Source organism: Ambystoma mexicanum, chromosome 6q (genome assembly GCF_040938575.1).
Source record: "Ambystoma mexicanum isolate Mex_15411 chromosome 6q, UKY_AmexF1_1, whole genome shotgun sequence".
In the NCBI taxonomy this organism is placed as follows: domain Eukaryota; kingdom Metazoa; phylum Chordata; class Amphibia; order Caudata; family Ambystomatidae; genus Ambystoma; species Ambystoma mexicanum.
In genome coordinates, this window is record NC_090937.1 from 179,573,577 (window position 1) to 179,645,665 (window position 72,089).

Consider the following 72,089-nt stretch of genomic DNA (forward strand, 5'->3'; position numbering starts at 1 on the left):
CGTTTAAAATCTTTTCCCACTTTCATGGAAGTTGCCAATATGAAATCACAGTAGGCCGCTTCTTTTAGTTACAATAGCCATATTTGTTTTAAAGATTCCTTTATATATGTGCAATCTTTTAGGCGGCAGTAGACACCTGTCAAATATTATTCTTATCTCATCAGGTCTCCACTCCTCCTTTCCCAAACTTTACATATTTCCCTTGCCTCCGTTTTTAGCTTGGGCTATTGGGTGGCACAGCCACCTATAAGCTGAAACTATTGCATTAGCGTACAGATAGGAAGAATTGGCCTAGGAGGTGGGACACAAAGCTTGAAGGTGTTTGTTTATTTGCCTACCCATTGATTGCCCATGGCCATGCTAATCCCTATGGCCATTTCCACCCAGTTCCTGCCCTTCCCCACCCAAAACACCACCTCATGAGAACTCTGAGGGCACATTTTGATGGTAAGGCTTGTTTAAAGCGAGCTCAAAAAGTGTCTGCCAGTGTTTTCTCAAAGCGTCTTCTGTGAGTTAATGACGTAATTGGTACTGTAAAACACTATTAGTGTAATAAAAATGCCTAAACCAGGACTGCCTTCAGCCACTGGATTTATAAGCACTATGCCTGTCCTTCACTGAACTCCTCTTAAAAACAAGCATTGGGAAAGCCAACAGTTTTGGCTTCTGTATAATTATTAGCCATTTGCCAGGCAATGTTATTAGATGCCCAGTACTCACACCATTGTCCACCAGCTACTGTTGCCATTGCCCATGCTTGTTTTTTAAGCTAAGGGATTCGGTAAAGCTGCTTGCATACACGTAAAAAAAAAAAAACACATCTCACCCGATTTAAATCTGATCATATGTCAAGCTGGGAACAAGCGCTCAATCCAAGTGGGGACATTTATTTTAATTATTTATATCTTTTTGTTTCATTTCATTGTCTTTGTTTGTACTGGAATCAACTCGGCAGTTATTGTTTCATTAGTTTGATAACAAACATAGTTGATGGCAATTGATCACACCTTAATTGCCTGGGTGCTAGACAGTTCTCACAGTACAACCCTGATTGTTCTCCTAAAACCCATCCAGCGGGTTGATCTATCGTCCTGCATAGCCATGACAGACAAAACTAGTTCCCTCGACCCTATTCAGGGTGTTCAGGGTATTTGAGTACCAATTCATTCTCTGCCCCTGCTGGTCTCTCCATCGTTTTGGCCCCACATGCCCCCTCGCCCAGTAATGTCACCCAGACTTATATTGTGAGTGGAAAAGGCTGCAGCTCTTTATTAGGCAGGAGGTAACTTACAGGCGTTCCGCTTTTGGCTGTGCAGCATCAGGTTTCTGCTCTGAGCTGGCGCCCTTACGCATTTCAACCTTACTGGACGGTTTCCTCCTATTAGTGGCTTTCCCCAGTTGCTCAACATTTCTTCCCCATACACTGTTTCCCAGGTGCTTGGACCTCTACAACGTTCATTTCCCATGTCCCCTGACCTCTTACGCAATTTCCCATTGCCCAGGTGTCCAGCACTCTTATCTATCTAACTCCTATACCCCGGTGCCTTACTCCTAACCCCCGGTGCCTTACTCCTAACCCTGGTGCCTTGACCTCTTCCTTCTCTCCCGTGTCTCCCACCCTCTTCATGCTTCCTTGTTGCCCAGGGGTCTTGAACTCTCCCACCTCCTACTCCTATCCCCTGGTGCCTTGACTCCCTTCCCCAGTTTCTTGGCCTCTTATCCCATTCCCCCTTATCTAAGTGACTAGCCCCTAGTGCAGGGTCCAATTCTTTTCATGGTTACTGTCCTCTTCCCCAGTTACTCCTTCCCTGAGGTGCCCCATTCCCGTTACCCCTGGTGACTTGTCATCTTCCCACTTGCTAGCTTCCCCCTAGTGGTGTTGCCTTCCTCCCATCAATCCCCGGGACGATTGTCCTCTTCTATGCTCTCCCTTCGTCCCCGGGTCTCCGTACCTCTCCCCTAATCCTTGGGTTCCTTCGTTTCTTGCCCTCTTCCTTCCTCCCTTGGTTTCCTTAGCTCTCTCCCTCACTCTTAGCCCTTTACTTGCCTCCATTATTTCTGACCTCAATATCCGGCACTTCCTCCCCCAGATGACATACCCCTTTGCAGTGCCTTTGGACCCCTACCCATTCCCCAACTAACTTTTTTCCTTGCTCACATTTACCTTGTCATTTGCTGGCCCCTTCCGCCTCATGCCATTACTTTTCGGTGGCTGCCATCGGCAAGGAATTCCCTCACCCTCCTACACCCACTGCTCCTCGTTACCACCACCCTTCATTTAGTTCTGTCTTGTGCCTTTTGTGCTTAGAAGTTGCCACCGATCCGGTTTAGTTTGTTTTCTTGTACCTCTAGGCCAAATCCAACTCGCCTCCCCCGTTACCATTGCCAGATGCCCTGTATCCGCGTCCCCCTGGTTTAATTCACAACATGTTGTCTTTTATTTTTTAAAACATCTCAGCCAGGTTCTGTTACCCTTAATTGCTCCATTCTGCCATTCCCTGCTCCTTTCTTTTCTTCCCCTTCCCGGCTACTCCGTAGTGTCGGTCTCCTAATCCTCCCCCGCCCTTTCAAACTACTCTGCTGCCTTTCTCACCACACCTTTGTATTTACACCCCAACTCCTCCAACGCTTGCCTGGTGCCCATTCTCATGATTGCCATCCCCACCTCTGACAGGTGCACCAAGTCTGTTGCAAAGTAGCCAGGCGTTCTTATTGTTATTAATGTGTGCTTTATGTAGCCCATTCCCATCCCTTTCAAGAGTTTTTTTAACTCTGCATTCAACGTCCTGGATTCCTCCACTCCTTTCTGTCTTTGAACGCCCTTCCAGCTCTACTGCACTATAATCTCAGACCATATTAACTCGGTAGATCGTAACAAATTGCCAAACTTTACCATTGAGCCCCACATCTGTTGCTGCAGTCCTTTACTCCCTTCTCTTCCTTAGTCGTTCCCGCCCAGATGTATTACCAATATATCTGGAGCTCTGTACAGTTTTAACTCCCTCACTTCAATTTCCAACTGCCCCCAGAGCATCCCTCCCTTCCCAAACTAACGCAAATCCATATTAACAAGGCCCAAGTTGTGCCTCCAAATTCCTTTTGCTGCTCCTTGCGCCACTCTTGTGATGAGTGGCCCATCACCAACGCCATTCTTGCCCCTGAGGAGAAATTGAAACCATCCAAGTTTAAGTCATTCATCACGTCCATCCTCCCAGCCGTATTTATCCCTTACGCCAGGGATCCCCAAGCTTTTGTCCGCAATTAGCAAAATTTCAGATCAAATAAAATGGTGAGTAACATTCCTTTTTTTCCGACGGAACATACCAAATGATTGCAATACAAATTAGAAATGTAATAAACTGAAGACTGCTTATGGAGCATCTTCATTTGCAGTAGTTAGTTATGTAGACCACGTGCAGTTCTAGAAAAGTCAATTTGCAAGGCCTTTGAGCTTCATTTGACATTAAGTGGTTTACAGGAAATGTTGAGGAAATTGAGTGGTCAGTAGTGCATTTTTAGACAAATGGGACCAGTCAAGTTGGTCAAAAATATAGTACGACTAAATAAATATTACCTGGGGTTTCAGGTTCTCTATCAAAATATTTTAAAGAAATGTAGTGCAAATGTTTGGACCGTAAAATTGGTCACAAATGGAGCACTTAGTTGCATGTGTACTTTGGGATTCTGCCTTGGTATTTTCTGGGATCTTTAGTGGCAAATGGTGCACTCCTAAGCATACACGATTAGCAATATTGTTCCACAGTCATTGATTACTGATTTGTGTATTGTTTTTTCTTAAGGAATATTATCAAATTTCGCATTTCTGATTGAACAATGAGTGAACACTAACCTCTTCAGTTAATTTTCCAATGGCCAGGGTAGGCACCACGAAGATGTCAGCCAGAGCCGCTGCTTGGCGATGCCTAAGCTCGACAAGGTGGCATTGGAAAGAATAACAGTTTTAAGAGAATAACTTAATTTCATGTGATTTTGTTAAACAGTTCAGAGGCCACAAGGAAAGTGTTCGCTTGTTTGTGTCTTTGGTTGAAACTGTCTGGGACAGGGGTATTGACAAACAGCATCCCCACGTTCAGGAGGTCCAGGTTAAAGAAAGGGATGCCCCATGGTTCGATGTAGAATGTACAATCTCTAAAAGAACACTGAACCATTATTTAATGACTGGTGTGCACATGTGTCATGATTCCTGCCCCTCATGTCCCCAGCCCTCCAAGATGTCAGGCTGGAGCCAGCCCCGATCACCTACATGGCCCTCAAGGGCCTCTCCATCCCTCCAAAGACCCACTTGGAGTCAGAGTTGGCGCTTGTGGCACCACTCACTCACTCCCATAGGATAACTTTGGGGATTGGATTTGTAGTGCATTGATGGGGACAAGATGGATGCCCCCACATATTTCGGTTCCCAGAACTGCATGTGCAGTCTAGTCTTTTGGGTGTGGTTCAGCCCAGAGACACCTGGGATACTCAGAGACTATTTAAGCCACGCCCAGGCTGAGAGACATGCTTTACGTTTTCTGCACCTGCAGCGTGACACTCACCGTGTTCGGATCGGTCTCCAGTAGGCCTGCATCTTTCTTCTGCGCCCAGCTCCTGCAAGAACAAGAACACAGTTAGGAACAGCCTTACCCTGCGGCGCTTCAGCCCATCATTCATCGCTCCTTCTGTTCTGCAGGCATCTTCGGCGGTGTCATTCCCATCCCGGCACGCCACTTCCTAAGGAAAAGGGAAAAGAACAGAAAAAAGGCATTAGTTAGCATTCAGCAAATCTTCGCCTATTTTTAAAGACTGTACGAGCTTCAAACGCTTACCTGAATCCCAGCCGCTCTGGGGGAACTCTGCCTCCGGAACTTCTCATCCATCTGCAAGAGGGAAAAGACACTCCAGGTTAGCCTGGAAACATCTAGAGGCGCCGCATACCGCGCTTACTCACCGCATTTCTTCTTCATAACCGGCATCCACACTGAAAATGTTGCGGCACCTAAAAGACACAGAAAATAACTCAGTTCAATACAAATACGAAAGGGTTGCATCGCACATCGCGCTCTCACTCACCTTCAGCGCTACTCATCTCAGCAGCACGTCGCCATCCCCGGACGCCCGCCATCATCTAAGGAAGAAAAGGATCGAAGTTGGAGAACTGTTTTAAAGAATCATTATACTTACCTGTCGGACTCTTGCCAGTGAAGTAACTAGGCAGCAACGAGCCCGCATCAATCAACGCGCCAATGCGCTGAAAGCAGGACGGAGAGCACACTTTCCAAGAAAACAAGGTGAGCTGTGGATCAAAGGGAAGGGTTGGACCCCGGGGAAGAAGGGGTTCAAGCACACAGAGACAATAGGGAGTTAAACTCTACCAATCCTGTGTTTCAGGCCCAGTCTCCAGTCGAGTAGACTCCAGGGAAGGGTTTGAGGTCATAAGAGGTCAGAACAGGCTGAGTGACGTGCCCGTGGATACCAGGTGAGCGTTACAACATGACTTGTCAGATTTATAGTTTCAAAAGGCCATATAGAAATTGTCAAAAGACAACAACAAAAAATTATTTCTTGAGAAACAATGGGAGCTTTTCGAAGTTCACCAAATAGTTTTATATTTAGTGCAGTTGTCGAGACTGGCATGATGCCATCTTCTTGGACAAGTAGTCCTTAGACCACCAGCCCCCCACGGTTATAGGCCAATTTCCTCACTGGACATCGCCAGTAAGCTATTCTCCAAATGTTTGTTGTTCAGTCTGGACCAGGGGACTCATAGTAACCATATCTCGAAGCCCTCCCAAACAGGTTTCAGGGGAGTGCTTAGTACAGTGGGACACTGCTTCACTCTGCGCACCACCATGGAGAAATACGGCAAAGTTAAGGGAGGGAGATTATTTTGGGCTTTTCTTTCAGATTTAGAAAATTTTGGGTTTTATTCATAAGAAACAGTGTGGCATAATTTACATTTTATTGGAGTCCCTAATGTTTTATTGAATCTTATCCAACTGTGATATGCAGACATCTCAGGGTCTGTCCATTATACAAGATCAGGGAATTATACATTGTTTTCCCCCCACCAATAAAGGTGAAAAGCAGCAATGTCAGTTGGCCCCAAAGTATTCCTTTCAGACGTTGATCCAAATACTTCTCTTAAGAAAGTTAAGCCACCCTCTTTGAAGGGTACATTTTATAGCATGCTTCTCAATGCCGAAGACACAGCTATTTTGTACTTAATCCCGGCAGGTCTCCAATAGGGCCTGCTAAATACAAATTACATTTTTGGGAACTATAGTTGGAAATTAAATTTGATAAAAACAAAAATGATGGCATTGGTGAAAAGGGTAAAACCTTGCAGCTAGTTTTAAATGAATGTAGAGATGAGGGGGCAGTCTCCTATTTATTTCAACCTACTCATCTCAAAGATCGTGCTTGGGTCATTCATTTTAACAAGATAGACGAAAGGGCCTCATTAAGGATAAACTGGCTTATTAGATTTTAATTTTAAGATTGGGGCATTCTGATTGGACAAGTGTCTGGAGGTATACAAGGCAAAGGTCTGTTACATTTGTATGGCAGTGGAATCTATGGTGATTCAAACTGTTATGTCATGGAGGGGTCGCAAAATAAATTAATGTGCCAAATGGCACGTCTCCCTGCAGATTCACCTGGTCGCGCATATATCTAAATTTGGCACATTAAATCAACTCAAAATAGCTCTTAAACCAAGAGCTTGTTCGATGGGCAGAAGCAGATGTCCAAAATATGCATAGGCTAAACTCTTTAGCTTTGTGCACACACTTAAGATGTCAAGGAGAAATCTGTGAAATAAGACCGCCAAAATACAGGAGGATGATCCTAACGGTATGTGTAAATGTGCCCACCATTCATTAAATTAAGAAGGTGTGCAGGAGAAAGCACGAAGTGTGCCTGCGAAATAGCAGTTGATGAAGATTTGGTTAATTTTCTGTTAATTTGTTGTTGTTTCGCTGTTTTGCGTGGACATACATTGGAACTGTTTTATATAATTAATTATAATCAGGATTTTATATATAGCTTGTTTGAATATGTTAAAGCTGCTTTTTTATTTTGAGCTTGTTCTATGTGACTTTTCTGAAATATGATACATGGTTTTTAAATGTTAATGGAGAAATACGATTAAATAAATATTGATCGAGTAATACTGGCCGTTACATGGTAGGCTTTAAAGATCATTTTACTGGGGCTTTGGAGGTTACCTCGTAAGAATAATTTTGGCATGTAATGGCAATTAGTACCCATCAAGGGTCAATGAACGTGTTAAAAGCAAGCTTATTGGACATCGGCCTGGCCTTACCTGCCTGACAAGGCTCTGGCGTCCCAGAGTTCTTTCACGCGAGTGGCCACCATGGAAAGGGAGAAGGGACTATGTGTAGTCCCTTCGGCCCTTCCATGGTGGCCATTTTGTTTGTTTTCCTTTTTTTCCGTCAGCTGGGCTCTGATCCCTCTTGCAATGTTGGCCTCCCTCAATCGGGTTCACTATGGCCTTTTCCAAGGTTCATTCAGTTTGGCATCCCTCTGTCGGGTTCACGTTCGCCAGTAAGTGATTGAACTGTGAAAGACTTTCGAGTGTATGAGGGGTTTTGCTCAACCCTCATAGGTCCACTTTGGCACTTCTCTGCGGCCTCTCATAGGGCCCCTTGGCTTCTGTAGCAACAAAAAAAACACAACCCAAAAAAGGCTTCAGTTAGTCCTTCAAATGAGCTCCCCATGATGCCTGACAACTCTGCTTCTGAACCTTTTACTGGGGTTTCTTTAAAGTTCATTTACACAAGTTCGTTGTTTAAAAAGGTCGCCGCCTGAAACCTTGGGCCCAGCACAGTTCGGTTTTGCTATCTATCTTCTTTGAATCACCAGCTGTGCTGAACTGTTGGAGTTTCTTATCTTGGGAGTCAAGGACGGCACCACGGCGGCAAGTGCTTTGGCTCTCAGCGTGGGGGGAGCCCCATGTGCCTCTCCTAAAATCCGGAGCCTCCAGCCTGCAGTGGTCCACCGGCAGTGTCAGTTTAGCTTGAGCAATCCTAGGTGTCTTACCCGCCTCAGCAATTTCAATAAAATAGAATCGAGTCTCCCAAAGAAGTAGGTATAGCAGTTAAAAGTGATTTCATACAGTGCAGTAGTTGCAGTAGGATCACCATTTTAGCAGCAACGATTCTACTCACGAGTGACAGGTTAGACCAAGTAGTGACGAGATTGTCTAGCTGCAGCATGAGATCCCATAGAATCTCTTTCAGAACAAGCCCCTATCAATTTTAACCATCACTCCCAAATATTTGGATGACCTTCAGGGGGAGTCATCTAGACCCATCCATCTGGTGCCAGGAGGGCGTACAGAAGTGACTTGCTCCAATTACTGGTCAGTCCAGACAACAGGCCAAAACACACTATCAAACTAAGCAGTCGTGGGACAGCGCTACCTGGGTTGCTTATGTATAACAAAATATCGTCGGCATACAACGAAAGGGTGTGTTGCACACCTGCCACCAATATCCCGATCTGCAAATTCCTTCCTGATACTACACGACAGTGGCTCCATCATTTTAGCAAACAGCAGGCGGTACATGGGGGCACCCCCTGCCGAGTATCTCTGTGGATGTTAATTGGGGGTGAAATAATATCATTGGTCCATACTCTTGAGACTGGGCCATTGTACAGTAGAGAAAACCATTTGCATACCCCTGACCCAAACACGAACATCCGCAGCGTTGCCAGCATAAACCCCCACAGCAAGGAGTTGAATGCATCCAAACTCGCTAAAGCATTGTCACCTGGTCAGCGTTCACTCTGTCAAGCACCAGAAACAAAACATCCTACACAGACGGAAGGTTGTGTTCCTCCCAGGCATGAAACCTGCCTGGTCTTCGGCAACCAATTGTGGCACTACCCGCAGTAATCTCCCAGCCAGAATTTTACTAATCATTTTAACATCAGTCTTTATAAGTATGAGGAACAAGTGGTGATTCCCTGTGCAATTTGCTCTCCCTGACGTACCTCAAAAGGGACTTCACCATGATTCGGTAAGAGAAACTTCACATCTCCTCGGAAGTCAGGATCAATAACACCCGCTAAGACGTCTATCCCAAACTTCCATGCTAAGCCAGATTTTGGGGCTAATCGTATGTAACATCCTAGACGGGGAATCAAGACTAAATCTGTAGGAATCATTCCTCTTTTCCCTGTGAGGATAATGGCTTCCCTGTTGCTACAGATATCAAAACCCTATTGATTCCACATAGCAATGGAAGGGTTGGAGGCTCTCTGACTAAGCTTCTGAAATTGTAGGGTTCCCCAATTTTTCAGTCACATCCCACTGCTGACACCACAAGTGATCACAGTTCAAGGGTGTTTATTGAACAATGAATTCTGTATGCAGGGTGGAAAAATGCCTATTCTAAACCTAAATCTAAGATGGGAGCAAGCATCGACCATCAAATGAAAAATAAGGCAGTCCTAGTGCTGTTGTGTCAAAATTAGAAGGGCCTATACTAAGAAACCTATTGACAACCTCAGAACTAATACGAAAAAGGGTGTGGGATATTTCTCAAGAAAAGAATGAAGTGTTCTCAAAATAATATGTTCAGATGCGGTAGCCTGGGTCTCCCTTTACCACGTTTTGACTACATGGTAAGGTGGGAGCTTGGAGCACAAGGTGACACTTCCAATGGTGGCTGGCAGGACAGTCGATGGCTAAGTCTCTTCTCACTTGAAAGTCTCTTGCCTTCGAGGGCATTGCGTCTTCAGCTAACAAAAACAAAAATTCCTTTACCAAATGATAGGTAGTTTCCAATATTCAGTGGATGATGGGTTTACCCCTGGATCCCCCTCTTCTGGGCGCAGACCTGTCTTGACTTCATATTCACTTTACTCTCAAGTGTGACAGGATTCCCTTCACTTGCTTTCTCTCAATGTGGGACTCACGTCCCTTGCTTTCTCTCAATGTGAGATTCACTTCCCTTGCTTGCAGATCAAAGTCTTTCGATTGTGCTGGGATTTTATGTGACCCTCAGGATGACCACTTTGACCTATTCTGCTGGCTCTACTATGGCTATACTATAGAAACGGATCTCATCCTCAAGCCATACACTTGTAGGCAACATCTTGCAGTGCACATGCCTGCATTCTCCATAACAGAAGGTCAGGATCCCCCACTCCTGTTCAACACACCATATAAGGGGAATGATCGTAGAAAGATCTGTCTAAAAAGACTGCCTGCCTGATCCAGTGCAACACCGACTTGCTAACCAAAATCATTTTTTATGCAGGCAAAAGTGTTACAGACCTGCGATCAGCAGGAGAAACCTAGCTTATCACCATGTAGACTGTGCCATGTGTCAGTCAGCCGAAAGCGATCTAGGGTCTGTAATAATGATCTGGAAACTACCCGTAAAGGGCAACCAGATTTCCTGGAACTGTCCAATTTAGTGTCCATTACACAATTGAAATCCCCCCCCCAAATAATTCTAGTACCAACTTGATCGATCAGCAGCTGGGACATTGAACGAAATAAACACAGGGTTGACTGTTTGGAGCATAAGTACTTAACAGAAATACGTTCTCCCCCTGCAATCTACCTGCAACCCCAAAGAAACCTACCGGTGTCATCAGAGAACTGCAGAATTAACTCAAATTGCACTGAAGGCGCCACCCAGATGAGAACTCCCCTGGCGGAGGAGGAAATAAAACTTCTGTCCTCTTAGCTTGGAGCCCAGCTTAACATGTGCCACCCCCGACAGGCGTGTTTCCTGCCGCATAGCAATTTCTATTTTGTGCCACTTCAGAAAGTAGATGACCCTGTGCCTTTTCACCACATCATTAATGCCCCAGATTTTCCAGGTTAGGATTTTCCCGCCCCTACTAGAGTTGGTCACCATGGTAACTAAGCATTGTGCAAAGTGTGTGCACACAGGGTTAATCTCCAACACCCCAAAACATTCCCACAGCTCGGCTGAAATCCTCACCTCAGAAAAAACACAACAATCCCCTTAACTACCCTCACCCCCCCACCCCTGTGCTCCAGCCCCCCAACAACCCCCGAAGCAACTAGTGACTTTGGCCTGCCACAAGGAAGGACTGACCCTGATGTTACCCTCCTCTCCCCCAAACAACAAAATTCAATTCAAGAGAAACATAACAAATAGGTAGTTCTCTGGATCCAGCTTATTCGGCGCCAGGCTCGGCAAACGAGGCAAGTCTGGAACCAAGAGTTGGCCCCAAACCGAGGACACGGCTTACGACCGCGTCGGGTGCACAGACAGTGTGCATCTCCTTGCCACCTCTGCCCACCTCCTCTATGGTTGACCGACCTCATGTGACACGAAAGCTAGCAATTTTACAATACACATAATCCAGATCACTGCACGCCAATAGTGAAAGGACTAAGCTGGCTAGATGTGGCATGGCCAATGCCGCGCAAAGGGTCAAACCAAGGCGCCTCCCCACAAGGGTCTCAGTTAGTGACTCTTCTGCAGCATCTCCATGCCTCCTTCTGGTCTGATTCTGAGCCTCTCCGGAGGTAATAGTGAATAGTTCATATGTTTCTTCCGCAGTAGTATCTTGACTAGGTGAACGACTGCCATAGTTTGTGTCTCTATGCTGTAGTCCAGGTAAAAACCAAACTTAGCACCGTTGTAATCGATATCACCATGCTCCCTGGCAACAGAGAGGAGCTTCTCCTTATCCAGATATATTAGGCATTTCAGGATGATGGTTCTTGGAGGGGGTGGCGGGACCCGTCCGTTGCACCAGGACACAGTGCGCTCGGTCCACAGCAATCCTGCCTATCTCTTCCATCCCTGGCATCAGGCTTGGCAGAAGCCCTTCCAGGAAGTGCTCCATTACACCCTTCCAAGGGCCCTCTGGCTGGCCCAAGAGGCGCACATTGTTGCAGTGCGAGCTGTCTTCCAGGTCGGTTTTCTTTCGCTGCAGCTCACCATACCGGCTCTTCAACTGTGCAACATTGCGTAAGCTCACTGCCAGCGCATCTTCAGCTACTGCAGCCTCGGTTGTTCTGCCCCTTAGGTAGTCCATGTCCTGCCTGATCTTGGAGATGTTCTGCAACAGGAAGCCCATTTGGTCTGAAAGGCTCAGATTACCCTGCAAGATTAGTTGCTTGAGCTCACTGTTGGAAGGGTTGTCCGGCCTCATCACACTGCCTCCTGTGCCACAGGCAGAGGCCTCCATATTCACTGGGAAAGCCGCACTGCATGCATCAACGCTCCTCTGAATAGGATAGTGCCAGCCTTCTTCTGGGTTTCTGGTTTTCCAGTCCACCTTCCAGGCATCTGCCAACTGTCATACAGGGCTGTCCACCCCAGCCCGCCACCAGAAGCCCCCTCCAGCTACCAGAACACACACCTCCCAGCATCACTGCATTGGCAGCGGGAAATCCCATGAATGCCCAACCACACCTGGCCCTCCTACGCCTTCCCCCTGCCAGGCTCACACTCACTTGGCCGTTGCACCACTCAACCTGCAGGCTCCCCTCAGTCCTGCATCTTCTCAGACTGCCTGGGTTAACCAGCCAACACGCTATGCTCTATCAGGCCTGTGGGAAGTTTTAAGCGGGTACCGCTTCCCCCAAGCTTCCAGCTCAGGCTTCGTCCCTGCCACGCTCTGGGCCACCATCTAGCCTTTCCCGCTACAGGTCTCCTTGGCTGTGCACGGCAGCGGCTCGTTTACAAGGTGCCTCCTCACCTACAGCCTCACAGACAACTTCCTGCATGGCAGTTCACAGCAGGATCCCCCGCCTGTAGCTGGGCTCAGCTCCTCCATCAGGGGTTGCCGCAGATGGTCCGCCGAGCACTGTGCCTCCAACCGCACATGCTAGTGGCCCAGATTTTTGCTTTGTCAGAGCACTGAGGGCCCTTGGATCTATTGCGGCAGACTGCCAGGCACTGGTTCAACACAGAAAGAGGTCATTTTACAGGATTTGACAGGATTGTGATCGCTAAGCAACGTGCCAAGACTGCTTCTGCGGGGGAATTTCGGGAGTAATTTGCCATCATCAACACAAGCGCACTGGGCAGGGCTGGAGAGCTCGTCCTCCCAGGCAGACTGCTACAATGCTGTGAGGGAACTCTGAGCAGCAAAATAAAGGTGCATAGAAATTATTATTGTTCTTGGAAGTAGTTCTTAAAGCTCCTTCCATGTCACATGACTGTTTTCCCCCTTTCAATTTGGTCCTTATACAATCCTTATTACATGTAACTCAAATGTATTTCAAAATTCTTTTCTTTGGTATCCTGTATTTGTTCTTGCCATATCTTGAGTATTCTCTACTACGTAGTATAGGTCTTCTCGCTTTCGCTATATTGTGCGTGTATACCTACCGATTCGCTTTCCATACCTGGTGTTGCTGCTTGAACTGCCGTTTCATTGCCTTCCATCCATGAGTGGACCCCTGTTCTAGAATGTTTGAGGAAAAGGGTAGGCAGATCTCTGTGGGTGAGGATTTTATTTAAACATAGGAAGGTAGGCTTCCTCTACCCTCTTTTGCAAAAGAAAATGGAATTCTGACTGCCCTCATGCTGCTGCAATAGGAATCCTCTTTAATGTATATGTAAGACCCACAAGCCAACTCCCTCCCAAGTGCCACTTACATTAAACAAATATTTTAGATATAATTGTCATGTCCAGATCAGTATGTGTCCTCTAAGGAAATCTGTCATCGGAGCTCTTCCAGAGACTCCAAATGAGCTAATGGCATCCAGTCTCTCCTTCTTGAGTGGCTGGGAGGGGGGTTAGCTTCCAAATGCCCTCTGCCAGTTGTGTGGTGCACCTATTACCTTACATCTGGAAACGGTGCAGCTTTTTCTGCCAACAAACCTGGAACCAAGGGGTGGTGTGTACTTTTCCCAATGGGCAGTTAACAAAAATCTCCTCGGCTGTTAGCATACCAGCCCCATGGCTTTCAACCTTTCACAGCTTTTTGCCAGGTCTGTGGGGGACTTAAATCTGTATTGTGCAGGCTTTCACAACACTCCCCTCCCCCAATCAATGAATTGGGGAATTGCCATGACTGCACAGTGCTTTTGCACAGGGGTTGTGTGGTGGGGGGACTTGTTTACCTAAAGCAAACATTTAATCCAACTTTCCATTCCACAAACAGCAGTTGCTCTGTGAAGGATGGAAAACTTGCATAAATTGGTCTAAACCTAATTCAGTAACCTAATGAGGGGCTGAATCTATGACGACTCACTGTAGTTTACTTGTCTCTCGTCCTATGCCCCACTCAACCAGACTATTTTTCTTGATTCGTTCTGTAACAGATTAATTCTTTTTATTTATTTGCATTTTTAGTTTACATTAAACTTTTAGCAAATCTGGAGAAACCGAGCCTCCAAATAAAAGTTTATTTTGTCTTATACCACTAGCCGTCTACTTAGGTGGACGTAGTTCGTAAGGGTTCTCCAAAACATTTCTGAAAAAACAAACCATTGCAATTGTCACTGAAGTTTGCTCTCTACTCAACAAGAATTTCCACCATGCTTCCGCCGTTAGTGTTCTAAATGTTTCCAAAAAATGTCCAAAGTATCTGGTCATTTCCTGGGTAAAGGCAGAGCAGCTGGTAAACAGATGATCGAGAGTTTCTTTCACGTCGACGGATTCCCAAAATCTGCATGATGAATTACTAACTTCCTCCTTGGCTCTTACCAATGTTATTTCCCTTGTCTTGCTCGGATTGAATCAGATTGACATAAATCTTGTTCTGATCCTAGCATCAAGACATTTAATTAGGTAGGGTTGTATCACTCCTTGCTTTCTGGTCTCAGCTGCCAGATGTTGGTGCAATTTTTGTTGGTGTCCCTCTTCTGTAGTAGGTAGCCAATCTTTTTGGCTACGTTTTTTCTTTACTTTTCCAGGATTAATCAGGGGGTTGTTCACTGATCTCTTTAACTCTTAGAGTAGCTTTTTGCACGTGTTCCCCCAGGTAGTAATTGATTTATTGGCTCCATGGAGAAGTTCATATTTGATCCTCTCATTCATGAGTGGTAGGGGGTAGCGTTCATACATTTCCCAAACAGACTCCGTGTTTTCCATTGGGCTGCTATTTTCAGGCAACATAGCCCCAGTTGCTGTCCAGTCAAATGGTCGAAAATATTTGATCGAATGACAAATTGGTCGAATCAATTTGGCCGAAAAAAAAAAGGTCGAATTTTTTTTTAAAGTATTTTTTTTTTTCTCTAGTAAAGGTAAAAAAAAGGTGTTTTAACACCAAAAACAGGCGTTCGGGGGGGGGGGCCCCAACCCCCCCAAAAAAAAAAATAATAATAATAATTCGACCATTTTTTCGACCAAATTGATTCGACCATATTGTAATTCGATCAAATCCATTCGACCAAATGTCTGGTAACCGCCCCAGTTCCTTTCTGACTACAAGTATTGGAATAGAGCGAGGCAGGCCAAGGACTTTTTTTTCCAAAAGAGGCCTTCCAGAAGGGCCCAGAGCTTAAAAGGCAGATCGAAAAAAGTACCTCAGGGGCCGTAGGTGAGGACCGGCACTACCATGGCCATGTAGAACTCGATTTTAGGCACAAACGAGTATCTACAATATTTCTGTTTGGCATGTCAAGCATTGATCATTAGTGTCCCAATCTTCTTTTTTAAATATTCAGAGGTGTGGATCTCTACGATGATCTTCAAGATGAAAATTCCTAGCTATTTAAAGGATGGTACTTTCGCAATTTATGAGTGGTTTAGGTACAATATAAAAAAGGGCACTGAAGCGAGGAAAAGGACATTTAGAGTCTTTTGTTTAGAGTCTTTTGGTTTTTTTGTGTTCATTTCTAGGTTGTTTTCCTCTGCGTATTCCTGCAGTCCGTCCAACTATCATCGTAGGCCCAATTCAGTGTAATGAAGGAGGACTAAATCATCAGCGTATAATAATTGAGAAACTTTCATTTTTACAAGCTTTAGAGGAAAACTTCAGATAGGTTCTATAAACTCTTCCGGGTCTCAAATGTAAAAGTTGTAGCGGGCTGGCACCAAGGTGCAGCCCTGTTTAACTCCTCTGCCTGTAGGAATTTCCTCACTTAAGTACCCGGAAGTGTTAAGGCGGATTCTTATGGACGTGTTATATAGACCTTGAATTTGTTCAAATAATCCACTGGGCACTTTCTTCTCTGCTAACTCTTTCCAAAGGCGATTTTTGGTTTAAACTATCAAAAGCCTTTGAAAAGTCCACAAACGCCAGATTTAGCTTACTGTTGTTTTCCAAGATCTTAGCTTTAAGCATGGCATCAGAAGAGCTGGAGGGGAGGACCCAACCCCTTTACAAAACCTGCCTGGAACATATCCTTTAGTCCGTTCTTCTGCAACCATACCGTCAATCTTTTTAACAGCAGGGTAGCATACAGTTTCCCCAATACATCAAGCAGAGCTTTTGGTAACAGATGAATTCACTAATGAGATAAATGTTACACCCTCTGGAGAATAAGCAGCATATGTTAATTTGCATTTATTTCCTAGCATCCACACATTCCCTGGAATTATGGTGGTTTATTGGGTGTAAGCAGAAATTACTCATACAGTCCTAAAGATGTAGATTTCTTGCATGATCCTTGGAAGTCCAATTTCGCAAGATTGTAGGGAGTGGGAAACAACCAAACCACCAGAAAATGGCAAAATGTGCACTAACCAATATGAGACAGTAATCATGAAGAGACTCACCATAAGAAGCAAATAACCAGCACACACACACCATTTCACCATGGATGCCACAGCAGGACTTGGCAGTATGGCTGCCTCAGTGCAGCTTTCTACACTAGTAGTTGCTGCAGTTTGCTTGGATACAAAGGGACCAGGCAGCCCAGAGACTGTGTGATGGAGCCACATTGTGCAGCCCCTCCTTTTAGAAATCTGAGAGTCTCTGGAAACCAGGGATGCCCAACAGCATGTCAGAGAGCTGGCTAAATATGATATGTAGAGGAATCAAAAGAGCACCTACACAGCTACAATGTCGTTATGGTTTCTGGTATCTGCTGGGCGACCGCACCGTACAAGAAGGCAGTTGGCAGGCGCCACCCTTAGCGGTGACGCCCACCAAGCCTACAACAAGCCAGAGAGGGAAAGGAGCCACGCCTGGCTGCCCCCCCAACCAATAGGAGCTGGAGGAAGCAATGTCACGGGGAGTGACGGAAAGGGTACTACAGACAATGAGAAGCCAATATAAGGCACTGGGGGTAAAGGGGGCTCGCTACTGCTGGAAGACTCCTAGTACCTGTCCTGTGATTACAGAAGAGTATCCTGTGGTAAATTCATCAGGCTACAACCAAGGATCAAAGTTGTAGAAATGCCAAGGTGGTTTGTGTACTTTTTGAGGACAGGTCGACAAGCTCAGAATCAAGGTGTCATTATGGTTGAGCCAGGAAGTCCATGCCTCGAGGTAGTGGATGATAGCCAGGTAGAAGAGGTGGAAGTAGAAGAGGTCAGGGGAGCGCTAGCGACAGGCCAGATGATAGGCTCGCAATCGTGGGTGCAATTTGCTTCTTTGGCAGGAAGCGTGGGATGGGAAACAGAAATTGAAAAAATGGGGGGGGTCCCTCGGTGGAAGGGAAGGAGAACAGTACAAAGGTCAAAATTTCCCTATTCCCAACTCTAGCGCCGAATTGCAGGCTTCATCAGGAGGGGCAAAAGCAAACAGCTCAAGGAAAAGACAAAAATGACCAGCGTTCCCCGGCCACGAAAGACAAAGAAAGAGTTGGAGGAAAAATTGGCCGTGGTGAAGGCACTGATTGGTGGGGCAAAGGAGATCAGTCCTTCAGATGCCGGCTAGAGTGCCGATGGCCAAAACTGTTAACCCTAACTCTAACTGTGCCGTGTTTGAGGTCACCACCCTGGGTCGAGGGGGTGGGATATCTTCGGACAATGCTGGTGGTCGAGTTGGATCTAAGTAGGAAAATGGATATTATTAGGAGTTTGCTGCCGGAATAGAATGCTCTGTCACAGGCTTTGGCGCATGCCAGAAGCACACCAATCAAACAGGCAGCGGAAGGTACCAGCCCAGCGGCCACGGCCAGTAAGGTATGGGTGGGCAGCATTAGGGACCCATCCAAGGGAGGGATTGCAGGGGTGAAGAAAGACTCCTCCAAAGAAACAGCAGAGACCACAAGGGTGCGGGGTAATACCTAGTCTGGCGTGTGGACTGGCACATTCCAGAGGTGGTGAAGGATGACATTTGGAACAGGGGATTCATTGATATTTTCTCACTGCTGGAACACAAGTCCAAGGGTCATGACACTTAACAGGGGAATGGAGGTAGGGAAGCAGTGAAGGCAAGGAAGAGGGTATGGCCTGAGGTGAACTTGGAGAACTCTCTGGAGGCATTTAAATTTATGGCACAGATCATTGGGCAAAGGCAGCCAGATCAAGGCCCAACACTATAAAAATACAGCAAGTGTGTAGTTGAGGAGCAGAGAAGGTTGTGGGGGCGAGTGAGGGGGATAAGTGTGGCTCCCGAGAGACCAGCAGTTTCAGAAAAAGTTAGAGAACGATCCACTCGGGAAGTGGAATCATAAGCAGGTTGAGGAATGTTTGGACTCTAGCAGGGGATCTTCTGAGAGCATTTTCAGTAAGTGAACAATTAACTATTGCTTGTACACAGGAAGCCCACAGTTGGAAGCCACAGCACCGTTACTGATGGGGAGGCAGGAGCAGACGGAAGGGCTTGTGATGGAGGTAGGATGCCATTCGCTAATTGGAGCACGGGAGAAAACAGTGGCCCTTCACCAACTATGGTGAATTGTGGGACAAACACACCAGCGGCAGTGACAAGGGTCCTCCAACCAGGATTGCAGGGTGGTTAAAGGGGCAGGGGAGTACCGGAGAACCTGGTCACCGGGTGCCCATCATTTCCCTGCAAGTTCTTCAATGACAATATTTGCCAGTGGGATCAGAATTGCTGCTGTCAGCGCCCTTGTTCAGCGTGTGGAATCTTTGATCACCCGACAACTTTTTGCAGTAGTGAGGGAGCAGGGGGTAATTTATGGCTGGAGACAGAAGGGGCGGACTGAACAGATGATGCAAGAGATTGGGAGTACCTCAAGCTTTGAAGGGGCCTACAAGCATTACCTGAATATAACTGTTGTGCATGATTGTTTTGAGTGCTGAATAAAGTTTTGTTTTTTTCTTCAAGGTGTCAACACCTGTGGGACTTCTACCACGATTTCACACAATGCCCACCTAGCCTCCACGTCAAGAGCTCCTCATCATGATGGTAATGAAGAAGCGTGGTTCGATAGGAGGGGGGTATGATGTCAGTGGAGGGGTCGGAACTATTGAAGGCGGGCAGCAGCCTGGGCATAGGTGGAACGGGCGTGACCAAGGACTATGATGGTGTGCTCCCTTCCACATTCTCCTCCCACCCCAAAGGCTATTCCTGGATTAAAATACAGACGTTTCTCCTGTGGCTGGCTCAATACCCCCTAGTACACGAGACGGACATTTTGACAAGGGGTTTCACTATGGGTTTTGTGATACCATACAAGGGTCCTCTGTGGACATGATCAGCAGAGAACTTGCAATCAGCCGGGGCCTTCCCAGAAGTGCTAAGGGACAAGACCAATAAGGAGAGGGCATTGGATTGAGTGGCGTGTCCATACTGGGCCCCACTCACCCAAAAGGAGTTTCTGTAAATGATTGGTTAGACGAAGGGGTGTGCTCAGTGACATACACTTCCTTTGACCAAGCCATCAGCCTGGCTAGAAAGGCAAGAAAGGGGGCTCTGCTGACAAAAGTGGATATTGAGGTGGCCTTTAGATTGCTTCTTAGAATGGACCCTGAATGAATTGGAGGGCGGGGGAAGGGGCTGGGGTGGTCATTTGAGTGCATTTTCGAAATCAACACAATATTGGCATGCAGCAGGGCACCTTTAAGGAGGATTCAGTCATTAATTGGTCGGTCAAACTTTGCAGGCAGGGTGATTCCTGCAGTGAGTGCATTTGTGAGGAGGCTTGCCTTTGCAATGGCAGGGGCTACAAAGGGTCGGCATTTGTTGCGTTTGAGTGTGGGACTAAAAAAAATCTACATATATGGGTGAACTTCTTGAAGGATTTCAACGGGGCCAAACTATGGCAAGCTCCTTGGTTCCCTTGTGCTTCACTGACTCATCCAGGTGACATTGGTTTGTGGTCATCCTGAGGTTGGAGAGGTGCTTTGGGGGGACTGGCCTAATGCATGGAACAAGAAGGGCTGGTGTAGGAAATTCAATGTGCTGGAGTTGTTCCCAATACTGGTGGCCTTGCACTTGTGGGACAAAGAATTGTCCAACAAATGCCTGGTAGTATGGTCCGATAACTTGACAGTAGTGCAGGTGGTTAACACTCACTCAGCTCGCTTACAGGAAACCTTGAGCTTGCTTTGGCATCTAGTAAAGATTTCCTTGCAGATAAATACTGAGATAAAGGGCAGATATATCCCTGGAGGGCTTAATGTTTCGGAAGGCCCATCCAGGTGCACAAGATACGATTAACCCTTTCAACGTCAATCTGTGGAACTTAGTGCAATAGAATGGAAGGGAACGCTGATGCAGATGGGCAATTGTTTCCACGTGCAGAGCAATTGTGGTCCGAAATAATGCCCAGGTAATCATGGCAGGGGGCGTGGGAGGGGGGGACATACTCCCATAAGGGGATAAGTGTCTAGGAGGAAAGTGAACTTTAAAATGGAAAAATTGATGAAAAGTATGGGCATGGGTTGGATCAAGCACCCTTTGATAACATTAAAAACGCTGGGTTACTTTGATGGGATAGGGTACCCCTGTCAGACGTGGGGGTGGCCATAATGATCATGGAATTAAGGGACCCCTTGAAGGCAGTGGGGTGTAGGTAAAGGTGCATGGCATAGAAGCATGAAGTTGATTAGCAAGTATATAACTGCAACAGAGATGCATTCACGTGCGGGGTGGGGGTGAGGGCTCACAGTTCATCACGCCACTGTCTATGGACAGGGGGGCCATCCTGTTAAGACTGACTAGAACTGAGAAGCATTCATCCCGGGCGGGGGAGGGGGTGGCTGGGACCAGAGTCCCCTCCACAGTTTATCTCACCACTGTCTGCAGATGGGGGGCCTTCCAGTTATACCAATGCTCAATAAGAATGTGTGTGCCTAGGAATACATGCGGTTGCTGATAAGAGTTCCTAGGTTTCTTAAGTAGAGCCACGACCAGGTGATGAGGGGTGCACTGTGGCAGTAACCAGCAGAGAGTCATGGTGGAGTCACAGGTCGATTCCTATAGAAAGCACTGACAGGGACCAAAAGGGTATTGCGCAGCCAACAGTTTAGAAGACCGGCACCCAGGGGTACAAGACTCCGGGGAGAGCCCAGTAAAAAAGGGGAGGGGGTAGAGGGCTTGGAAGTCCTTCCAACTCCAACAATGCAGTTGGGGGTGGGAAAGATTAAGAGAATGCAATTTATGCTGAAATGTCGGGGTGAGTGAACCAAAGGTAATTATTGGGGAGTCTACAGGACCAAGTTACAACTAAGGAGACAAATAAAGATATCGAAAGGGTCGGTAAGATAAGACATGAGGGAATGGGGCAGAACAAAGGGAGGGAAGCTATTTACCAGGAGGGGGGTTTGACTACCAGGTGAGGGGGTTTGACTACCAGGCAAGGGGGAGGCCAAATGGTAAGCAATGTGGTCCGAAGGGAACAAATTAGCTGTGGGAATTTACACTGGAGTTGGTATTCTGCAGTGGGAAGGGGGGGGCGCCAGCCAGCTGTTCGGCCAAGTGGGGCAGTTGGGAGCTGGGGAGAGGACAACGGGAAAGAGAAGGGGACGCAGTGGCAGATGGGCAACTAAGGGGGACGCCAACGGCAGAGGGGGTGACAAGGAGGGATGCTGAAGTTAGGGAACAGACCGGGGCCGATCAATATAGGGAGAGTGGGGGAGGGGACTGAGGGGTTTCAGAAAGGCTGGAGGGGAGCACCCTGGTTGGACATGCAAGAAGGGTAACAGGGGGACATCAACCTGGGGGAACATATATATTCGAGTTTGCAAATCCAGTCTCGGGGAGTAAGAGATAGAACGAAGGGGAAATAAAAAAGAAAAGAGAATCTGAAATAAACGAAAAATGGCTAAGGGTAGAGAGGGAAGGTCCAGATAGGGAACGGGATGACCCAACTGAAACTTTAGGACCCGGCGGGCAGGCGAGGGATAAAGTAAGCCACGCCCAGCGCAGAATCCTGAGGTGCGGTGGAGAAACGGATCACCTGTAAGATAATGCCTGGCTCAATGAAGCTTGCTGCAGCTAATTTCATTTCCACCTTGACAACTGGTCCTGGCTTTTTTTGGGGTGGTGAAAGGGGACAGAAGCGGGCGTCAGTTGGGGGCGGGGTGGGGTAAAAGATTCAGGGGGAATGGGTTGGTCTGGTTCGGGGATGAAGGTTTACATTTGGGATGCATGTGTGTGCTGTTAGAGCTAAGTGGTGGATACTGCACAGCCTTTATTTGGGCACGAGTAGACATGTGGATGCCAATCTAGCACTCTAAATTGGCTTGGCAACACTCAACCCCCGCTGTCCCTCCTGGCACGTGTCTGCAAATGTCCCACATCACGAGTCAGAACAGTGCAAGAAGCCCTCTGGGCATAGGAGCACACAGTTCTCCCGATTCCAACGCACATGTATCTCTGGGAAACAGGGCAAAACCGCAAGGACTCTTCTAGTCCACAGGTGTGCCCCTTGGAGTCTTTCAAACAGATTTATGCATGGTAAAACAAGACGCTGACATAATTTAGCCCACCATGCAGTCCTCTAGGTCAGAGACTTGCATTATAAAACAGAGCCCCGTAGCTGAAAAACCACTTCACCTGAATTCAAAATGATGGGTAGGGGTTTTAAACACACTGCCAGGCATAAACTAATTAGAGCCTATGCTTAAGAGGCGGAAACACATATAACTAGTTAAGAAACCTCAGGGATAGGACACAAAACCGGTGAAGGAACACACAGAATCTGGATATAGCCAATCCCTGCAAGGGCTGTGAAGCCAGAGAAGCTGATAATTTGTTTAACTGGACAAAACCAGAACCCTATAAAATTACATCAACTGGGATACTAACCCGGTGACAGAGAGATGAGGGTATGTGCCAGAAACCTAGAGAGAAGGCCAACAGCTGGCGGAGGGGGTAAATATCAACCCCTGGCAGAGAGAAGATACAGAAGAGAGAGCCAGGCACCTGCTGAGGGCTCCACCACAGATTTCGGCGAGATATGAGAAACCAGACGAGACCTTGGTCCAGGAGGGGACTGCTAGGTAAATTGTTTAAAGCTTTTAAGTGTGTGTGTCTGTGTGTCTGTCTGTGTATCTGTGTGTCTGTCTGGGTGTGTCTGTGTCTATGTGTGTCTGGAGCCAAGAAGCAAGCTTATTACTATGTCCTGGAATCTGTATGTATGTTGGATTAAGTAATTCTTGAAGTACCAGTGGTCCTTTGCATTATTTTGAGGAACCCCATCCTAACACGATTAGTATAGTTATCCTTCAGTTTTTGTGGGAAAACCATTAGCCCATATAGACTTTCAACCAACCCATTCGGGTAAAGTTGAGAAAAGCTGTTGAACTATATATGTGTGGCTATGTGTGCCCTGTTTATCCAACTTCACAGCATGCACAGCAGATGAGGCCAACAACTAGGGTATCCAAGATGAGTGTCTGCCCAATAATGCACTGTGCTCCAACATCAACCCCTTAAAGAAATGAATGCTTATGTGTGACGTTTATAAATCACAAGCCTAGCTGGGGAGCAATGAAGCACTATAAAAAGGGGACACAACTAGGGGTTACAAGTAGGGTGTGGAGGAGCTGAGTTGAGAAGGGGGATTCCAGAGTGTGAGAATAAGGGTAAGTGTAAAGGTCAGCGATTGACGAGATGCTCTTGGAATACAGGGTCTTTAGGTGCTTCCTGAACTGTAGGATGGAAGGGGCCAGTCTTATTTGCATTGGTAACTTGTTGCAAAAACAGGGTGCATAGCAGGAAAAGGCAATTCTTCCTTTTTCCCCCCTCTTGCAGTTCTTTATTTCCTGTCTGGGTATTTTGTTGCTTCTCGTGGTGTGCTGGCATCCAGGGATTCGTTTCTCAGCTATGGAGTGATGTTTTGGTTGCGATTGCTCTGTAGGTGATGTAGGCAATCTTGAAAGGGAACATGTTTTTGAAGGGTTAGCCAGTGCAGCTCCTTGACTATGTGAGGTGATGTGGTTGAATGTTATTAGCCCCGTTATAAGGCGTGCTGCAACATGCTGTACGGATTGCAGAGGAGCCGAATTGGCACCTGCAAGAAAGATGTTGCCACCGTCCATGTGAGAGGTGACCAGGACCTGGACAACTATTCTGAAACTCTTGGAGAGATGAAGGGCTTGACTTTGGACTCCTTCATTTAAAATGCACATTTCGGAGTCAGCCCTCCAGATGAGGGGTGAATCAGCCACTTTTACGACCCAAAAATAGGCAATTACTCCCAAAAAAGGAAGAAAAGGAACCTGTCCCTCTTTCACCCACACAGCTGCATGGATATGTTTGGACCAATATTACATGAAGAGCCAAAGGTAGAAACTCTGCTATTACTGCCTGGTCTGACGGGGGTACAAATCTATTTTGAAATGTGTTTGAATACCTAAGTACTAAGAAATATTGATTACAAAATGATTTCTGTTTTATAGTTAAAACAGTATTTTATAAGAGAGTACACATATATCAAGGAATGGGACTTGCAATTGACTGTACTCACTGCTCCAGAAAAGATTTAGAAGTGGAAATATTATATTCCCTGTTTTTTTAAAGTTGGGAGTAAAATAATTTTTTAGGGATAATAAAAGTAAAGAAGAGATGGATTTGCACTGGGTGTGCGAGTTGAGGTGTGAATCCATAAAACTTCATGTCACTCAGCGAATTCTGGACTTTGCATCCTTGGTTGGGCTTTCTAGGAAAAGCAGTTCAGTCTTTGTAGGACTGAGCTTCAGGTAGGTACTATAGAACCAAGCCATTGGACAGACAGTGCTTCAGTTGAAGGATGTCATCAATGCAATTGATCTTTAGGTAAAGATGAGGTTCATCTCCATGCTGCTGTGTCTTGATGTTGGCGAGGAGTTAGACCAGAAGTTCCATGCAAAGGTTGAATATGGGGAACAGGATGAAGCCTTGTTTATCTCTGCAGGTTACTAGTCTGCACTTGGATTTGTTTGGCCCGATTTAGACAAGCTGGTCTCTGTTACAGATGTATGACAGTAACCACAGCAGGACTGTTAGGTTTAAGTTTTCACAGCCAATCCTACTTGTAAACTCCACCTGTCCCTCAGGAAAAATTCTACTGCCCCTGTGCACCAGTTATCCCTAGGCCATGCTGGTGTGCCGCCTATCTAGTAGGACCCGGGATAAGAGTCCATATAGCTGAAGTGTGCTAAAGAAAATCTAAAAATGCAGATTTTTTAAAGAAATGGCAGAGTTCGGATGAAGCTACTAAAAGGATAGTCATGAAAGGATATAGAATAAAAGAATACCTGAAATACTGAATGGTCCTTTAGGTAAGTTAAAGTTATAAACAAGAACATGAACTGTTAGATCAAGAGTGGCAAGAAGCTAGTAAATGTTTTCATAAAGCAATATCAATTTATTCCAAAAACACAGCACTCATTTTGTGATACTTGGTCAACATAGGTACCCCGAAGTGAGACATAACGTGTACTCAGCTTCTGTCCTGAAGAAGGTTGGATAGTAAAGGCCTATATTTCGCAGCCCAAACAACCAACTGAAACACATGTCGACCAAATATCATCTGTTGCCTAACAGATAGACACACCAATACAAGAAAGGGGTGTACAAATATGTTGTAAATAATGTGCTGATGTTATGCTCACCTGGTCATTGCGGAGGCATTGGGGCACGGTTGCAGCCCTCCGGGCGTGAGCTGGCTGGGGTCCGACTTCGCCCTCTGCGCTTATGTGGTGACTGGTGGTAATAGCTGATGCTGCTCAGAACTGCTCCTGCGTGGAAAATAGGGGGCGTGAGTATGCCAGCTTGTGCCCCTGATCCCCTTCCAGACCCCTTCTCCCAAACTGTGATACCCGTGGGATGCTCTGTACCTGGAAATCTCATCTGTTTATTAGCTTTGGCGAGCACGCTTCTGGCAGGGGCGCTTGTATGATCTGGACCGAGTTCCTTCACTGGTCCCTTGCACGTGGTAGTCCAGTCCTGCTGTGACTAAGCCACTATACCTCAGGTAAGTGCTCCTGTTTGCCTTTGTCTTTCCTCCTCTGTTTTTGTTGTATTATAAAGTTTGTTGTCTTTTATTGCGATCCGTTCCAATTTTGATGTTTGCTCTTTTGCTTTCTTCCCTTGCAGGTGATGTTGCCAGCCCGGCAGAAGTTGCGAAGCTCGAGACGGCAGCCGGAGGGAATGAGGAACGAATCTGCAGCTGTACAGTAGCTGGTTAGTTCTTAACTAGGGGGCGCGCAGGGTTCAAATGTGGCACGGCCCTAGGACGGATGTTCTAACCTTGTCTTTCTTTTTCTTCTTCTTCACATGGTCTGAGTTTGTGGATGCGCAGCACGGTGCTGCTGCGTCGGGATCAAGATCACTGGATGTCAGGAGATGAGTCTGTATATGAAGCGATGAAGCACCGGTTTCCTGAAGGTGAGTATGCAGGAGAACACCTGGTTTCAAAGGTAAGTAAACTGGTCCAAGCGGCGGTGAGCATCACGTTGCACGCGAGTGCACAGTAACGCGAAGCTTCTGAAGCCACGCCCACCAGGTTCAGCCTGCCTGCCACACCCGATGAGTCAGCACATGAAGACCAGGCCTAGGGAGCCACACCCGATGAGTCAGCACATGAAGTCCAGGCCTAGGGAGCCACACCCGATGAGTCAGCACATGAGGATGTTCTCTGGAATAAAGGAGCTCCTGGAAAGTTCTTGTAAAAATAAAAAGCACTCCTGCACTGAAATAAAGTGTTCCTGCTCACATCTGTATATGAGCCTGGCACCAAAGGCGCCAGGACTAAGTCCAGCCAGGGCCCCTGTGTTTATGGGTCCCAAAGGGACATAAGTGAGTCAAGTGACCCATTGCTCTCATCATTAGATGGTGTGTTTTTTTGTGTTCTTGGGCATGTGGCCATGACAGCACTCCCCTCAAGGCCCCTCTCATAGGTGGTTCCCTCCTGGCCCTGGTTTAGTGGGATTATTGTGGTGGGACTGCCTGATTAATCGTGGAGCGTGGACATGCTCATTGGGTTTCCAGGTCCGATCTTGGGGTCCATAAACTTTCTAGTCTATAAGTTAGTATAACTTGGACCGGACCATTTTAGAGTCTAGGATCATTTTAACTTCGTATTCTGGTTCTCCTTCAACTATTTCGAGATCCGGTGGAGTATCGATACACGTACATGTTCTCAATGGTTTTAGGAGGGAGACATGAAACACTGGGTGGATCCGCATCTGGGCCGGTAATTCTAATTTCATGGCCGCAGGGTTGATCACAGCTTTGGTAGTGTAGGGTCCGAGATATCTGGGACGGAACGCACATGGTCCTTTCAGGAGGATGTTTTTGAATGCTAACCAAACCTTGTCTCCGACTTGGTAGTTGGGCGCTTCCCTTCAGTGTCGATCCGCAAACTGCTTCTGTTTCTCTTTCGCTCTGGCAAGATGCTCCGCCGCTTCCTTAAGAACCTGGGTGATGGTTTTGTGTAAGGTCGTTACAGCGGGCATTTCTAATGATTCGAGTGGGTCGAAAATGGATGTCCGTGGATGTCGACCGTACACTGTGTAGAATGGGCTTTGTCCCGTACTGGTGTGAATGGAGTTGTTATATGCGTATTCTGCTAACCAAAGTATGTCCTTCCAGGTATCCTCGGTTTGTTGCAGCATACACCTTATACACCTTACGGATTGCTCGAGAGTCTGGTTAGTCCGTTCGGTCTGGCCGTCGGTTTGGGGGTGATGGCTTGTAGATAACCGGAGGTCGATTTTGGCAATTTTACAAAACCTTTTCCAGAATACAGAGACAAACTGAGTTCCTCTGGCTGATATAAATATTGATGGGAACCCGTGTAGCTGGACAATCTGTTCCAAAAACACAGTAGCCAGAGTAGAAGCAGTTGGGAGACCTTTCAGGGGACAAAGTGGGCCATTTTGGAAAACAGATCTACAACTAAGATGGTATTGTATCCGTTACAGCAGGGAAGGTCTGTAATAAAATCCATTGATAGCGTATGCCAAGGTGCTGGGGGTACTTCTAAAGGACGTAGCAGACCTGCAGGACTTTGTCCAGTTCATCGCAACCTGTGGCACCTGTGTACAACACAAGTCCCAAAAACAATGTCTTTTCGCCAAGTTGGCCACCAGTAATTTTTCTTTATTTTAGCTAGGTTTTTGGCTATTCCCGGATGCCCTTCTACTAATGAATCGTGATAGTTGGTGATGATTTTATTCTGTAATTTCTTATCCAGGATGTACAATCATCCTTGGTAGTATGGTAGGTTGTACATGATCGTATACCAGTCCCCCTTCTGTAGCCATTCCTGTTGCGCTGGTGGGCTCATCAAGTGTTGCAGGTCAGATTTTAAGTCTAGAGTGGTGGTTGCGGCAATCATGCCTTGGATTCGTCCTTCCAGGATGATGGCCATGGGGTCTGGTGTAGTGAATGCCTCTTCTCCCTCACTCATGCAAGACATGGCATCCGCTATGTCCATTGCGTACTCCGGGTCTATAGGTTATGACAGTCGTATTCTGCAAAGAAGAGAGCCCAGAGGAGTTGGCGTGATGATTGCGCTTTAGCGGACTTCAGATATTGTAGATTGTGATGATCCGTGACAACAGTGACTGTATGTCTAGCTCCAAGAAGATCATGTCGCCAGGCTTTGAATGCTGCCTTAATTGCTAGCAGTTCTTTATCAGTGATTGCATAATTCAATTCAGGGGCTGAAAACCTGCGAGACCAGAATGCCACGGGATGGAACTGACCTAATCCAGGGTCTCGTTGCGACAGGACTGCTCCCATTGCTATGTCGGAAGAATCCGTTTCAACCACGTATGGCAGTTCTGGTCGGGGACGCCGTAGAATTGGTGCTGTGGTAAATTTTGTTTAGCTCCTGGAAGTCTTTTTCTGCCTCTGTGGACAAATTAAATTGTTTATTTTTCCATAGTAAAGAGGTGATTAGGTGGACGATCTGGAAGAACCCAGGAGTGAATCGGCGATAAAAGTTGGCGAACCCGAGTACATTCTGTACTCCCTTTATGGATGTCAGCGAGGGCCAGTTAAGGATAGTGTCTAACTTGCACGTGTCCATGCGTACGCCCCGTGGTGTGAGAATAAAGCCAAGGAATTCTACCTCTGTCACATGAAAGCAGCATTTCTCCAATTTGGCATATAGCCGGTGTTTCCGCAGTTTCTCCAAAACTGCCCGGACATGGTTGACGTGGTCATCCTTGGTGGTCGAGTAGATAAGAATGTCATCAATATAGACAAGAGCACAGGCATCCAACAGTTCGCGGAGCACGACATTCATGAAAAATTGGAACGCCGCTGGTGCATTACATAGTCCAAAGGGCATAACCTGATATTCATAAAGGCCATATTTTGTGCGAAAGGCCGTCTTCCACTCGTCTCCTTTTTTGACTCTTACTAGATGGTAGGCCCCTCGTAAATCAAGTTTTGTATATATCTGAGCGTTTTTGACTTGATCCAAGAGCTCGGGGATAAGCGGTAACCGGTAAAGTTTTTTACCGTGATCTGGTTAAGTGCTCTGTAGTCAATGCAAGTTCTCAGGTCTCCCTCCTTTTTGGGCACAAAAAAGAGGGGCGTGGATGCAGGGGACTTGGACGGACGAATGAAGCCATTTTCCATACACTGATCGAGGTAGGTTTTTAGATGATGGTTTTCCTGTTCTGTTAGGGCATAAATCCGGCTGCAGGGAACTTGAGCTCAAGGTACCAGATCAATTTGGCAGTCATGTGGTCTGTGTGGATGTAGGGTGTTTGCTTGCTCTATTTGAAAGACATCTTGGTAATCCAGGTATTCAGGTGGTAGTGAGCTGGTAAGGCCCAGTATAGTTTCTTTCTTAGACGAACCTGGGTTGGTAAGACCTTTTAATGAGAATCTCTTGCTATAACAGGTGTCGGCACAGTCTTGGGGAAAGGTCAGAAATCATTTACGCCAGTTAATCCTGGGATAGTGGTCTCCAGCCAAGGCATTCCCAATATCGTCTGGAACTGATGAGTGCCAATGAGATCGAAGGTGAGGTCCTCTTGGTGAACATCCTGACACAGAAGCGTGACCTTCTTAGTGTAATGCGTCACTCGGCCGGATGATAGCTGAGATCCATCAACTGCTGTGATGTTTTCCGAAACCTGCTTCTGTCGGAGTGGAAGGCCTATCCGGGTAGCCAGATCTTGGTCCATGCCATTTCCCACAGCCCCACTGTCAATGCATGCCTCCAACGCATGTATTTCCGATGGTTGCTTGTGATTTACCAGGAGCACAGGGATAACTAGATGTGAGGTCTTTATAGGTTCCTTTTCACCGCTCAACAAGTGGAGTTTCCCGAGTGCTGTTCTTCTTCTTCACCCTTGTCAGTTGCTCCAGCTGCTATCCTGGGTGGTTTCACCGGGCATTCTCGGAGATAGTGGCCTGCCTTACCACAGTACAAACAAAGCTGCTGCTGTCTCCTTTTCTCCCTTTTCTGCCTTGGTGAGCGGGCTCCGCAAGCCTCCGATTTGCATTGGCCCGGACTAATCGTGGGATTTGGTTTGATTGGTTACCAGTCAATTGGTCGACACCATTTGGTCGACAGGACAATTGGTCGACACCATTTGGTCGAATGCCAAATGGTCGAATTTTTTTTTTTTTTACCCCTTTTTTGGTTTTTTTTGGGGGGGTCCCCCACCCCCCTTTTTTTCTTTTTTTTTTCCCCCACACGAAAACCCACAAAACACATATATATAAAAACAAAAAAAAAATTCGACCATTTGGCATTCGACCAAATGGTGTTGACCAAATTGCAGTCGACCAGTTTGTTGTCGACCAATTGACCGGACACCGGTTTGATTCTCACGGGGTCGCACATAGACCGACCGCCCCTCAGCCTTGGCCCGATCCATCTTCCGATCCTGCAATCTGTGATCGAGCTGCACTGTCAGGTCGATGTATTCAGCACATCTTTCTGGGGGATTTACTACTTGGGCTAATACGTCCTTAAGTTCCCCTCGCAAGTCTCGGTAAAAGAGCGTAGTTCTTTTCTCCTCTGGCCAGTTAGTTTGTGCTATCAGATGATTGAAGGAAGTAATATATGTTAGTAGGTCTTGGTTATCCTGCCATATTGATAACAGTTCATTTTCCAAAGCCCATCCTTGAGTATGCTGTGCAAATAGTTTCTCAATTTCACGCTGGAAACCTCTGAAGTCTCGAAGCAAAGGCTTATCCTGGTTTACCAAGGGTATTGACCAGTCTGCTGCACTAGCTCCCAAATATGGGAGGACAAATGCCACTCTTGCTTGATCGTTGGGGAATGCCCCAGGTCTGCACAAGAAATGTTGGTGACATTGATTCATGAAGATGGCGTACTTATTCAGATCACCTGGGGAACCCCCCCCGGAAGAACCACCTGTACTGGCGTGGGCTGTGGAGGCGGCAGGAGGGGCATACCCCGGCAGTGGGAGCTGGCCTGCCTGTGCCTGGAGCATTTGCCTTGTTAGTTCATCTGTCCGCTCCCGTTTCCCAATTAGATCCCTCCTTAGGGCATTGGTTTCCCTGTCTTGAGGCATGAACTTCAGCCAGTAACTCTCACAGTAATCGGGCCAACTGGTCCATTTCAGAAGTTTCCATAACACCCAGGCACAGATTCGAACAGGCTTCGTGCTCTGTTATGCTCCCCTGGTCTCTGTGGAGGCGATTGGGCATGGTTGCAGCCCTCCCGTGGGTGAGGTCGCTCGGGTCCGACTTCGCCCTCTGTGCTTATGTGGTGACTGGTGGTAATAGGTGATGCTGCTCGGAATTATTCCTGCGTGGAGAATGGGGGGCGTGAGTATGCCAGCTTGTGCACCTGATCCCCTTCTAGACCCCTTCTCCCAAACCGTGGTACCCGTGGGATGCGCTGTCCCTGGAAAGCTCACCTGTTGATTAGTTTTGGCGAGCACTCCATCCTGCTGCTTCTGGCTTCACTGGTCCTTGGACGTGGTAGTCCAGTCCTTCTGCAACTAAGCCACTATACTTCAGGTAAGTGTTCCTGTTTGCCTTTGTCTTTCCTCGTCTGTTTTTGTTGTATTGTAAAGTTTGTTGTCTTGTATTGCTGTCCGTTCCACTTTTGATGTTTTCTCTTTGTCTGCCCTTGCAGGTGATATTGCCGGGCCGGGAGAAGCTGCGGAGCTCTAGACGGCAGCCGGAGCCAACGATGAATGAAGCTGCAACGGTACAGTAGCTGGTAAATTGTTAACTAGGGGGCGCACAGGTTCAAATGTAGCGCGGCCCTAGGACGGATGTTCTAACCTTTTCTTCCTTCTTCTTCACATGGTCGGAGTTTGTGGATGCGGAACACGGTGCTGCTGTGTCGGGATTAAGATCACTGGATGTCAGGAGATGAGACTGCAGATGAAGCGACGAAGCACCAGTTTACTGGAGGTGAGTATGCAGGAGAACTCCTGGTTTCAAAGGTAAGTAAACTGGTCCAAGCAGCGGTGAGCGTCAAGTTGCACATGAGAGCACAGTAACACGAAGCACAGGCCTTAAGGATGGAGCAGCTTATATAGCTGAGCTTCTGAAGCCACGCCCACCGGGTTCAGCCTGCCTGCCACACTCGATGAGTCAGCACATGAAGACCAGGCTCAGGTAACCACACCCGATGAGTCAGCACATGAGGATGTTCTCTGGAATAAAGGCTTTCAGCTCCTAGAAAGTTCTTGTAAAATAAAAGCACTCCTGCACTGAAATAAAGTAAAAGCACTCCTGCACTGAAATAAAGTGTTCCTGCTCACATCTCTATATGCGCATGGCGCCAAAGGTACCAGGACTGAGTCCAGCCAGGGCGCCTGTGTTTATGGGTCCCAAAGGGACATAAGTGAGTCAAGTGACCCATTGCCCCAATCACTAGATGGTGTGGTTTTTGTGTTCTGGGGCCTGTGGCCATGACAGTTACTAGGTTGCATATATGTTGAATCCTATTGCTAATTTGGAGAAATGGGAATTGAGTATGAATGATTGAGTGCATGTGTGCGATGGAGATAATTGAATATTAGCTCTATTTTATTATGTGACTGAAATGAGCTTGTTGGAGACCTATGTTGACCTAATATCACAAAAGGATTGCTGTGTTTTTGGAATAAATTGATATTGCTTTAAGAAAACATTTACTAGCTTCTTGCCACTCTCGACCTAATGGTTCATGTTTTTGTTTATAGTCATGAAGGGATACTTCAACTTTATTTTTATATTTCCCCAGGATCTTTGGAATAACAAGAACTCGCTGAGAGCCTATCTTTTCTAGTTTGTACAACCTCCCTCCAATTCATCTGACACACTATTAAGTTTTGATATATGGAATAGGCAATTGTGAACTACTGCATGCTCGACAAGCTCATCTGGAGACATTTCAGATAGTGTGGGGCACAGCAGAAGGCTAGGGTCATCACTGTGCGTGTGCTTGATAATGGTCTCAGGATTGCTGTGTGAAGATATTTTGTCTCATGCGGAGTTACTCCCTAGTTTACTTTTTCTGTTCAAATGAAATGTTCTAATCTGTGCTTTCTTCTTTCTTCCAGGGCTGTTTCAGTGATGCTGAGCATTCGAAGCATGGAGTCCACGTTCAGCATTCATAAGGTCCAGAAGCACCAAAGCCCAGAGGCTCCAGAATAAAGAACTCCCAAAAGGTAGGCAAATTCTTGTTGTGATATCCTTTCTTCTTTCCTTCAAGTCGGAAGTTGCTGAAGAGGAGTAGGAATGAAGTATCCTTCCAGGTAAGGGAACCGGAACCACTGGCATGTGCTGACCCTGGGTGGGCCTTTATATAGGCTCTGCCCTATCTTCCTGGTAGTCTTGCAGGTTTATCCCTTAATGAATTGTCTAGTAACATAGTGAAACTTGGAACCATGACAATTCTGCAGACAACCCAAACCCATAAACTTCCCAGTTTGCTGTATAATATTCAATATTAGATTGTTAATCACCATAACCCATGCCAATCACCAGTAATGTGCTCAGCAAATGAACAAACCTTCACTGCCTCATTCCAAGCTGTGATTGACTTGTTTGCCATGTTTATGTGCATCAACTAAACTGTTCATTTGATATGGTTATGTCAGTAAGGTGATCACTCATGCATCACTTTACTCATGCATCACTTTACTAAACATAATTTTGTACTTGTCCTACCACTCAGAGTCCACTGACTCATCTGTGAATGCACAGTTTCCTTTTCCTTTACATACTTGTGTCCTAATCCTACCTTTTAATATTTCTTCCCTCTCCCCCTTCTTTTGAGAAAGTGTTATCGAAAGTGCATATTAAGAATGTCCCTAACTCCCACATTTGCATCCACAGGGAAAAATGTGTCCACACACGGGACGTAAAGCTCACAATAATAGACATTTCTTCATGTTTGGTCAGAAAAGATATCCAAAGAAATACAAAAAGGCTGTCCAGGTCACTGTCACACATGTCGAAGAGTGTGTATGGGCATTGTCATGTCTGCTCCTTCCGCTGGGACTCAGTGAGGGCAGGTATGCTCCTAGAAAGTCTCTGAGTCTCTTAATGGCTCTTCCAAATGGGCCACAGAACATGAGGAGCAGAGGTGAAGACTCCTCCTAGGCTTATCAATAGGCCTGGGCCTTTTTTTAGCTGACATATTTAATCTGGCAGAAATTACTTTAGATACCAAGGCTTGAGTCTCCATACTTCAAGTGCATTGGAGAGGCATGGCATGATTATCAAAGTGGTTGTTGATTTTGCTCTAGGTGGGGTTTGTCTTTGACTTTAGGAGTGGGTATAATGCTGCCAGCTTGGCTGATGCCTTGTGTTGAGTCTTTTAAATATGTTTTTCCCAGTGTAGATTGCGGTTTAGGGTCACACCTACTTATGAGCTCCTGTTCTTGCATTTGATGGTCTGAGGCTGATTTGTGGATGCTCCTTGATGTCTTTCTGGTAAATAGTGCAGCTGTGCTCTTGGTAGGGTCCCTCATCATTTGCCAGTCGCTGTATTAATTAATCTTTTATTAAATGCCTAATACAGGAGACCAGTCTCTAAGAGCAGGACTGTGATTCAAACCTGTGTTTCTCAACAGTCTTTTGCTTCCAAGACAAACGTGTTGCCCCTGAGATATCCTCAGCCCTGTATCATGCAAAGAGCTTGTCGACAGATGTTTGCAACTTCTTACCCATTTCCTTTTCACTGAATGACAGAGGACTGCAATATCATCCACACAGAAGACCAGTTGCGTCTTTTGAAGATCTCTGGGGGTGTCATTCAGGAAGAGAACAGGAGTCCTCTAAGGTTTGATCACTGTGGCATGCCTGCTATGATGGGACATGTTGCTGAGTGCTCCTGTAACACTTTCCTGATGTCCTGCAGGGACGAGCGAAGACCTACCTTGTCTGTGGATCCTTAACGACTTGAGACTGAGATCATATACCCAACCTCTTGGTAAAACAAAAGCGTGTGGCACAAAACTGATGCACACTCAATCAAAAGAGATAGGGTTATTATTGTGCGATGGGAACTGCAGCAGGAACGGGTATTCTTCTGTGCTCTCAAAACATAGTGATATTTGGATAGATTCCCCTTTGGTGTCCTAAAAATAAGGACTCCCATCCCCTGCACACTATAGTGCTGAAACAACAGCCAATTATTTATGTATAACAACAATTTGTGAAATGAGTCATTCTAGACAGCAGACAATCAGGATGCAGACTCAATGTTGCTCATCAATAATTTTTTTATACAAATATGAAGCTCAACGTGTTTCAGGGTCACTACCCCTTCAACAGGAGCACAATAGACACTGTGAACATAAATAAAATTCCATTGTAGAAAAGTGTCAATTTAGGACATATAACATCATCTTACATGTTATGACTTAACATACATAATTGGAAATTCCAGTTGTTTAACGGTTCAACTCTCTCTGTACCATGTGTTGTACAGAAAACGCCGCCAACCAATATAGAACCGAAAATCCTATCCCATTAGTTATCATGCCACCAAATCTGTGTAGGTGAAAAAAGAGGCTCTGTGTAACCAAATAAAGCTATCTATCCACCACAACAAAAGTTTTATGTAACTCTTTTACCTATTCAGTTGCGATGAGTCGTTTAATCATTATATTACTATTGTGAACATCCTCCATCACAAGTAGAAGGTAAATAATCAGGCCACTGGATAGTAATCCCCAGCTAGTTCCCCAGATACCTGCAATGTGAGTATTCAAGCCAATATCAATAGTCGGTGTGCAATCTTATAGGGTTGTTCTGCGAAGAAATAGCCAGTGTAAACTCGCAGTGAAGCGAGAAGCGTTATCCATGGTTATAAGTAAACTCTAGAAACACTTACTGTGTCAGTCTTGACTGCTGCAATATATATTGACCCTGAAACGCGTTGAACGTCAGATTTTGTATAAAGAAATAATTGATGAGCAACATTGAGTCTGCATCCTGATTGTCTGCTGTCTAGAATGAATGATTAAACAAATTGTCGTTTACACTAAACTGTAAATCATTGGCTGTTGTTTCAGCATTATATTGTGCAGGGGACAGGAGTCCTTATATTTAGGACACCATTTATTTTGCTAATCTATCTTCTTCCTAGTGCCAGGGTTGTTTTCACTTCCCCTGCACCAAGTACTAATAAAAAATCTAAACCTGTTCTATTTATTTTTTTGGTTCAAGAGTAGGTGTGCATTCGTCCACATTTGATTGTATTTTCCCCTGTGGACAAAGGGAATAATAATGTATTATGGGGACTTACTGGTAGGACCTCTTTCACTTTGGCGACTGTAAAGTCCTGGTAGCATAATTATGTGTGCAATGCTTACCAAGCTAATAGTCTCAGGATGCCAGTGCTGGTGCAGTTGACTGTAAAGCAGTTCCCATGTAGTGCGGGTGAAGAAACTGCACAAAATAATCCAAAAACTAATCTTCCTTTCTTCAGGTAAATGACATTTGCAGTTCATAGGATTCTGTATAAACCCATGTCCTTGTAGTTCATAGGATTCTGTTTAAACCCATCTCATTGTAACTTATAGAAATGTGCATTTGCTTCTTTAGACTTCTTTGATAAACAGAAAAGAAATGTCCTTGTCTTTTGTTGCACTTCAAATGTTCAAAATCTTTCTCTTTGTAGGAGTCAACAAAAATATCTCAAAACAGCTAGAATAGGAATCCGTGGCAAAGCCTGGTAAGTATCTGTCTTTCCTGAATTATAAACGAGGCGCTGTGGATTAATGAAACTGACACAATGCAGGGAGCTTCACATTTTGTATAAAGAAATCATTGATGAGCAACATTGAGTCTGCATCCTGATTGGGCCTCATTCCGAGTACGGCGCTAACCAATGGCGCTATTAACGCCTTGGTTGACGCCGTACCCGGACCGGCAGCGCCTTGGTGGATGGCGGAATTACCGCCCCATTCCAAGGTTGGCGGGGCGGTAATTCCCCATTCACCAAGGCTCTTCCCCATTCCCAAATGAGCCCCCATAGGGCTCAATGGGAATGGGGAAGATGCAAATAACGGTGACCGTTCATTACGGTCACCGTTATTGGCTGGAGGCCCCTTTGCGCCCTCGACTTTAACACCTGCTCAAAGCAGGCGTTAAGGGCGAGGGCGCAAAGGGAACCTCGGAGTATGGCGGTAAGGGATTACCGCCACCGGTCTCGTTAGCGGTGGCCGCTATCCCTTACCGCCATACTCGGAATGAGGCCCATTGTGTTACTTACCACTCCGGTATTTGAATGGAGCGTAGTAAGCAGACCTCACTAAGGAAGGGAATGCGTGATAGGTACAATCCAGCCTCAGGAATCCAGCTCCCCTGAATTCAAAGATTCAGGCTTCCTCAAAAGAGGGGCTCTTTTCCACAATGTGCCCCTCTGCTAACAGGATGAGGACCAGCAGAGAAGTCTATCCCATAAAAGGGCGAGGGAGAAACACACACCGCCAAACCAATGCTGCAAAGGAAATACAGAATGATTAGGAAAGATATGGTAATGTGGAATCAAATCAACACAATCAGATAACTCTGGGAATACCTAGATGTTGGTTGTCGTGGTATAACGATATGTGTTGCACCTACAAGAAAACCCAAATGTAAGAAATCTGTACTAACTAACAAAGATTCTACTTATGACTGTAATTCACAACACAGACCTGAGAAGTGGAATTCCCATGGGATATCAAAAAGGGAAGGAACAACAACGGCAGGTATAAAACAACAAACAGGAAGGTTAGTAAAGGGAGTAATACCCGGGCGGCATGAGGGTCGCATTAGTCACAGGATGGTGCATGAACTGGAAAGCGTCACTTAAATGCACAGTGGAGAAGTTCAGAAGGTTGAGGAGTCAATGCAGAGTTTCAGGAATCCACACCACGATGGAAGGGAAGTTGTGGTTCAGGTAAGGTAAACAGACAACTGAGGATGAAAGCGGAAAGTGTCTTTACCTTGTTAGGGTGCTGTTTGGGGAGAGAGAAGGCAGAAGCAGTCCGGAGGCGTTCCAAGGTCGGCAACAGGAATCAAGGAATGGACCGAAGGAGAAGGCAGAAGCAGTCCGGAGGCGTTCCAAGGTCGGCAACAGGAAGAATGGATTAAAGGCTGAGGTAATCCAGGAGCTGGAAATAACCGAAGAAGAGTAACACCACAATTAGCAGCAACTAGTTGTTTGAGCTCTTCAGTTTATATGGTGCAGGGGGGCGGGGCCTCCGTACACGCTGCCCGTGCGCGGAACGCCTCAGCTGACCTGGCGTCCTCTGCTGCACGGCCAGGCGCCATGGCAACCGATACCTGAGCCACAGCGAGGATCTGGAGCGCGCCGTCCCTCGCATGTATTTCCCGGAAAAGGCAGGTACTGCAGGTCCTTGCCAGGGAAATGTAACAGCATCCGCCCCCAAAGATGCCGGGAACCCCCTGGCGGAATGGAAAGCCCTCAAAAGGTCAGGACAATGCAAGTTAGCGAGGGGTTCCCAGGTACGGTCCTCAGGACCAAAGCCCTTCAAATCGACCAGGTAAAGGACAATACCCCTGGACAACCTGCAGTCAAGGATGCGGGACACTTCAAGTTCCTCCTCACCATCCACCAGAATAGGAGACGGACGTGCCGGAAGCCGGGTCGAAGTAACAAACGGGTTTGCGGATGGTAGGATGAGGAGTATCTGTCATCGATGCCCAGTGAGGCCATAAGAGCCTTCCAGAACCGTGAGGTAAATTGAGTACCCCTATTAGAAACAATGATCAAAGGTAAACCAAAATGGCAAAACACATGAGCCATAAACAGACCAGCCAGTTTGGGTGCTGAAGGCAACCTGGAGCAGGGGACAAACACTGCATACTTCGTGAAGTAATCCACTACCACCCATATGGTGTTGTATCCTCGCATGTCAGGTAGGTCAACAATAAAGTCCATCGATATCATCTGCCAAGGCTTATACGGAACCGGTAGAGGATGTAACAACCCCACTGGTTTGGCCCTGGGGGTTTTACATTGAGTACATATGGCGCAAGTTGATATGTAATCCTTGACATCACGAGACATGGAAGACCACCAGGCCCAGCGCCGTAACACCTCCAATGTTTTCTGGACCCCAGGATGTGCAGCAACAAGCGAATCATGAGACCATTGGAGAGCTAAGGTGCGGGCTTGACCAGGCGGAATGAAGACACGCCCCTGAATGAAAGGTAACCCTTGTACCAGATCCATGTTAAGTTCCGTGATCTCACCCGGATGAGTAGAGGCCCATTCTGAGATGATGGATCGCAAGGAGGGTTGGACTGAACAACCACAGATGACCTTGTGAGACAAAAGCGGTATAGGTTCCATCCTTAAGATCCGTTCACCCACACAGGAGCGAGATAGAGCATCGGCTGCAAGCTGTGCTTTTGCGGGACGATAGGTGATCGTAAACTGATATTGAGAAAAAAACAAGTGCCATCGTGCCTGCCTGGCATTGAGGCATTTCATAGACTTGAAAGCCAACAAGCTCCTGTGGTCTGAGTACACAGTCACAGGGTGTCTAGCACCAAGTAGGTGATGCCTCCACTCCAAGAAGGCATCCTTAATGGCGAGGAGCTCGCGTACTGCAATAAAGTAGTTTTTCTCATATTGTGTCAGTTTACGGGAGAAGTAGACTCCTAGATGTATGTCACCGGAATGAGAGCATGGTTGTGACAAAACTGCACCAATTGCATATCCCGAGGCATCAGCTTCTACATAAAACGGGAGATCGGGATCTGGGTGTTTAAGCACAGGAGCGGTAGTAAAGGCAGATTTTAGTTGATCAAATGCATTTTGGGCTTCTGACGCCCAGTCATATGGAACTTTGACACTAGTCAAGGAGGTAAGAGGAGCTGGTAGGTCAGAAAAACCGTTCACAAAATGCCTGTGGCAATTTGTGAAACCCAAGAATGACTGGAGGGTCTTAACTGATTTGGGTTTTGGCCATTCTAGGATAGCCTTCACCTTAGATTGACTCATCCGGACTCCATGGTTGGTTAAATCATACCCCAAGAACTCTACTTCAGAGCCATGAAAAATGCACTTTTCCTCTTTCACGAACAGGTTATGATCTAGTAACCGATGAAGCACCATCCTGACATGTTGGACATGTTCGGAGAGAGTCCGTGAGTATATTAGAATGTCGTCTAAGTAGACTACAACGTACCGGTCCAAGATGATATGAAATATATCGTTCATGAAGGCTTGAAAAGTGGCCGGGGCATTGCAAAGCCCAAAGGGCATCACCAAGTATTCGAATAGACAGTAACGTGTTTTAAAAACGGTCTTCCATTCATCCCCATCTCTCATCCTGACCAAATTATAGGCCCCTCTGAGGTCTAGTTTTGTGAAGATCTGGGACGATCCCAATTGATCAACGAGGACCGAGATCAGAGGAAGGGGATATTGGTTTTTAACTGTTACCGTGTTTAAAGCGCGATAATCTATACAGGGACGCAGATATCCCTCTTTTTTCAGGACAAAAAAAGAGGAGAAGCCACTGGAGATTTTGAAGACCGGATAAACCCCATGGCAAGTGCCTTCTCTATATAGTCCTTGAGCACAGCATCTTCTTTGAGAGTGAGAGAGTACACTCTCCCAGCTGGTATCCTCCCCCCTGGTATAAGTTCTATTGGACAATCATAGACCCTATGTGGGGGTAGGGTTTCTGCCATTCTTTTGTCGAACACATCAGCAAACTCAACAAACTGGGACGGAACCACAGATGTGAGAGAACTAGTAATGGCTCCAATATGCATCAAAGAAGAAACCAGTGCCCTTGCTGGACCGTCATGACTTATTCCGTGCAATGAAGTGCACTGGGTGTTACAAATGTTGGACGGGAAATGGATCTGATGCGTTGACCAATCAATGGCAGGGTTGTGGAATTGCAGCCACGGAATACCAAGAATCACTTTGTAAGCTGGTGCTTTAATAATATCAAAGGATATTTCCTCAGTATGACCATCCTCGGTACTCATGACTAACGGGACTGTCTGATGAGTGACCAATCCCGAGGCAAGAACGGATCCATCCACAACATTGACTGTTTCTGGATGTTTTTTGCGCAGTAAAGGAACTCCTGACGCAGAAGCACAAGTTTGATCGATGTGATTACCTGTTGCTCCGGAATCTATGATTGCGGTAGCTTTAAATTATACACCATGAGCCGTAGAAAAGTCAACAGGAAGAAGGAACAACCGGACAGGATCCTGCAAATTAGAGTCCATAGTGAAACATCCCGAAGTAGGGACTTCGTCTACTGTCGGGATTTGGTGTTTCCCACCTTTTGTTTGGGCTTTTTTGGACACTCTGGTAACAGATGATCTGAGGCTCCGCAGTACATATACAAATTGTGTGACCTGCGGTATTCACGTTGGGCAGGTGTCAGAGAACCCTGAACTGCTCCTATTTGCATTGGTTCAGGGGCAGGCAGGGTTGTGGAGGCAGCCTCAGCAGCTGCCGAGGTGAGCAGACTTGTTCTCTTTTCTCCACGTCGCTCAGCCTTACGGGCATCGATTTGGAGGACCAAGTCAAGTAGTTCGCCGAATACAGTAGGAACAACTGGGACAGTGGATAAGATATCCTTTAGTTCATCTGAAAGACCCTGATAAAAGACAGCCGGCTTCTTTTCTTCGGGCCAGTCAGTCTCGGCAGCCAGCTGATTAAAGCGGGCTAAATAAACCAGAAGGGAGTTATTCCCTTGTTTGTGTTTCAACAACTCCAGATCCGTGGCCTGAGTGGTGTATCGGGTGTCAAACACCTTGCTCATCATAGTGAGAAGTGCATCACAATTATAGAGAACATGACTGTTAGCCTCCAACAACGGATTTGCCCATGCAGCTGCTGTACCACCCAAGTGGTGGAAGAAGGGAAGGAACTTGGACGACATAAGAAGTGCAGCTTGCATTGATTTACTAATGTTCTGTATTGCTTGGAATCACCCAAAAATCGCTCTGGAAGGGCCAGAGGAAACTGAGTGGTGAGCATTACAGGGGCAGCTTCTTGGGTAGGAGCCAGAAATCCTGACCCTGAGGCCGAAGCTCCAGTGCCAATGGACTGTGAGGCTGGAGTTGTAACCAGAGATTGAATAGCGTCTACATGTTGACGCAATGCCTCCTGTGCATTGGTCAAGTCCGTATGTAAATCCGTGACCATTTGCACTATTTGATTCAATGCCTCAGTGGTCTCTGTAGACATTTTGTTTTGGGCTGCTAATTCTGTTACTTACCACTCCGGTATTTGATTGGAGCGTAGTAAGCAGACCTCACCAAGGAAGGAATGCGTGATAGGTACAATCCAGCCTCAGGAATCCAGCTCCCCTGAATTCAAAGATTCAGGCTTCCTCAAAAGAGGGGCTCTTTTCCAAGATATACCCCTCTGCTAATAGGATGAGGGCCAGCAGAGAAGTCTATCCCATAAAAGAGCGAGGGAGAAACACACACCGCCAAACCAATGCTGCAAAGGAAATACAGAATGATTGAGAAAGATATGGTAATGTGGAATCAAATCAACACAATCCGATAACTCTGGGAATACTTAGAGGTTGATTGTCGTGGTGTAGAGATATGTGTTGCACCTATAAGAAAACCCAAATTTAAGAAATCTGTACTAACTAACAAAGATTCTACTTATGACTGTAATTCACAACACAGACCTGAGAAGTGGAATTCCCATGGGATATCAAAAAGGGAAGGAGCAACCACGGCAGGTATAAAACAACAAACAGGAAGGTTAGTAAAGGGAGTAATACCCGGGCGGCACAAGGTTCGCACTAGTCACGGGATGGTGCGTGAACTGGAAGGCGTCACTTAAATGCACAGTGGAGAAGTTCAGTAGGTTGAGGAGTCAATGCAGAGTTCCAGGAATCCACACCACGATGGAAGGGAAGTTGTGGTTCAGGTAAGGTAAACAGACAACTGAGGATGAAAGCGCAGAAAGTGTTGTTACCTTGTTAGGGTGCTGTTTGGGGAGAGAGAAGGCAGAAGCAGTCCGGAGGCGTTCCGAGGTCGGCAACAGGAATCAAGGAATGGACCGAAGGAGAAGGCAGAAGCAGTCCAGAGGCGTTCCGAGGTCGGCAACAGGAATCAAGGAATGGACTGAAGGAGAAGGCAGAAGCAGTCCGGAGGCAATCCGAGGTCGGCAACAGGAATCAAGGAATGGACCGAAGGAGAAGGCAGAAGCAGTCCGGAGGCGTTCCGAGGTCGGCAACAGGAAGAATGGATTAAAGGCTGAGGTAATCCAGGAGCGGGAAATAACCGAAGAAGAGTAATGCCACAATTAGCAGCAACTAGTTATTTGAGCTCTTCAGTTTATATGGCGCAGGGGGCGGGGCCTCCTTGCGTGCTGTCCATGCTAATACTAATATAACATCTAAACCTGTTAGATTTTTTTGGTTCAAGAGTAGATGTGCATTCGTCAAAATTTGATTGTAGATTCCCCTGTGGACAAAGGGAATAATAATATATCATGGGCACTGTTAGGCAAGATTGTGTGCAGTACCCTTTGGGGGACTACAGCAACCTTTACATCCTGGCAATAGGAACCCAATCTTTGGTAGAAGGCTGTACTACACAGGTTAGTAGTGTGGCTGAGCAGCCAGTCTTATCTCAATAGGGGTCAATGTGAGCAGTAGGGTTTTTACACAGAGATTCACAGTGACAAGTATTCAAACAAACTCTTACACTCAAGGTTTATTAATGAAACAATTATTAATTTATTTAACAGTCAGTTCAATAAGCCTTCTTCAGAAGGAAGTAATAGATAAGCAACACACAAATATACTTCAAAATACACACTCTTAGTTTGTCTAAATCAGCAAGTACCCATTTGGGATGGCACACAGACGGTTCCTACACCCTGAGGTGACTTAAGTAACTGGGACACTGTGGACATTAATGTATTACTGGTACATTTAGAGCAATACTGAGTTGGTGTCAAAGAAAAGGGTTTGGGGGATGAAATAAAGGTTACACAAATATTCTGAAGCAGGTAAGTACTTTTAAACCCCCAATGCAAAGTAAATTAACCCTTTCCTGGAGGAAAGGTAAACCACAAAGTCAGAGGTAAGACATGTCTTTCAGGGAGCCATGCCAGCCAATGTCAATTGAACAAAAGTCTAGGTGAACTGAAGCACTTCTTGTAGGTAAGTAAAAGTCTTGCACAATATTTTAGAAGTCTTTGTAGAAAAAAAGAATCACAGAAGGACCACAAGCTGGGAGGCTTGTGAAGGGCAAAGCTGCAAGCAACTCTGCAAAAGCAACCAAGACAAGTCTCAATTTAGAACAAGCAAGGCTACACAACAAGAGGTAAGTCCCTTTAGTATTACATTACCTTTGGTTAGAAGAAATGGTTCCAGCTGGCTTCTGTTCCTGTACAGCTCTGCCGATCCTGTTGTTCCTGGGCCTCAGTCATGGGGACAAGAGGGAGGACGTCTGGAGACTCCTGCACTGCAATGGGAAGGTTGGCGGCAGCAATGGGCAAACTTCAATTCAGTGGCACTTTTCGGTTTCAGCTCCTTGCGTCTATAGCAAATAGCAACGCTGCGGTTCTCGGATACCACTTCAGACTTTCGTTGCATCTGGGGTCCAGCACTCTGTTGGGGTGGCTCAGGGTTGGTCAGTCATGCTTCCTGGGAGTCCGGAGGATCTTCCTGGAGCTCGGGTCTGACTTAAAGACCCTCACTCAATTGTGGTGTTCCTCTCCCTGGCACTACGGTTCCTGCAGCAGCAATGGAAGTAGAGCCAGCTCCGAGAGGATTTCCAGATGAGCTTGTCTTGGGGTCGATTGGTCCCACCAACCCAAGGAGAGAAGGCGTCCTTTGCAGGGCTTCGCTAGTCGAGACAAATTCAGAGCTTCAGCACAGCAGCAGGGCTTCACCGGGCAAACCAATGGTCCAGGAGTTGCAGCAGGCATCTCTTCCAAGTTCTTCTTCAGATTCCTTCGTCCCGTGGTAGACTCTGCCTTCCAAGACAAAAGCCTCATCTTTTATGCAGGTTTCTCCCATTAATTCCAGCCTAGCTGTCAATCACACAGCAAGGTGGCTGTCCTCCAAGGTCAGCTTCCAGCCAATCATCCTTGGGTGCATTCCTGTAACCAAGGAGACTAAACACAGGGAGTTTCGGGCACCTCCCTCACTTCCTGCCCCTGACAGACATGCTGGAGCCAAAGGCAGGCTTCACACTTGAATTACGCCAAAGACAAAACGAACAAAGGGACCAAACCTGGTTTGGCGCGCAGAGTAAATCTCAAGAAGGAACTTTATAACACGAAATGGCGAAAAAAGAAGACCGGGGACATTTTGACAAAATGGGCACCCATGGGTGTCTTACTGCAGCTACAATTGCAACCCGTTGTAAAAACACACAATGGTAGTGAAAGTAAACGGTTGCCAGTCATTTGGTCGAAATCAATTGGTCGACTGGACAACTGGTCGAATCAATTTGGTCGAAAACCAAATGGTCGAATTTTTTTTTTTTTTTTTTTTTACCCCTTTTTTTTTTTTTTGGGGGGGTCCCCCCCCCAACCCCCTTTTTTTCTTTCTTTTTTTTTTTAACACGAAAACCCACAAAACACATATATAAATAAAAAAAAAAAAATTCGACCATTTGGTTTTCGACCAAATGACGTCGACCAAATTGCAGTCGACCAGTTTGTAGTCGACCAAATGACTGGACACCAAAGTAAACCACTGCCACCAGCCATTAATTGTAGAAAGGGTAAAAAGTTACATGATAAACTAGACAAAGGGGATACTAAGTAACCCCTACAGCACCCCATTGTAAGATAGTGTGTACTGGGTCTAGAAAGTTACAAAATGTAAGTAAAGTCAATTTCACTTCACTGCTCTTGTAAACAGTAGTTTCACCAAGAGAAGTTATTTAAACCTTTGGAAAATCTAAGAGCCTTCCCTGTGCCACTGCACTGAAGGTGCTGTGTGTCACAATGCAAAGATAATGCCTAGGGAGTTTGTCAGGCTCCAAAGTCAAAAGAAACAGAATCTAAATCACAGAAAAATACATGAGCGGGAAAAAGGTCACTTTCCAGGTTAGAAATTAAAAAGTCCTAAAGTCCGGCAAAAGATCTGGGGGGCTCTAAGGTAGACAGGAATTAGCACATTTCTGAGAATTCTCCCTAACAACCCCCCCCCCCCCCCAGACTAAGGGACAGAGGGATTTAATACACTCCTGAATGAATCTCCTTACTCCAGTCGGTCATACTTTCTGGAGAGACCATCAGCATTTTGATGATGACACACTGACCTGTGTTCTGTGGTGAAATCAACCCCCTGAAGGCTGATAGACAATCTTAACAATTTAGGATTCTCCCCCTTCATCTGCATTAACCATCTCAAGGGTTGGTGGTATGTTTGAATTACAAAAGCAGATCCATACAAGTATGGTCTAAACTCCTTTAAAGACCACACAATTGCAAAACATTCTCTTTCAATTGTTGCCCACCTTGTTTCACGGTCCTTCAGTTTCCTACTAATGAAGCAGATAGGGTATTCCCTGCCTTTCTCATCCAGCTGACTCAGAACTGAACCTATTCCTGTATTTGAAGCATCAGTTTGTACAATAAAGGATTGGTTGTAGTCAGGAGCTCTCAATACTGAAGCTTGACAAAGGGCTTTCTGAAGTCCTTCAAATGCCTTAGTGCACTCCTCATTTTACCTGACCTTCTTGGGGAACTTGGGTGAGGAGATCACATTCAAGGGAGAAACTATGGTCCTATAGTTCTCAATGAAGTTCCTATAGTAACCAGTGAGACCTAAAAAGGCTCTCGCCTTGGTTTGAGTAGTAGGGGTGGCACAGTCCTGTACAGCTTCTACTTTGCTAGGCAATGGCCTTATTTCACCTCCTCCTACCTCATGTCCAAGGTAGACCACTTTGCCCTGGCCAATTTGACATGTGTTTGCCTTTATGGTCAGATGGGCCTGCTCAAGAGCCTGCAATACATATCCTAAGTGGTCAATATGCTCTTCCCAAGTGGGGCTGAACACTGCAATGTCATCCAAGTATGCCATGCAGAAGTCTTCCATCCCATTCAGAATATGATTTACCATCCTTTGGAATGTAGCAGGTGCATTCTTTAGTCCAAAAGGCCTCCTGGGGTGGAAAATGAAGTTTTTACCTTGGCATGGTCTGTCAGAGCTATTTACCAATAGCCTGAGGTTAGGTCAAAGTAACCGAGGAACTTGGCTGAGCCAAGTTTATCCACCAGTTCATCTGTCCTAAGTAAACGATGGGCATCAGTTGTGGTGACTGCATTAAGAGCTCTATAGTCCAAACATAATCTCAACTCCTTGGATCCTGCCTTTGGCACTAGTACAACTGGACTAGCTCATGGACTTGTAGATGGCTCTATTACCCCAAGATCAAGCATCTTCTTGACCTCTTCCTTTATGTGGGTTTTTACATGGTCTGACATTCTGTAACCCCTGCTTTTGACAGGGAGACAGTCACCAGAGAGAATATCATGCTGGCCCCAAGGGGTCAAGCTTGGTGCCAGTGAAAACAGGGAGGCAAACTAATTTTACAGAACTTTGCACTCCTCCTGTTGTTTCAGAGTCAGATCAGAAGAGAGATTAACTCCTTCTATTTTTCATCTAAAGGCTGCCCCCTGAGAAGGTCAGCTAGAGGCTCTCTCTCCTCCTCCTCTTGATCAGATGCTAGGAGCAAAGCTCCCAGTTCTGGTCTGGATACATATGCCTTTAGGCGGTTGGTGTGAAAGACCCTGGGGGCCTCCTTGGGATTGCCCAAGTCCACCAAATAATTGACCATTCCAGGTTTGCCCACAACCTTGAATGGTCCAATCCATTTATCCTGTAAGGCCATTTGCCTTGTAGGTACGATAACTAGACCTAGCTGGTCTTTAGTAGACTCAACCATGTTGGCCTTCAGGTCATGCCAATGTTTAACCAGAGCCTGACCTGCTTTCAAGTTATCAGAAGCTTCTGTCATCATGTGTGTCATTCTCCTTCAGAGACCTAACACATAGTCAATGACTCTCACTGGCTTGAGGGAAGAAGCACTCTCCAACCCTTCCTTGATTAGGGCCAATGGACCTCAAACCGGATGGCCATAGAGGAGCTCAAAGGGGCTGAAGCCAACTCCTCCTGCGGGACTTCTCTATAAGCAAAGAGAAGACATGGTAGTAGAAGGCCCCCTTTCTTCTAATGGGTTCTTCTAAAGAACCAATCATGCTCCTCATAGTTCTATGAACCTCTCCACCAACCCATTGGTTTGGGGATGGTAGGCTGTTGACAACTTGTAGGTCACTCCACAGTATTTCCACATTGCTTGCATGTAGTGGGACATAAAATTGGTCCACCTGTCTGAGATAACCTCCTTATGAAAACCTACCCTGGTAAAAATACCAAGCATGGCCATAGCTACTGCCTGAGAAGTAACAGTTCCCATAGGTATAGCTTCAGGATACCTGGTAGCATGGTCTACCACAACCAATATAAATTGGTTGCCTGAAGATGCGGGAGTCTCTAGGGGACCAACAATGTCAATACCTACCCTCTAAAAAAAGAATTCCCACCACTGGGAGGGGAACCAAGGGTGCCACATTCCTGGCTCCACTATTGCCAGATGGCTGACAAGTGTGACAGCTTCTACATAATTTATCTACCTCAGACCACATCTTGGGCCAGTAGAAATATAGATAAATCATTTCCTTGGTCTTCTTAAAGCTTAAGTGACCAGCTAACAGAATTTCATGGGCTAACTGTAGAAACTGGGGTCTCACCTTCTGAGGAACTACAAGTTTTCTGTAGTCCCATGGGGTAGACGCTATAGGCTCACTGTAAAGGAGGCCATCCTCCCAGTACAGCATGTACTTCCCTGGCTCTTGCCCTTCCAGCTGGGAAGCTGCCTGTTGGTGAAGTTCTTCAAGAGAAGGACACTGTATTTGACCTCTGCTGAAGTCTGCCCTACAGGGGCCACCTTCTGCAAGCAATGTCTGCAGCTCAGGATGGTCTTTAGAATCCAGATCTCCAACAGAGGAAGGGCGTCTTCCAGCTCTGTGTCACCAGTAGCTGGTTCACCATCCTCTGGTTGGTCCTCCCACTCAGCCTCAGCTGGTGGAGAGGTCACAGGGGTGACCTTGGACTGTCCTCTCGAGATGTCCTTGTCCTATGTACAGGTGTGATACCTTTCTTCCTTCCTGCGACCTGGGGTTTCCCCTTTGTCTCTTTCTTTGTCCTGGAATTAGAAAGATGTCCTTCCTGTGGACTGGGACTTATAGGTACTTCTGTAACTAGCCACTAAGAGTCATCCAAAGTTGCCTCTCTGGTCAGTCTAGTTTTCTCCTGCTTCCTTTTACTGGGAGGCCTGGGGGTGCTTGATACAACTCCAAGAGCTTTTAAGTAATTCCCCAACAGGACTCTCCCAGGCACCTCATTTTGTACACTGACAGGTATTCTTACAGTCATATTGTTGCACTGGATGAGAGCTGGTAGTATTGGAACCATCTGGACAGGTCCTCCAGTAAGCTTAGTAGGGCCTTTGGGTGTTTTAGCAACATTCGCAGGTTTGAAAAGGGTTTAATCTGCCACTGTAATACTGCCCCCTGTCTCTAATGGCAGGGGTTTCCTGACCATTCACAAGTACACTGTCCTTGTAATATTCTTTGGTGTTATCTGGAATAGATATATACACATCTAAATTCTGCTGTTCCCACAGACCCAGGGACACTAAAGAAACACTGGTTGAGACTCAAATTGGGGTCTTCAGACAATAGATGAAAGTGTCCACTTGCCAAATAAACTAAACCCTTAAGGGATGAAGGCTAAGGAGGCAGTGTGGACACCTGAAGGTTTACCTGTGCATCTGGGATCCCCTTTCACATGGTCAGTTGACCCACAAGCATAACATGTACCAAATGTTTTCTGGAATGAGGGTTTCGGCTGACCTCCCTCTGGTTTGGCACAAGCGGTTTCACTAGACTGACCTGGTTTCCCAAATGGCTTACCCTTCTTATGTTTGTGGCCCTCTTTTGGGTGGTTGGATTTAGAATTCTCTTTGTCATCTTTCCTGTGCTGCTTCCCCTCATCCTTTCTGTGAGTGGCCATGTTGGCAAACCCACAAGTCAGCAACCTTTGCTAGCTTCTTGGGATCAATCTCTTTTGAGTCAACCAAGTGCTATCTCAGCTCAGGAGAGCAGGCATCAAATATAGATTCCAACAAAAACAGATTAAAAAAAAAAAACATTTATTTTATTGTTTTGGCTGAAACTAGTCAACTTTACAATTTTCTTACAATTCATATAAAATGTATTCGAAAAGGAAAAAGAGAGCTAAAAAGGGGAAAGCAGCACAAGGAAAAAAGAAAATTCATCATAAAATTCAACATTAGCAATTCTACATATTGTTACAATTATTGACACTTTTTCATAAAATAAATAAATAAAGCTTATACAGCATAGCAGTTCATTTCATTTTCCTCCATATGGATATTTAGCTCTGGTATGTTTTTTCGAAATCAAATAGTACCAATTCGCAAAGGTAGGGACAACCCAGACATAATCATCAACCACAGAGTATCTGTAGTTAAATCACTATGTTCTTTTAGTGGAGGTTTTATGTAAAGTAGTCTTTCATTACACAAAGCTTTACATTCTACCAGCACACGTCTCAATGATTCTACTTGTCTTTCATTTTTGCATAGTCGGCAGAACCTTTCTTGCGGTAAAATGATTTGACGTTTGGCTAGGATCTCTTGTGTTGGCCATAAATTCAGTCTTATTCTCAAGAAGTCTGATCTGTGATGCATGGATGGCGATTTGATCATATAGGATTCTGGAAGACTATATTTCTTATGTATAAAGACGCTGCCATTAAAGTCCTGGTACCGCAGGCAAGTAGATCTATTTCTTGCCCAGTCCCATTGGAATAACTTTGTTTTAACACGTATGGGGTTTTGTAGCAAGACTTCATTTGACGCATCTGCATAGGCTAGAGCATTTATTACTTCATTACGCCAATTTTCCGCAAAGACGTCTTTAGATTGCAGAAGATAACGAGCTAATGACCCTAATAACATATCTGAATCATATGCTAAAAGGCACTTCCAGAACAGGCTTATTATTTGCCATAAATATCGAGCATATAGCGATATTAATCCAAGCTCATTACGAATAAGCACAATAGGAGTACAACCTGGGAGGCCGAGGATACATCTCCAAAATGTGACTTCTAATTTTCCCCATACCGGTTCTGGTAAAACAGGTAGGGTTTCGGATCCATACAATAGGATTGGAGTAGCTTTTTGTCTAAATTATGTTAAAGCTGGAATAATGGAACATTTTTCTAATTTTGCCTGGATTATAAGTGATTGGTAGATCATTGTACTTAACTTTGTCTTCCAGTTTGTCATCTGCGCTATATTCGTAGTGCCAGAAATAGCAATACCCAAATATGTGTATTCTTGAACACATTCTAGCAGCTTCCCTTGAATCGACCATTTGCAATTTCTGCAGTTATTTTTCATGGTCTCTTTGGTCTCCCTGGAAAGCCCTGCCTGGGCCTCCGTGAGTGTTGTTTCTGTGCTTTTTTTTAAAAAAAAAAAAGGAAAATAGAAAGTTGAATTGTTTCCCTCGCGCTCCTAGCGCGGTGTTTGGCCTGCTCCTGCTCCCCCCCTCCCACTTCCTGGTCTTCCCCTCCCTCCCCACCCACCCCCCCCTCTGATTGGCTGTGTGCCTGCCTCCCCTCTGGCCTACTCGACGGCCGTTCCCCACGCTCGCTTCTTTTCTCCAGCTGAGCGTGGAGAGCGGTCGCCGGTGGCCTGAGGGGATCAGCAGGCCTGGAAAGCCCTGCCTGGGCCTCCGTGAGTGTTGTTTCTGTGCTTTTTAAAAAAAAAAAAAGGAAAATAGAAAGTTGAATTGTTTCCCTCGCGCTCCTAGCGCGGTGTTTGGCCTGCTCCTGCTCCCCCCCTCCCACTTCCTGGTCTTCCCCCTCCCTGCCCGCCCACCCCGCCCTCTGATTGGCTGTGTGCCTGCCTCCCCTCTGGCCTACTCGACGGCCGTTCCCCACGCTCGCTTCTTTTCTCCAGCTGAGCGTGGAGAGCGGTCGCCGGTGGCCTGAGGGGATCAGCAGGCCTGGAAAGCCCTGCCTGGGCCTCCGTGAGTGTTGTTTCTGTGCTTTTTAAAAGGAAAATAGAAAGTTGAATTGTTTCCCTCGCGCTCCTAGCGCGGTGTTTGGCCTGCTCCTGCTCCCCCCCTCCCACTTCCTGGTCTTCCCCTCCCTCCCCGCCTCCCTGACCGCCCACCCCCCCCCCCCCTTCCTCTCCCTCTGCCTATAACCTCCCCCCTCCTGGGCAGCCCTCTGCCCGGCAGCCCCCGCGGCTAAGGGCCCCAGGCCAAGGGCGACTCCTACAGTGCGGCTCCCTGTGTGTCTGCAGGTGTCCGCAGGGGACGCCAGGCGCCAGCTCCTCCGCTCTCTGGCCCACCCCTCCTCACCTTGCACACCTCATCCGCATGATGCCTCGCCCCCTTATTCCAATTGTTTGGTAAACTATGGTGCTTTTTCTCCCCTCGCAGGATTCTCAAACTTAGGTGGCCCTGACCTACTAAGCATTACTGTTTGCTCTGCATTGTGTTCAACTAGGGTGCTTTTTCTCCCCTCGCAGGATTCTCAAACTTAGGTGGCCCTGACCTACTAAGCATTACTGTTTGCTCTGCATTGTGTTCAACTAGGGTGCTTTTTCTCCCCTCGCAGGTTTCTCAAACTTAGGTGGCCCTGACCTACTATGCATTACTGTTTGCTCTGCATTGTGGTAAACTAGTGCCCTCCACTCACTTCCTGTTCTGCATACTCGTGTCGTCCGCCTCCCCTCTTACTCCATGGTGCTCTCTATCTCGCCTATCTACTCTAACTGCTTCTCCATTGACTATCCTGCTCTCCTCACTAAATCCGGTAGGAAAAAGTTTAAAAAGGACATCCTGGTCTCCAACCCAGGCCTCCCTATCGCTGACACCTACACGAGCGCCTGCTCCAAGGAAACTCTCACTGACATTCTCTTTTTCGTGCCTTCACCTGAACTATGGACCCTTCACATGGTTGCTGTGCTCTCTCCTTTCTCCACCTCTCCCATTAATGGTGGCACCCGTTGGGATGTCCTCTTGGCCCCTTTCCACTCCTCTAAAGCCATCATTAATGTCTATACTAACGGGACCGTCTTGGTCCAAGGCCCTCAGGCCAATCTTCACCTCTTTGATAGACGCTTCCCATGCCTCATCAACTTCCTCTCCGCTCCCGCTGTCCCCCCTCCTCTGTCCTCGGCTACCTTGCCTCTCCCCTCCCTCCCTGCCCCTTCTCTTGCTCCCTCTTCAACTCCTTCTCCAACACCTCCGCAGGGCGTACCCCTGATCTGTACCCCTCCCCGGAAGTTTTTCAAGGGTGGCAACCTTCTCCACATTGCCACTCTAAATTCTCGCTCTGCCATCAAGCACTCCTCTGATATCTGTCGCCTTCTTGAGGAACTGGACCTCGACGTCCTCGGTCTCACTGAGACTTGGTTCACTGCCAGCTCTGCCACCAGCTTCGACACACTCCTACCTGACGGCTACAAGATCCTCTCCGTGCCCAGGCCTAACCGTTCAGGGGGTGGTGTTGCCCTTATCTTCCCTGAGTGGATTCCTGCCACTGTCACTCCTACGCAGACCTACTCCTCTTTTGAATGTCTTGTCTGCCGACTCTCTCTCTCTCCTAGCCATTCCCTTACCGTGGCCACTATCTATCGGCCACCTGGTCAAATTTCCTCCTTCCTCTCTGAGTGGGCTGACCTCTCCTCCTCACTCCTGTCCTCAACCACCCAACTCCTCTTTCTCGGTGACTTCAACATCCACCTTGATGCCTCCTGTCCCCCCACTGGTCTCTTTCGCAAACTCTGCAACTCTCTCTCACTCTCTATTCTCCCGTCTGGGCCTACTCACTCTGCAGGGCACACTCTTGATGCTCTGATCTCTTCTGACCTTCCCCTCTCCCTCCCTCTCTCTACTCCTCTCTCCTGGAGTGATCACTTTCTCCTATCCTCCTACCTCTCCCTCCCTAACCCACAGGCAAAGCCACCCTCTTCACTGCCACCCACCTTCTCGGTCATCCGACCCATGAAGCGCGTGTCAGTTGAGGCTTTCGCTGCTACCTTCTCGCCCCCTACTCCCCCCTCGGCTGACTCCCACCCTGACACAGCCCTCTCCATGCTCTATTCCTCTATATCTGATACTCTCGATATCCTTGCCCCCGTCATGAGAATCCGCCTGAAGCCCAAAGCCAAATGTAACTCCTGGTATGACTCGGATCTCGTCACCCTAAAACGCAAGTGCAGGGTGGCAGAGAGGAAATGGCGTGCTTCATGTTCATCCTCTGACAAACTGGCCTGCCGCCTGCTCCAAAGGCAATACCGGCTCTCCGTTCTCACCAAGAAGAGAGCCCTTATCCAAGCCCGCATCTCTGAGGCATCTAACAACTCGGCCGAACTCTTTAAAATCTGCAAGGAGCTGGCCAACCCTGCTGCAGTCTCTACCTCTCCTGTCCCCTCCCAGGCCCTTTGCACTGCACTGGCCTCGCACTTCATCTCAAAAACTCAGGACATCCTGTCCTCGCTCTCCTCCTCTCACCTCCCTCCCTCTCTTCCCGGCTCTTCCTCTTGCTCTCTTGCAGCCGCCCCTCCGCCCCCCTTCTCTGCTTTTCCACCTTTTTCTGCTGATGAGGTTTCCAGACAAGTCCGATCTATGAAAGCCTCGTCTAACAGGTTCACCCCTGTTCCTCCAAAACCATCAAGGACCACATTGACTCCCTGGCTCCTGCCCTGGCTGACTTTTGCAACCACTCATTCGTCTCTGGAGTCTTCCCATCCCCCCTCAAGCACTCCCTTGTGCACCCCCTCCTCAAGAAACCCTCTTCCGACCCCTCCTGCCCGGCCAACTATCGCCCAATCTCCATTACTCCCTTCCTGGGCAAGCTCCTGGAGAAACTGGCCATCTCCCAGCTTAACCTCCATGCTGAATATGTTGGTAATCTTCATGACCATCAATCCGGCTTCAGAGCGGCCAGAAGCACGGAAACTGCTCTCCTGAACATCCGTGAGGACCTGCTCCTGAACCTCGATTCCAACACTCCCTGTGTTCTCATTCTGCTCGATCTCTCCTCTGCCTTTGACACTGTCAACCATGCCATCCTGCTCAACCGTCTCCGTGATAACCTGGGTATCACTGGTCAGGCTCTGGCATGGCTGACCTCTTTCCTTTCCGGTCGACCCTCCCAGGTCCAAATGGGCTCCTTCCTCTCCGACATCTTTTTCTCCACCTGTGGTGTCCCCCAGGGATCCAACCTCTCTCCCTGGCTTTTCAACCAGTATCTGGCACTCCTTGCCCACCGCATCGCCGCTCTCTGCCCCCACTTCCAGTGCTATGCGGACGATACCCAGCTCATTTTCAGGCTACCCTCAGCCTCCTCCTCTTCTTCCCTCATCTCCGACTGTCTGTCTGCTATCCAGGAATGGTGTGCCGCCAATGACCTCTGCCTTAACGCCAGTAAGACTGAGATTCTACTCATCGGCACACCCACTCCCTCCTTCCCTGCAGCTCTCTGGCCGGCCTCCCTTGGCCCCCTTCCTGCCCCTACCTGCAAGGCTAAAAACCTTGGGGTCATCTTCGACTCCACACTCTCCTTCTCTCCTCATATATCTGACGTCTCTAAGAAGTCACACTACCAGCTGCACCTCCTCAGAGGTATTCTTCCCTTCCTCTCCTTCCTCCAGAAGCTCACTGTCTCCCGAGCCCTGGTTCTCTCAAGGCTGGACTACTGTAACAGCCTCTATCTTAATCTGCCTGCCTCCACTCTCCGCCCTCTGCAACTTATCCAGAACAGAACTGCGAGACTTGTCCTTGGCCTCAAGCCCAGGGACCGTATCTCTCCAGGACTGAAATCTCTTCACTGGCTCCCAGTGGCTGCGAGGATTAAGTTCAAAACCCTCTGCATTGTCCACAAGGCCTTCTGGGGCCTGGGGCCTAAATACCTTCAACTCTCTCTTCCTAAATATCTTCCTTCACGAGCCCTTCGCTCATCCGTCTCCAACTCCCTCATGGTCAGCCGCTTCTCGAAGCAACAAGCTGGGGGTAGATCTCTCTCCGCAGCAGGGGCCTCCCTCTGGAACAGCCTTCCTGCCTCCCTGAAACTTGAGGAGAACCATCTCCGGTTCCGGAAGCACCTCAAAACCTTCCTCTTCGCTTCTGCCTTTTCTCTCCCTCTCCCCTGATAAACCTGCTTAACTCCCCACTGAAATTCTGCACTAAACCTGCATCTTGGCCACTCTCAGCGACCTCGGTCCAGGGCCCAGCCACTCTCCACTTGCACTGCCTCCCTGGCTCCCCCTGCACTGTGGGACTGTCACTGTATCCCTACAGCCCCCTTCCTAGCACTTGCTCTTCACTTACCTCGCACTTGCCACCAGCTGGCCCTTTTATTTATTATTTATTATTTATTATTTTATTACGCTACTTACCGTGTACTGCACTTTCCCCCCCACCTCCTCCCCCTGCACTTTCTCCTTTTCCCCCTACCTCTGCACTTGCGCGATCTGAATGACACCTGGCCTAGTAGGATCGTTTGTCTGTCTTCCCCTTGTTTCCCTCCCTCCCTCCCTGCCTCGTCGCGCCTTGAAACACTTGTGTATAGGCGCGTTACAAATACCATATCATATATCATATCATGTCATTACTTTAGTTTTTTCTAAGTTGATTGTTAGTAGATTTCTATCAAGCTAGTCTGAGAGTGCATCAAGAAGTTTTTGTAACCCAACCGGTGTCTTCGATATCAGAACTAGATCATCTGCATAAAGGAGTGCAGGTGTTTTTTTATGATCGAACTTTGGTGTGTCTGATTGTATTTCGCTAAAGGTTTTGCAAATGTCTGCTATAAAAAAAAACTAAATAACGCTGCAGCTAAAATGCAACCTTGTCGTAATCCTCTATAGGTTTTAATTGATGAGGATAGGATACCTTCCAGATTTAGTCTCACTCGAATACTAGTATTGGTGTAAAGAGCATGAATAAGTGTAATTATGTGGATCGGGCAGTTGTCTTATGCCAATTTTCTTAACAACAATTTACGCAACACTGAGTCGAACGCTGCTCGTAGGTCGACAAATACAATGTATAATGATTGTTTGCTGGCCTGATGATGTTTGATGATGGATGTCAAGGTTAGTAAATTGACTGAGGTTCCCAATCCAGCAATAAATCCGGTTTGACAAGGGTCACGTAATGAATGGTTGTTAATCCATTCATTAAGGTCTCGCAGTAGAAAGCGGGCGAAAATCTTGCCTGGTAGATCTAAAAGGACGATCGGCCGGTAGTTGGATGGACTGGCTCGATCGCTCTTTTTGAAGATTGGTATTATTACCGATCTTCACCAGGAATCGGGAATGATGTTGGTTTCAAGTACCTGGATGAAAATATTTTGCAAGATCTTAGCCCATATCTGGGGATGTTGTTTAAGGTCAAAGTTACTAAGTCCGTCAGGTCCAGGAGCCCTGGAGTTACTCGATTGGTTGATAAAATATAAAACGTCTTCTTCCAAAATCTTCATTTGATCCAACCTCTGGATTGAGCTTTGAATTTTAAACTCTTCCAGATCGGTATTAGAGTATAGAGTTGTGTAATGGAATAGCCAGTCCGCTTTAAGGACTCCATTTATTTGAACTGGATACTGGGTTAGATGGTTTGCAGTATTCAAGAGACCCCAGATTTTGGCTGTGTTTTTGGAGCTTACTGCTCATAGCATAATTTCACCATCATTTTTATATAGCCAGATTTTATGGGCTCTAGTCCAATTTCTATTGGTTTTTTATGGCTCTAAGACCTTCAAATCTTACAGAGTCTGGTAGTTGTAAGGCTAATTTGTTCTCTTTGCGGAAATCTGTTTTCCACTGTTGCATTTCTTTGTTGAAACTATGCCTCAGTGTATGCTTCTTTTGAGTAGTAGGGTAAGGATTCAATTTGTATAGGTGTAAAGCTGGAATATATGTTTGATCCTCCCAGTTGGAGCTTGCTTTAATTCTCAGAAGATCTCTATTAAGACTAACTAACAACTTTTCATTCCATCAAAATCTAATTTGTGAATTGTTTACATTAAGTTTTGGGGTGTATCTACTGATGTGAGAGTCCAATGATGTACTATCAGAGTACCAATGTTGAGTAACCATTTCATGATCACTGTTAGAGCAGTGCACAACTTCAAATTCAGTCACTAGACTAAATGATGAACTATCAACTTACATGTAGTCAATAATAGAGGTGTCATGACCACAGGTTAGTTTATTTTCCCATACTTGTCCTAAGAGTTGCAGGTTCATAGGGAATTTATTTGCCCAAGCTAGTTATTGATTCTAACTCCCTATATTAATGGTTGGTTGAGTTTCTTAAATGGCCGCTAGGTGGCTCCTCTGGTCAGTTAGTTAGCGGGTCTAGTTGTTTTCTTGTGCCAGCTATTTAAGCCCCGCCCCTCAGGAGGCTCACGCTTCGCGTCGTTTGTCTGAGTTCAGACTGAACGCTCGCCGCGTACCTCCGTTCCCTGTCACCGCTCAATATACCTTGTCCACAGAAAAAATTCCATTCATTCCTTGAGTAACTTTAATTAGTTATCAGCTCCCTTCCTGTGTTTTCCAGTTGCTGCCGTTCCCGGCTCAGTCACAGTCCATAGTTGAAGTCCTGTCATAGCGTTCTCCTCAGCTCTCAGTTCGTAGCAGTCTTCTCTCACGCAAGTACACCTATTATATGCAAATGCATTTTGCTTCGTTTAGTTGCCTTGTCGCCTTATCTGATACATTGGAATTGTGGATGAATGTTATTTGAATTCCTCACGCATCTTCAGGATATTACGTTGTTTTTGGCGGTTTCGCGCCCTTTTCCTGTGGAGTTTTGTCTGGGAAGCGGATATTCTAGTCAGAAAATTTTGGTCACACTAAGGTTCCTATTACGCTCAGTGATAAGGTGTGTTTTCCTGTTTCCGTCTCGTAGTGTAGTGAGGTAGTTTTTTCTGTAATTCTACACTTGCATTACACCTCAGCTTATTGCCCCCTTTTAGGTTCAATTAGCATAGGGTTTATGTCATTGTTTAGTGTCATTTAGTCCCTTTCATAGGAAACTGTTATCCAGTGTCCCCTCTTCAGAACATGCGCCCCTGTATAAAACAGGATGGAGAGCTCAACTAATTAAATACCAAGGTGAGATATTTGCTGGCCCCCATATTACCAGTTTGACCCTCTGTTTTACAGGAGAAAACTAAGGAAGGGAAATTGTTATTTTCTTCACAGAAAGTCAGTGTCTAGTTCCCAGGAAGGTAGAAGTCAGTGGAGTTCCAGAGGGTTCCTGCAGAGTTTTCAGGTGAGCGTTACAAGAGGTATTTGTGCAGCTCCGCCAGGTGTAGTGGGCCCGGATATCACTTTTAATCGAACCATTAAGCATCAGTAGGTTACAAGATTTCATAACTTCTTCCCATTTAATTATTGCGGTTGTTGATGTCTTTGCCAAACAATGTAGGTAAAAATCTCCAATAACAAAAATATTCGTAACCTCTGAGGATTGGAGTATGAGATTTAGCAATTTCTCCAGCTCACCGAAGAAAGTCTTATCTGCCAATCCCATAGGGTTTTGATAGACATTTATTACGGCCATTATATTACCATGAAAAAGTTATTTCAACCATTTGTAGAAAAGGATTTGGTTGGGCACATGGGAAAATTCTGAAACCAGACTCAATGCTAACAGCTATCATTAACCCAGAGGCTGGTGTACCTTTGGTTCCCTTAATTTCGGGGGACAGTAGGATTTCATATCTGTTCCAAACGGGCGCTATGGTGAACCAAGTTTCTTGAAGGGCTATGATGTTGTATGCTAACTGCAAAAAGTCTTTCAACAGATGGCAATTTCCGCAGGTATTCCAGCTTGTGATTGAAAATTCTATGGGTTTATTCTCTAAAGGTAGTTATGAAGTATAATGAATATTTGTTGCATCTTTGTGGTTTGTCTGGAGATTTCCTTGGCATGATTTATTGGAGTTGCGTTTGTCATTAGCATTGTATAGTTTCAGCTCTCGAATTTGAGCTGCGGAGGTAATCTCTTCACCTTGATCTTTTTCATTCTCATAAATTGTAGGGGCAATTGCCAGAATGAAACCCATTGCAAATAGGTCCATTCTGGCTTCCCATAGAACGTTACGCACAACATTTGAACTTAGCCAAAGTCTAACCACAGATAGATTGGAGTAATTTAGAAATTTGACCTGAGTATCATTGCGGGTGATGTCACTCAAGTCTGGTATATCTTCAAAAAAATCGCCAAGACACTGGCTCAACACAGATCATATGCCTCGAATGGAGCAGCACAGCATTTCAATATAAATCGATGGTTATTATTTTGGTTGAGCATGTGTCTTGGCAGTGTATTGGTTGATATTTGCTCTTTCTTTTGTAACAACTTCTTTTGTTCAGGTGCATATAAAGGCAAAATACTATTTGCGTTTCCTTTTAGATGCATACTCACAACCGCAATCTTTGTGTTAATCTCATTACTAGCAAGCTCTTTTTATAAAATAATCATCCAGTGCATGTTGAATTTCAACCCTAATATTCATAGATACATTTCCTATAATGTCGCATTTCATATCATCTCTTAGTAGGATGTGGAAGCATCTCCACTATTGGTGGTTTTGAGATCATATGAGAGGCAAATTGTGGTGTACAGTCCGAGTGTCTAGGAGATTCACTTGGCAGCACTATTGTTATCTCAGGTTGTACATCCTGATAGAGGGGCAAGGTAGATCTAGAAGAATTGGAAATTAAAATAGGCTCTTTAAGGTTTTTATATTCTTCCAAAGTTCTTCAAATTTCAGCCTGAATCTCTCTCAGGATTTCATCAGAGAAATGAGATTTGTTCTGTCACAATTGTATCTCTTTTGAGGTAATAGACTTTGTTATTAGTTCACTAACAGATTTTTTCTCTTTTGGGCATTGCATGACAGTAGGCATTCTTGCTAGTATTTCAGATGGATTTTTCCCAGCATCAGAACGACCTATTTGGATTGCAATACAATCTACTACAGAGACGGAAGCAGGTTGGTTAACTTTGGGCTCACTGTCTTTGAGGACAAGAGGAGTCTCAATCATCGCAATAAGCTAATTTAGGGGAGTATAATCTTTAGCGTTTTTGTTAAGGTGTTCTTTTTTATTTAAATATTTATATTTATTCTGTATTACTTTCCTTACATTCGAATTTGAGTTTTTAACGGATGTCAGACACTGTACAAACTGTTTGACGTTCAAACTACCATTGAACTTCGAATTTCTTTGCTTCTTCTACGGATTATTGGTTATGACATTTTTGACAGAATCTTGATCATTCTTTTTTGAATGAATGTCAAACAGATTGTATACCAGGCCTGGCTTAACAGGAGGTTCCTCCATTAGTGAAGGAGCACTTCTGTATGGCAAATCATAAGACGACTCCTCACAGCTTCGAGGACCAATCATTTTTTCAAATGCTGGAAGTGGACAAATAATAAACAATTTCCTGAAGCAAACGCTCAGTTTTATATCTCTAAGGGTATGTAAAACCTTTTGGCCATTTTATTCAGCAGCAGCAGTGTCTCATTTGATTTTAACATTTAGTTTCTTGTCCCAATCATTCATCCACTTGGTAATCTTGTCAATTTTCTGTGTTTGTTGCGTGATTTTTGTTATCAAGAGGTTCAATAAATTTAACCAATGACATGATTGTTATACTCATTGCATTGAGGGTAATTTCCAATAGAGGGTTGTGTTTATTTGACATGTCTTTCATCACAGGTGACAAATGAGGGGAGCAGATTTCATGTTTTTTCCTCGGTGTAGGGCGGGCAAATGATGTGGGGCTCTCAGCTTAGGTATCACTAGAATGATTAAACAAACTTGGTGATTTGTATAGGCTTATCTCAGCTGCATGTGGAGGTATATCAGTTGGAAATGAGGGTTTTCATATAGATTGTAACCTTTCATCATTACTCTGTGGTATCTCTACAATTTCTTCATCATTTAGACATATACTAACTGCTGATACATTATTTCCATAAAACGAAATATCCTTTCTATTTCTACATGTACTTGTTAAATCTGTATCCTCCACTGCCTATATGCCTGCCAAATTGTAACTAAGAGCCTCTGGCACCCATATGTAATCTTAAATATGTGTATCCTCTGTAACTAAGAGCCTCTGCACCCGTATTAATCTTAAATCTGCGTATCCTCTGTAACAGCGCCTCGATGCCTTTTGGGCTGCAAGTGCGCTTAACAAATGCAAAAATAAATAAACCTGATGGACTAGAGCTCATAGAAGGACTTACTTGTTTAGTATTTACATTTCCTTGCGTAGTCAAATCTACAACAGATGCATCAACCAAAACATTCGAAGCTACTGCCATAATCTGTGGATCAGAAATCGTTAAGTCTGATGCTTGTGCATCCAATCTATGATCACATATATCATCCATTACAGGTTGATTAATGGGTACGTTGTTACTGCAATTTGTATCAGAAAGAGAGTCAATAGGAATACGTGGGGCATTCCGGTTTTTAAAGTATATCCAGCAGCTTTCCGTGACATTAAGATATATAAGTCTTTACCACAGGAGATTGTTTCTAGAGCATAAAAAGGACCCAATTTTAAAAAGAAATCCGAACCAATCTAGTATACAGGGTGGAAGTTAGAAGATCGCGTTACGCTGTCAGCTGAATCAGCTTAACAGCGTAACAGCGACTTCAAAAGCGACTTCCTTGAAGCGCACGCGCTCGGCCCTTTTAATGGAATTATGGGATAAATGGGCAGAGTCAGCCAAGTAGCATGCTCCAGCAAATCAGAGTATCCAATATATTCAAATGTTCTACGGAGCAGAAGGGTCGCAGCGTAACAGCGACTTCAAAAGTGACTTCCTTTGCAGGTTTCTTCACAGATTTCTCATTCCTTAAAAGGATGTTACTCTGTAACCCTTAACCCATCCATCTCAGTTTTTCAAACATTCACACACCCAGGTAGCCCAAGAGGTACCATCAGTCTTTTTGAGGATCCTAAACCTCTTAAGGTACTGGGACAGGGTTTTCCCAAATCTGGCTATCAATGCCAGCTTCCCATTCTCATACTCCAATCTTTCAAGTTCCCCACCTCCATTACAGCATCAGTTGCAACCTAGAGGAGCCTAGACAAAAGTCAAGGAATCAACTGATTCCCTGTGAGACCCCGAGTCCCATGATTGTATTCAAAAGCACCTAACCAACCCAAAATATCAAGTTTCACCTCATACATACTCACTGCTCCTTTGGGCAGGTGAGGCCTCTTGGCACTGGAAGACCTATAGGACTCTGGGAGGGACACCGTAAATGTCTTCATTTCAAGAGCATGTTGCATTTCCAATTCCCTGAGTTTGATGTCCTGATGTTTGGCTTCAGCTTGAGCTTGCAACCTTTTAAATTCCAATTCAAATCTCAGTGATGGACCTTGTGGGGTCCCAGTGGATATAGGTTGAGGCCAAAGGGCCTGCTGAGGCAAAGAGGGGCTCCTATCCTGGGACTCCTCTCCCTCCTCTGACTCTTGTAAGACATTAGAGTTATACTCTGAATTATCCTCGTTGTTATCAATTTCCACATTTCCTTGGTTAGTAGTTATGACAGACCTTCTACCCAGACTTTGCAGATTCAATAACCTTGCAATCAATTCATTTTTCTTTCCTTTAACAGGGAGATTCAAGATCTTACGCATTTCTTTTAGTTGATCTACTGTTAAAACGATCAGGGCTTCCTGACTGAAGTTATCCACATTTGGCATGTTACAATTGCTGTTCTAGGGGAGCTTAGCCTTGTGAAGGTCTTAGTTGAACAAAAAGCAAAGCAAATACTCAACGTAACAACTCTACAATAGATCCTCACTGCCTGTCACCAATGTTAGGTGAGATTGTGTGCAGTACCCTTTGGGAGACTACAGCAACCTTGACCTCCTGGCAATAGGAATCCAACCTTTGGTATAAGTCTGTACTACACAGGTTGGTAGTGTGGCTGAGCAGCCGGGCTTATCTCAAGAGGGTCAATGTGAGCAGTAGGGTTTTTACACAGATTCACAGTGACAAGTATTCAAACAAACTCTTACACTCAAGGTTTCTTGATTAAACAATTATTAATGTATTTAACAGTCAGTTCAATAAGTCTTCTTCAGAAGGGAGCAATAGATAAGCAACACACAAATATACTTCACAATACGCACTCTTAGGTTCTCTAAATCAGCAAGTACCCATTTGGGATGGCACACACATGGTTTCTACACCCTGACATGACTTAAGTAGCTAGGACACTGTGGACATTAATATATCATTGGTACATTTAGAGCAATACTGAGTTGGTGTCAAAGAAAAGGGGTTGGGAATAAAATAAAGGTTACACAAATATTCTGAAGCAGGTAAGTACTTTTAAACCCCCAATGCAAAGTAAATTACCCCTTTCCTGGAGGAAAGGTAAACCACAAAGTCAGAGGGGGGCGTGGCTAATGGCCGCGTAAGAGGACGCTCTTTTGGGGAGCTCCTGGAGATCCGACAGCGATATGTGACAACGAGCGGATTCAGGTGACTTTTGCGGGCGGAAAGCACTCCCATGGGCGCATGAATGCTCTGGGCATGACTTGTGTGCCCTGAAGACCCGAGCGGTGGCTGGGACTAGATGCTGTGGCCAAAGATGAAAAGACGGGTGCCCGCATCCATGTGACTGACAAGATGGCGGCCAGGGAACAAAGGGCCGGCAGCTGACCGTGTGTCACTGGAACATCAGTCCCCGTGCTGCGGCTGGTCTTGCTGCGGCAGTGCGGGCTGCGGGTGGCCCAGCCAAGAAGAGGATTGCCGTGCCCGACTGGAGCGGGGCCCGGAGAGACCCGGAGGCGGGCGTTGGATCCCGCAGTGTGCGCAGGGAAGAAGGGAGATCTTCGGTGTCCTGGACCGCGGGTCGCGGAACGGGACTCGAGCGAGGTCCCCCGATCGCACTGTGGCCATCGAGCGCAGGGAACCAGTGCAGGGAGACTGTGCGCCCGGTGGCCGGCGGTTGGCCCCGGGAGCTCCGGTCAGAGAGGAGACCCCGATAGTGCTGTGCGCTCGGCGGACCCGGAGCAACATTGAGACAGAGCTGTTGGCCGCGGAGGGCTCACGACGGGGATTCAACTATAAATTAAAGCCGGTGGGGGTGAAAAACAAAGAAAAAAGGAAAAATAAAAGGGGTATTTTTTTTTTTTTATAAAAAAAAAAAGGATAAATACGAACATTAAAGGGACAGGGCAGACAGTGCATGATGGAGAGTACCACACGAGTATCCCTGCATGGCGGGCTCTGAACAGTGCATCGAGCCACCTGCTACACGGAAAGTAAACTGGCATACGAGGAAAAAACAGCGGCGGGCTGACTGCCATTAACATTCTGGTTTACTTCCAGCATATTCACCTAGCGAACTTTGGGCAGTGGCTGCAGAGCCCCTGAAAACTGGACAGCGTGGGCAAGAAGGGGCCTGGTGGGGTGGGCTCCCCTGGACCTCATATACTTCGGGGGCATTCTGGGGTAGACGCCCAGCCAGCCTACAAGTAAGAGCCCGGAAAGCGCGCAGGCACGCGCACCCAGCCCGGGTCAGGATTGTGGGCGATGACCCCACTTGGACACTATACCTGCAACAGCAGCACAGAGAGCAGGCGGGTGAGTGCACGCCCGAAAGGAGAAGCAATAGGACACAGCGGCAGACCAAAAGATCACCACAAATGGGTCCCGGGCAGTTGTGGCAACATACGGAGGCATTTTTGGCGGCAGGCAGCCACATGGACACCAGTAAAGACGCCTAACACAAGCAATTGGTGGACACATAGAACGTGGCCCAGGAAGGGGCCGTAGGGCACAAGCCCCAGCATAGCATAATAACTGCTGCACATACGCTGCGGAGGCAGCAGACACAGCACACGCTGGTGGGAGGAGACCCGAGCGGGACGGCCCGGAGACACAAGGGGGCTGACCTGCTGCTGGACCCATTTACAAATGCCAAAGAGCCAAGAAAAGGCACCAAAGACAAGACTGCGAGCTGGTGGGCCAGGTGGGCAGTGGAGAGCCGGTGAGGGGAAGCGCAGGGTAAGGGTGTGCACCTAACCACTAGCCACTGAAGGAGATACAGCAGGGGCCGGCTGAGCAACACTGTGGGGGTGAAGGTACGTGGGAGGACACAGCCCATTCCAGTAGGACGGCGAGCAACAAGAATACACCCGAATACGGCTAAAGCAGCCCCTGAATACTGAAAGTAGTCTGACGCCACGTTGGAGTTCGCGACTGGGATGGTGACGCTGGCTCGCGTCCGTACGGCACAGCACAATGTCTAACAAAATTGTCAGACCCAGGACCAAGCAGCCCACGATGGAGACCTACGCCAAGACACCCCCAGGAGCAGAGGGGGGCAAAAGCAAAGACAATATTATCACGGTGGCAGCGGAGACACCAGGAACGATCCAGGAGGTGCTGGCAGCGATTGCAGACCTGAAGGTTGCCTGGGAGACCAAACTGGGCCTGGCAATGAATGACCTAAAAGTAGGACTGGACCTCAAGATCGGAGCGGTCCAGGAAGAGGTTAACCTGCTGAGACAGGATGTGAGGACACTCGCGGAGCGCACTGGAAACCTGGAGATGGAGAGGGCCCCAAACACGGCAGCATGTGCCGCCCATGGATCGGAACTTCATGCCCTGGTGTAGCGCGTGGGCAACCTGGAGAACAGGGCAGAGGATATAGATGGGCGCGCCAGATGCAATAACATTCGTATTGTAGGATTGCCAGAAGGAATGGAAGGGCCTAACCCAACGGAATATGTGGAATCCATGCTCCTGCAGGAAATAACTGGCAGAGCACTGACCCAGGGGTTCGCGGTCGAAAGGTGCACAGGGCTTTGACAAGGAAACCACCTGCCGGGGAGGCCCCCGCGGCCACTGATTGCAAAGATTTTAAACTACCAGGATTGGGAGAAGATACTGGAATTCTTCCGCAAGGGAGGCACGATCGAAAGGGGGCCGGCGAAAATCACAGCGTACCCAGACTACACTCTGCACGTACAACGCAGCAGGATGAACTTCGGGTCGGTGAAAAGGAGGTTGAGGGAGGCTGGCCACAGATACATGTTACTTTATCTGGCCAAACTGAAAGTGTTCCACAAAAACAAAACCCTGTTTTTCGAGACGCCGGAGGATGCTATGGACTGGCTAGATATGCAGGGTCGCCCCCAGGAACCGGGGATCCAGACAGATGCTGCAGCAGATAAGTAACACGCAGCTGGGTCATCTTGGGTGACACAGTGCAAGACATTGGGACTAGAGTATAGTACTGAATAAAGCATGTGGGGGATGTGTGGCAGAAAATACATGCTTAGAGGTACCGCTAAAAGCAAAACAAGTAGGAGCTCCTGGGAGACATCCCTTGAACCCCATAGCATTGCGCTTAGTTAGGTCACTGTTAGTTCGGTGACACCCCGCGGGGTCCTAGTCCTCGGCTCGCGAGACAGGACCAGACGCGGGTGGGCCTGAGATCCAGGGATGGAGCTGGGCATTTGTTGGGGTTGGGTTGGGAGGGGGAAGGGGGGGTTGTGTGCAGTGGGGGAGGGTTGGGAAAAGGGGGCGGGGGGGAGTTGTTGAGGTTGGGAGGGTCAGAAGTCGGAAAACAGGCCATCTAAGAAGACATCAGAGGGAATGGGGAAGGGAAGGATACCAAGTCAATGGCATCGGGTAATCTCAGAGTCGTGACCTGGAATGTGCGGGCCTCAATAGTTACCTAAAACGTAATAAGGTGATGATGTATCTAAAGAGGATGCGGATTGGCATAGCTCTGTGTAACGCTCACCTGATTCTCGCAGAGGCGCCGGTCTTGACTGGGCGACTACCGTATCTTCAAAGGTGATGTGTAGCACCCGGTTGGCTCTTTGGGCTGGACCTCTGTGCACTGTATGCCTGACATGTAGAGTAAGATGTCTGCAGATAGAAAATATGGGGTTAATGAACTGGGGTTATTGGGGTGTCCCTATCTCTTTCCTCTTCTCCTCTCCTGTAGACCCCCAAAGGTTAACGCTCTCACCTTAGGTAAGTGAATGCCGAGCTCTCCATCTGCCTCGGGGCAGGGTGCTGTAACCAGTTTCTTCACTGGATAGGTAGCGCAGGCCTCTTGACTTCAGAGGACTGCTGTCCGTCGTTTACTGCACGAACGGTAAGTTTCGAGTCATTCAAATGTCTTTAAAGTCTTTAGTAATGATGTCTCTTGTTTTGCAGGGTTCCGGCGATGGCGGATGACGGGCTGAAGTGAGTTGAAGATGGAGCCCGTGTGATGAATAGAAGCGCCTGGAAGCACGTAAGTAAGCGCTTGTTGCCTGCTTCACGATGCGCTCTAACTGTCTTTTTATTTTGCAGGTACGAGTTCGGAGCGGCTGCAGGGTGCCGGAATACCCACTGGATTAGATGTGGAAAGGAGTAATGGCACGTGAGTATTAAAGTTCCCCAATGTCTTTAAACGCACCTTGTTTTGTCTTTCAGATGCGGGATGCAGCGCCGAAGGCCTCCGGAGCGTGCGAAGAGTTGGTAAGCTTTTGTCTTTCAGATGCCGGAATGCAGTATGAAGACCTCCGGAGCGCATGAAGAGTAGGTAAGCCTTTGCCTTTCAGATGCGGGAATGCTAACCTGTACTTTCTTGTCTTTATAGGTGTTGCTGAAGACTGGATTCAGGATGGTAAGCCTTTTTCCTTAGGCCCAGGACCGGATGCAGAAGACACGATGAGCGTTCTGCTGCAGAGGGTGCAGAATAACGCAAAGCAAGATTCATCCACCGGGTGTGGTTTAAATAGCCTCCTGTAGTGCTTAGGTGTCTCCTTCCACAGCCACGCCTAAGTAAGAAAAGAGTTCCTGGTAAGAAAAGAGTTCCTGCCTTCCAGAAGAGTTCCAGTGTTCTGAATCTAGGGAGTGGCTCCAGCCCCACCCAACAGGAAAAGTAGTTCCAAACAGAAGAGGATCAGAGGCTCAACTGGCAGGCAAGTAAGCAGCATGGTCTGCTGCAGGTAAGTCCACCCAAGCATTATGAGCCCGGCGCTTCCAGCGCTGGGACTGGGCATATTTATGAGCCTGGTGCCACTGGCGCCAGGACTGGGTCCAAAAGGTCCCAATTGGGACTGGTTGGCACTCGGAACCTGGGTTATGGATCTGCTTCCAAGGGAGTTGGGAAAACCTTGACCTTTTGGAAGCAGAGATCCTGACACTCTGCTACAAGAGACGCACCTCACCAAGGAGAAGTTGGAGGTAGTCAGGAGGAAATGGAAGGGCAACGTCATAGGGGCCACGTACTCGGCATATGCAAGAGGGGTGATTACATGGGTGGCGCCGCATGTGCCATTGCAATTGCTCAGGTCAACGACAGACCCAGAAGGGAGAATGGTGGTGGTGGCGGGGCTCTTGGAGAACAGAGACGTGAACATTATAAATTTGTATGCCCCCAACCATGATACAGCGGCATATTTTAGATCCTTGTATAGTAAAATTAGCCCCCTGGTGGGTGGCGCAATGGTGTGGGGAGAGGACTTCAATTGCACCCTGAACCCCAGCATAGAAAGGTCAGATGACAAGTTAGAAAAGCCTGCGCCAGCATCTAGGGCACTAAGAACGCTGTTGATAGACCTTGGCCCAGAGTATGTGTGGAGGAGGCTGCACCCAACGGAAAGGCGATATTCGCAATACACGGTGCCACATGACCTGCATACAAAGCTGAACTATGTGTTTGCCGCCGCCGCTGCTGCGATAGTGGGAGAAATGGTGGGCGCGGAGTACAAAGCCCGGGTACTTTCTGATCATTCGCCTTTGGTCATAGAGTGGCGACATCAAACCCCCAGAGCGTGCATCCCGACGTGGAGACTCAGAGCTGAGGCCCTACAGGATGCGGGATTCCGAGAGGACTTGAAGGAGGCCATTGAGGAATATTTTGAGCTCAACACGGGTAGTGTACACTCTGTGGGAACAGTATGGGAAGCATTTAAGGTGGTGGTGCGCGGGGTGGCTATATCTAAATCCAAGGGGCTCGCTCCTAGGGGGTATTAAATGGGAACTGCAGGAAACGGAAAGAGAGTTAGAGGGCCTGATACAAAGTGTGGGGACTACCCGGGAGGACAGCGGTAAGATAAGAGACTTGCAGATGGCCTGTAGTGAACTCTGGGACAGATTATGCAAGCTTAATTATAAGAAATATTACAGAAAGGCAGCATGCGGGAGGGGATAAACCGGGCAGATTACTGGCCTGGCTATACAAAAATGAGACACCCCGCCAGGTGATCAGAGAGGTCAGGGACGCTGAAGGTCATATCTGTAACACCCAGGAAGGGGTAAACGAGGAGTTCCTCAAGTATTACAAACAATTATACGAGGATGCAGGGGAAGATAAGAGTCAAGAAATACTGGAAACAGTAGATGACATAGGGCTGCCCACCCTGGATGACTTTGAACGCGCAGATTTAGAGGCCCCCACCACCTTAGAGGAACTTGAGGCGGTGATCCAACACCTGCCCACAAGTAAAGCGCCTGGGTCGGATGGGCTACCTAGCGAGTTTTATAAAGCATACAAGCAGGAGCTACTCCAACCACTGCTGGCCATGTTTAATGAAGCTTAGGAGCAGGGGGAACTGCCAACGTCTCTCCGTGAGGCAGTGATCATCCCGCTCCTGAAACCGGGCAAGCCGGACGAGGAGTGCGGGTCTCATAGGCCCTTGTCTATGCTTAATCAGGATAGTAAAATACTCACGGCAGTGCTGGCCAACAGACTTAAGAGGGTGATTGGCAAGTTGATACACCCGGAACAAACGGGCTATGTCCCCGGTAGAAATATCACAGACAATCACAGGAGACTGCACCATATCATTGATCATGCCGAGGAGGAACTGGGCGAGTTGTCTATCGTGTTGCTGGACGCAGTTAAGGCATTTGATTCTGTGCGGTGGCCATGGCGGATGGCATCCCTGAAAGGTTACGGGATGGTACCAGGATACATCAGGTGAGTCCAGATGTTATACAGCTCCCCGATTGTGAGACTTAAAACAGGGGCCATAATTTCATACAAATGGCAACTCGGCAGGGAGACCAGACAGGGATGTCCCTGGTCGCCCATTCTGTATATTCTAGCATTGGAGCCACTGGCAATTTGCCTGAGGCGACAATACGGGGAGGTAGGGATTCGCACGACAGGAGGCACACACCTGATATCATTGTATGCAGATGATATGCTCCTCTACTTGCGCTACCCGGAGGAGAACCTGCAATATGTGCTGGAGGTGATGGATAGTTATGCCACC